Source organism: Mytilus trossulus, chromosome 6 (genome assembly GCF_036588685.1).
Source record: "Mytilus trossulus isolate FHL-02 chromosome 6, PNRI_Mtr1.1.1.hap1, whole genome shotgun sequence".
NCBI classification, from domain to species: domain Eukaryota; kingdom Metazoa; phylum Mollusca; class Bivalvia; order Mytilida; family Mytilidae; genus Mytilus; species Mytilus trossulus.
This window is the reverse complement of record NC_086378.1, coordinates 80888350-80960438: the sequence shown is the minus strand read 5'-3', so window position 1 is coordinate 80960438 and position 72089 is coordinate 80888350. Positions and strand designations below refer to the sequence as shown.

Below are 72089 nucleotides of genomic sequence, written 5' to 3'. Positions count from 1 at the left end.
AATCAAATAACAAAACGCATCAAAACCGAATGGACAAGAACTGTCATATTCCTGACTTGGTACAGGCATTTTCAAATTTAGAAAATGGTGGATTAAACCTGGTTTTATAGTGCTAGCCCTCTCACTTTAATGACAGTGTCATCAAATTCCGTTATATTTACATTAATGCGTTAAATAAACAGACACATACATAAAATAGTCAAAATATCAGTCATCATTGTATAACAATTTTAAAAGGTACGATTTAAAAGAACAAAAAAACATATACTATCTAGGAACTCATTATATCTTAAAATATAATTAAAAAATAACAATATGTATTGTCTGTCATTTTCCTGCATTGATTAAATGATGATTAAAGATTTGTATTCTAATTCCATGTAGCTACATAAAAAATGAAAATAACACCTTATAAATTGATGCGTCTAAAGCGCTTTTCTGTATTTTCTTTTATCAGGAACACTCAAAACCAATAATTTGAAAGCCAATGATGTATGTAAAAAAAGTAAAATCACAAAAATACTGAACTTAGAGGAAAATCAATTCGGAAAATCCATAATCACATGGCAAAATCAAATAAAATTCTTAATTAATCAATCCGCCTAAATATTTTAAGCACCTAACAAAATTTCTAAATCAGCGTCACGATATTTACTGCCTATATTAAGAACTTAAAATTGAGAATGGAAATGGGGAATGTGTCAAAGAAACAACAAACCGACCATCTCATTCCTCCCCCTATACCTCTAGGTAATATAGAAAAGTAAACGCATAACAATAGACACATTAAAATTAAGTTCAAGATAAGTCCGAGTCTGATGTCAGAAGATGTAACCAAAGAAAATAAACAAAATGACAATAACGACTACTAGCAGTTAACTGACTTGCCAGCTTCAGACTTCAATTAAACTGATTGAAAGATTATGTTATCATTATATGAATATCAGACACAATCCTTCTCGTTAGGGGTTTAGTAACATATCATCATAAACGAGGGACGAACGATACCAAAGGGACAGTCAAACTCATAAATCTAAAACCAACTGACAATGCCATGGCTTAAAATGAAAAAGACAAACAGAAAAACAATAGTACACATGACACAACATAGAAAACTAAAGAATAAACAACACGAACCCCACCAAAAACTAGGGGTGATCTCAGGTGCTCCGAAGGGTAAGCAGATCCTGCTCCACATGCGGCACTCGTCGTGTTGCTCATAACATATATGAGAATAACATAACCCGTGTCATGCCAACAACTGTTTTTTTTTTAAATGTTTTTAGTTCCGATTTCCGATGTAAAGATCATTTAATTGAATCAATGTTAACACCAACATATGCAATCTTGAATTACCTGACAACAGTATCGTAACTATATCCCTTCTTAATAATTATATTAAAAGGTTTTGTTAGCTTCTGAGGCGAATTCTGACATTTTTGTGTGCTTTTTAAAAAATATTTCCATAAAAAATTGGATATGAAATACCTGAACGTATAAGAAGTCTAGCTATATTTACGAATGATGTCCTTATACCGATGATAAAATTTAGTAAATGTTTTGACTAGTTTGTGATATCGAAAACCCTGGTGTTATAATTTTTCAGTAATACATAAATGTCTCTCGTCAAAATCTTATTCATTGTTTTACACGAGCGAATTATTTGTCATATGAAAAGGTGCAGGTTTCTGTTTACTTACTACCTTCGTTGTAGATGAACTATTTGTGTGTCTGGCCTTGATAATTTTGTATAATCGATTTGACCCTAAGAATCTTAATGATTTTTCAATTTATTAAAGGATCAGTAAAGAAAGGTATCTTTTACCAAAGCACTGTCCCCCGCCCACTGAACTGACATGCAATCCATACGTTTGATGGCTATATTGAACATCTATCATATCCAAACAAAAGTAAAGGTTAACGCATCTCTTATGAAATGTACATATTGTGCAGAAAGATTGGTGCAGTTTACGTTAACTTTGATCGGTAACTCTACTTGTGCACTCTTGGCCTCCGAGGGTATCACCAAACCAGTAGTAAGAATGTCGGTACTGGCATCAAAATACAGATATTATGTTTGTGTGATTCTGGTTTTGAAATCCATTTTACATTAAGGAATACAATTTCTTGGCCGCTTTCGACAACACTGATATTCTTTATGGTTTATAATCTCCTCTATTTGTTATAAATTGTTTCCGTACTTCGAGCATCAATGGAGAGAAATTTATTGCTGAAATGCACATCCATCTCGTTCAAATATATTAGTTCCTGTTAATGTCGTTAATACAGGTATGTCTGTGTCATATCTTTATTTATAATACATCTTGAAACATACGCTTAGGGTCGGTTAACTTTACGACAAAAAAGGTGAGTATAGCTTTCTTATTGTGGAGTCATGATAAATTTGACCAGTGTGGGAAAGATGTGTCACATACCTCAAAATATATGTTAGAATTGTCTCAGATACAATCTTTGTCTCTATATCTCGATTGTTACATTACCAAATGAGATTTTTCACATAATTACAACATGTGATAAACCAAACAAAGGATACCACATGGAGAGCAGGTACTTCTCACTCTTCAAAGTTCCAGATAACCTCCGTGGTATTTGGTGGTGTTTGTGTTTGTTTCAAGAGAGGGACGAAAGATACCAAAGGAACAGTCAAACTCATAAATCTACAATAAACTGACAACGCCATGGCTAAAACTAAAAAAGACCAGACAAACAATAGTACACATGACACAACATAGCAAACTAAAGAATAAACAACACGAACCCCCACCAAAAACTAGTGGTGATCTCAGGTGCTTTTAAAATGTATCGTTTTGTAGACTGTTGTTTGTCTGTACATCGTTTTTACAGATTTGTCATGATATCGTTTTTTGTTTTTTGTATTTTTATTCTAGTGTCCGTTAAAGTCTTAACATATAATAGGTTAGTACTAAAGTACTGATAAACATAAGAAGTTATTTTAATCATGATAGTACCAAAAAGCTGACTATCAAAAAAAGAAGGACGTTCATAGTTAAATCCTAAGCTGATGATTTAAATCATGTCATATTTAAAAAGATATTTTTCCCACATTGCAGCTTTGCATCCTCCAAGAATAATCATGTAGCTTACTTTTTCTACGATTGACGTATGTGATAATTTTAACACTTAATAAAGCTAAATGGAAGGTTTTGTAATATATAAGCTATGATGCAAATATGTCTAAGAAAAATTAAAAGAAATATTTGACAAAAGCTATTTTATAGCTCTGATGCAAATATGTAAGACAAAAATTCAAACACATATTGTTTTATTTCTGACAAGACGTTTCTTTATTAGTTGATGATACTTTCAATATAGATAATTTCAATTTTAATGTGTCGAATATGTGGCTGAATGTTACATTTTTCTTTTCATTACAATCTTAATAAGCGAATACATATATATTTATGTGAAAGTATTTCAAAAAACTAGACAATATAAACGTAAACCCCAAAAATACTGCAAGGATATCAAGATTTAAGGCACAACAGGGAAATTACGATAACTTTTATTCAATATTCAACAGCATTTCAAATAAAAACATGCAATATATACATTATTGATGCATATGATAATTGTATATACATGTAACTATAAACAACACTAGTAATTAACCTTGTCAGACGTAGTTGTTTTAAACTGAATGTCGGTTAAATAAATATTGAGTCAATTTCCATGTGACCTCAACGTATACTGAAACACTCAACGTTGAAGTATACAATTTTCATCATAGATTTATCTTTAACAAAAAATTAGGGACTATTGACAAACATTCCCATAGTTTAAATGACAAACATTCCCATAGTTTTATTGTCAGAATTATCAGAACAAACGACATTGACATAATATTTGAAAATGAATTTTACATTTTGAATTAATATGGGATTTCCATATATGGTTTAGCCTCGAAAATAACTGATGTGAAATCAGCTGACATTGTCTGATGCACTAAAATTGATACCATAAACATGACTATTTTCATGGCACATTATTTCAATCATTAAGGTACAAACCAGCTAAAACTGTCGCTATATTTAAAAAATTTCATGACACAGCTGTTTTATTCTCTTTCCTATCAATGCAAATGTTTTAAACAATGATATAAACGGAAAAAAATTATACAAAATAATAAAAAATTGCACATGTCATTTTAACACAAATTCCCTGATTAAATATTATATGTTAAAATTTTAATAAAACTGGACCAAAGAACCAATGATGCCTTAGTTGTCATGATTTTTCTGGAATAAGCATTAAATATTGAAATTTGCGTTTCTTCTATTAGTGTATATTTTTATTTAAATGCGTTTAACTAAAATAAAGTACGTACTACATCTTTTACTGCGCTGTAATCAATCGTTTGTTACAACTTCAAAGATAATGTTTTGAAACATCTATTCTTATATGACGTCAACTAGAAACTATCATATTTGTTTTACAATATTTCAATTTTAAGTGTAAAATGTTTCTTCAAAATTCAATTATAAGGAATGACTGTAATATGTTTTTCTGTCTATTCCCAGGGTAATTCAGTTTGCAACACATGTTTTACGTAATTTTTTCATAGATATAAAAAGATTTACCATCATTTCTTAATTTGAAATTATCTGTTCTTATTTCACTGTTAAAATCATAGTATTCATTACAACCAATTTTGTATCTTTCTAATTTTATCATTCGAGAAAAAACACAACCGTCACCAAGTTTCTTTTAAATAGGTCATATTCTGTACCACCAATGAGTCTATACATCATCACAATTCATAAACTGCAACTTGTACCAAAATTAATTCTTTTTATTAAACAAATAACCGAGGAAATCTTTTCTTAGAGACTTACAATTTGTATTTTTTTATGAACGTCTTTTAGCATAGCTTAATATATCTATATTAACACAAAATTTTCAGATACAGTTAAGTCGACCTCATATCTTGATTTACATCTAGAAATTGACAATGAAGGTCGGTTGAAAACAAAACTTTACGACAAAAGAGATGATTTCAGCTTTCCAATTGTAAAATTTCCTTTTCTAAGTAGCAACATTCCAGCAGCACCTGCATACGGGGTATATTTCTCCCAATTGATACGATATTCCCGTGCTTGCATTTCCTATCATGATTTTCTTGATAGAGGGTTCACAAGGAAGCTATTAAACCAAGAGTTCCAAATGGTGAAGTTGAAATCATCCCTTCGTAAATTTTACGGACGCCATCACGAGTTGGTTGACCGTTATGGAATAGCCGTTTCACAAATGATATCGGATATGTTCCTTACGTCGTAACTACAATCCCCTTCCCTGTCATGAATGTGACCTACCAAATTATACTATTTACCGGATTTGTTATCACACAAGCAACACGACGGGTGCCACATGAGGAGCAGGATCTGCTTATCCTTTTTGAGCACCTGAGATCACCCCTAGTTTTTGGTGGGGTTCGTGTTGTTTATTCTATAGTTTTCTATGTTGTGTCATGTGTACTATTGTTTGTCTGTTTGTCTGTTTGTCTTTTTCATTTTTAGCCATGGCGTTGTCAGTATATTTTAGATTTATGAGTTTGACTGTCCCATTGGTATCTTTCGTCCCTCTTTCACAGTATTTATCAAACAATGAAAAACTCACTGGAAACAGTATAATCTGTAGAACCCTCGCCATGCGACGTCCACCATTTTGTTTTTAAATGAGCAATCATAAATGTTATTGACATTTATTTCTTAAAAACGAAGAGTATATCCTTTATAGTTGGAATTCATAATCTCCTGTAACAACGACATACTGTTTGTTTTAAAAGTAAATCATCGGAGTGCAGTAACTCTGTGGTTTTACTTTTAACCTGGAAATTCACTCAAATGTATAAATCTTAAAGAAGAAACATGTTTCTCGTAGTACTTAAGCAGCAATGTGTAGCTAAATGTATGTTTAACGTAATTGCTATTGACATCTAGCTGAATGGTAATTGATGTAACAACCCTCTCATTAGAAAATATCGATTAAAAATAATTTCAAGACTGAATTCTGCTCCATAAACATTTAAGCTTGAGTAAGTTAAACAGGAAAAAATATTAAATTTAAATTAGGAAAACCTTATTTAACATTAAGTGTTGAGGCTGTTATAAAATTTCTTGCTCAGATTATGTTAACATTGAGTTTGATTTGATTTTTGGCAACATTTCAAATTATGCAATCGTAATTTCAAATCTATCAAAAAAACAGGAAGATCTAAAATCATAAGTCCACCAAATACAATGACCAATAGTATCACTCCTATATATCCTATACTAGCTGAAGATGGTCTGTCGTCTTTAGCTGATGTCTTTGATCGAATAGTTGACGACAAAGTATCTACATTTACAGAAAGTTCCTTTGAAATGTTCGCTGCTATTTCAGCCTTTAGTTCGACACTTATAGTATAGTTAACTTTCAAATTTACTGTTTTACAGTTACACCGGCACGATCGATCCGTTGTTCTCTCGAAGTTATGTGCTGTTGTTACAGGCATGGTGTTTTCTGTTGTTTCTTCAAGTGTGGAAGTTTCTATTGTCGCAGTTGTAGAATATTTTTCTGTTGTTGCTTCATTAGTTGTTGTTGGGTTCCAAAATTTCGCTGTTAATAAAAAATTATAATAAAGCTGAGTTGTATTAATATGTAAATATTTTATTTTCTTGTAAAAGCAAACAACTATCATAGCACCATCTATTCCTTTACGATTTTTTTTATCTTTGTTTGTCTTCCCACTGTAATAAACGTACCGCTGTTGGACTGTGTTCCCCAAGACTACCATTCACCAGCACAGTTTTGAAAGAACTATACTTGTAATTTAAATCATATGTTTAACTTGTAAATAATCGTTATCAAATTTGATAGATTACGTATGCATCTTAAAAAAAGGTTACATGTCCCTCAAACAGTATTGACTTTAAAAAAAAAGGCCGTCGACTCTGTTCTGCACTTTGCCGAATTTTCATTTTACTGAAATAATCTGATCTGCGAATACAAATATTTAATTAAAATTAATAGCGGTCTATACATATATCATAGAGACAACACCCCTACCAAAGAGCAGGCCATTAATGGGTCTTCAACGCAGCGGGAAGTGGTCATACGCCGTCCCCTTAATAAAATTGTGTGCTTGTTCAGTGATGTGTTTCCCTCACCTTTTAGTTTGTTACCCGGATTTTTTTCTTTTAAATCGATTTATGAACTTTGAACAGCGGTATACTACTGTTGCCTTTATTTGGATAAAACAGTAGTTCCCACAGAAGTGCTATTTACAATACTTACGTCACCAGTAAAAATGAGGATAGCCGGAATATATGGAAATTTTTTTAAATCGAATTCCTTCTACTGTACGTTTATACGATTTTGTATTAATTGTCATTTCCTTTAAAAACAACCAACTTGAGTGTACAAATCAAATTGAATTGTAGTTAATTATCTCGATATTTAAGCTTATAAATACTAGGTTTTTGTGGGCAATAGTATAAGTATGATACAAAATGAATAAAGTTAAATGCATTTTGAAGATTTCCTTCACCCTCCATCCTTCTGTATCTTTTTAATCAACAACTGCTTTTCTGTTTTATCTTCAACATTTCTTTCTCGTGAATGGGTGATATTGGTATCAAGTTTTTGGGTATGAATGAACTGTTTATTTCGTACTGATGTGTATTGTTACATGTATACTTTTTTCATTGTCAATGTTGATTTTTTCTACGAATATACTCAGATGTGGAACGATTTTAAGCTAGACAAATGGAATGGTACATCATTGCCGATCGTATGATTTGATTTGTCTGATTATTTATGCTGATCGATTGATGTTTTCCCAAATCTCCTTAAATTGTTTTGATTCGAACAGAAACGACTGTTTTGTTGATTTTTTTAATTTCATTGCTTTGTCCAATTAATCGATGCTTTTCCAATCTCAACTTGTTTATTCTGTTTTTATTTTTCAAACTTCTGTTTCGTCAACAAATTTGAACAGTTTAAACAAACAAATATAAATACATGTACATTCGATATCAATCAATTTGCATGTAGTATTTGCTCGATATTTATGATCCCGGCTCCCTTAATTTTAAATGTAATTCTTGAAAATTCAGGAAAAATAGATACATTACATGGACATAATGGATATTCACCTTACCAAAATATGCTGGCCATTGACATATAGCATAGTATGTATCAGTACAAAATTCTTCCCAGAAAGTACCATCCAGATTAAACGAAGTTACACAGGAAGCACCTGTCGCACCACTTGGTTGCCCACTCTTCCAGGGTGCCCAGTTTTGCTGTCGGCCATCTAAAGTCACAAGACCGTTCGAAGCGTCTTTTATATAACCGACGTAAAACTCGTTCAGTTGTTTCCTGCACATAGAAAACTTTTAAATAGCATTATCCTTAAAACAATTTAAATTGTGTTAACGGTAAACGTCATAGGTGTACACATTAAAGGGTTCAAAATTACACAGGTATGGCTTGTTGTTTATTTATATAACACTAACTTCTGTAGTTTCATATATTTTCGTGGGTACCTATTTTCGCGGATTGAAGAAATAAATTTCATCTTCGTAGATATTTGATATCGTGGTTTTGCCAAAGTCTGCATACATGCCTATACAGGTGTAATTCGTTTGATATTGGAATTTGTGGTTCCGAGATAACCACGAAATCCATGAAAATTGGTTTTCAACAAATGAATCCACAGTATCATAAATACTAGTAAATTATGCTACACATTAAGTTATCAATCGATATCTCATTGAAAGTTATTTGAAAGATCAATACAACAAATAGATAAATCATGAACGGTGTATTTGGGATTTGCTATATACACGGGTCATATTTACAGGGTTGACACTACTTAATTCATCATTGTCCCATTGTTTCTTACTGTAGTATTTCAATCAGCATGACTTTATAAAATGACAATATGGATACTAAAAATATAGACTTAAAATAAGGTACAGTTTCCAATTTATTAGCCGACATGACGTAAAAACGGTGAATCAAAGAATTCAACTTTTTATAACTAATATAGGACAATGTTGTTGATTAAAATTATCTTCATTTACGCCATACATGAGGAATATAGTGTAAAAAGTAAAATCACAAAAACACTGAAATCCGAGGAAAATTCAAAACAGAAAGTCCTTAATCAAATGGAAAAATAAAAAAGCTAAAACATACCAAACGAATGGATAGCAACTGTCATTTTCCGACTTGGTACAGACATTTTCTTATGCAGAAAATAATTGTAAGGGGCAGATGAATAAAAATATTGCAAAACCCTAAAGAACGTTTAACGTGAAAATCTTTGAAAAGTCAAAAATATTAAATTACATGGAGCTTGAAAAATTCAAAAGATCATAAAAATAACAGACTGGTTAAAACAGCGATTTTTAACTTTCGGCGAGTTTCACCTGATAATAATGAACATAAAAATCATGGTCAATGCTAAAACATTAGTATTGACTACTGTGGAGATGGAATCCCCGTAGACTATTAGAATATTGGTGGCAGAACGTAACAAGTGGTAGTCTATTAAAAGCAACCATACCATTTTTATTTTGTTGTAGGTACAATGGTCTTTCTGGATCTACCATTAAAAATTATGTTCTATGTTCTAAAAAGATTGTGTAAGGGTCCATATATGGTTGCAAAATACATCGACATTCCATGCATGTCTGTTATAAGTAGTTTTGCATTCAAATTTACCCTTCTGAAGCACTTTATATCATCCACAGTTTTAAGTTGGGTTCGTGTTGCATATTCTTTAGTTTCCTATGTTGTGTCTTGTTTAATAGTGTTTGTCTGTGAGTCTTTTTCTTGTTTGAGCCATGGAGTTGTCAGTTTATTTTTTATTGATGTATTTGAATGATCCTCTGGTATATTACGCCCCTCTTATATATATATACAACTCAATACTTGTTTGGCTTTTTAACTATTTTGATCTGAACAGCACTGATGAGTATTATGTAGACGAATCGCGCATCTAGCGTATCAAGTCATAAGCCTGGTAACTTTGATAACTATTTACATAATGTCAAATAGGGTTTTTCAATATATAGACACAGCAATAATTAAACAAATGTTTGTATGCATTTAATTAAGACTCAAGCGTTAAATTTAACTTATTTTTCTTCTGTTGTGCGTCTTTTTTTATATGAACAAGACAAACAACATGATATGCAGTAATTGCCATATTCAGAGGTTCAGCATGTTAATTGAAATATCAAAAATGCCGAGTATACTTTTAATCGCAAATGTACATACCCAGCATCCGTCCTGTAGACATTTAGCCAATTCAGAGTATTCTGATCTGGAATAATTCCTAAGCTTCCGTGATCACGCTGACAAAGTTGCAAACTGGTGCTGAAGTTATTAAGTGTTTCGATTAACCAGAAACACACGTACTGTGTGTTGTCAATATACGGTGAACCTTTGATGCAAGTCGGTGTTCCGTCGCCTTAAATAAACAAGATTTTTATGTATTTGCAATTATGGCATCGTACGTTTTATTTAATTTTTTTTAAGTTAAAGAGATTTCAAGTTGTAAAAAGCAGCAAAAAAACATAACAAACAAAAAAAGAAATTAAAAACAAATGTAAGAAGCAGTTGTATTGTTTTGAAAGATGTCATAGTTGTCAATACGACGATCGTTACCCGTTCATATAAAAGTATAAACATTTTGGTATGATAGCCAATGAGACAAATACCTAACACCGTACTACAGTTTTCCATATTTCTAAAAAGGCAATCAGCCCCCCCAAAAAATAAAATACCTACGCAACAATAAACTTTACATGCCATACAACCTGAATCATTTCTGTGACTTCAAAATCATTCTTGTTTTATAATTTTATCTAGCAAACCAAATTTCGGTTACTGCCTATGATGCATTTATCTTTAGCAAAATAAGGATATATTTTTACAGCACTTTTCCAATACCTCTGCTGGTAAACAATCAGACCCCGAGGGATTCATCAGCGTAAGAGTCAATACTGTGATACTCAACCTTTCTAAAATTGTCTGTTTATAAACTTATTAGGAAATTAAGGTTCCAACTCACTCAGACAAAATTGACCTTAGATTGATATGGCTATTTTTTTTAGGTCCTTCTCATTGTTTTACGAACTACACATTTGAAGAATATGTGAACACTCATGGACCATAAATACGGAAAGATCAAAATTACTTGAAATGATAGAAATTATGTATTGAATATTAATCTTGGAAAATCAACATTTAATTAAACATAAACCTAAGATACTCACTTCCTTCTTCTGTGAACACTTCCGAAGATACTAACTTTGAAAAAAGTCATCTGTTTATCTCATGTAAAACATTTAAATTAACGTAACGAGCTGACCATCCTACATACCATTGAATATAACTAATTATACTGACGTTAGAGTATACCTTAACTTTCATAAGTCTGTTAATTATTTTTTCAATATTTAAAACAAAGCAAACAGGGTACTTTCCTTGATATAATTCACGCCAAATTTACAGCGGCGGCATTCAAAACAAAGAAGATATCGGTTGCGTCTTTCAAATCTTACTCCTCATTCAATAAATTTTAAAAAGTATACATCCCCTCCATATGTAAACAAGCCTTTTTAATTTAAACTTATAGATGTAAAGCAATTTTAAGTTGTATTCGCGTTGGTTTGCTTCGTTTCAGTTGCGTTGGTTTGTTCGAGTGTTCGACTGTTCGTCATTTTTTATTTGTGCCCCTTTGAAAAATAAAATTATTGATGCTCGAAAGTTTCCTTCTAATAATTCTTTATATATAATTAAAATTATAAAAAGCTATAATAAAACTAAAACAACAAATAAACACATTATGCTACTTACATTTTTCAAAGTTCATATCAGTCCATATAATAGCATAAACTGTCATGGATTGAAACCAAGTACGCCATGAGATATCCATGAGAAAATAAACCGTTGGAATGGTGAAAGAAAACAAATAGTCTCATAACTGTTCTTGCATCTTTAGTAAAAACACTTATCCGACCATACCGTATCCTCCTATTGTATAAATGTATGTCAGACGAGAACCTACTCTGTTTAAAAGTTCTTGAAAAATCGATTAGATTTCTTAATGCCGGAAATTTGTCATTATAGGTCAAAAAGAACTAATGGACAATCAGGAATTATATCTTTTTTCTCTCTTTTATTATCTAATTGTCATTCTCCCTTCAGCAAATATCATAGAATCTGTTAATCCCAAATCCATTAACATTTATGTCATTTGTTCAAGTATTTAAAGTTTTATTTCTGTATTGAAAATTGTCAATAGAATGAACGGATTTTTTATTGTTGTAGTCATTGATATTTGTATATTGTAAAATATACACACAAAAAAGTCCTGAAAATTTAGGTCTGATGTAGCTTTTCAAAATTGACAATGACATGATTGGATTACCTTTTATGCTTTTTGCTATAGTCACTGATATCTTTTAATTGCAAAATATACATTTAAAAAAAAGGTTTGAAAAACAAAGTTTGATGTAACTTTTAAAAATTGACAATGCCATGATGAGATTACCTTTTATGATTCTTGGTATAGTAATTGATATCTTTATATTGTAAAATATACATGTGAAGAAAAAAAAGTTTGAAAAACAATGTTCAATGTGGCTTTTAAAAATTAACAATGAAATGAATAGAATACCTTTTAGTTTGATTGTTATAGTCATTGATATTTTTCAATTTTAAAATTTATGAAAAAAACAAAATTCCTGAAAAATAATGCTATATTTTATGTTCGAGTTTACACTCTACATTTACCCTGGTGTTTAATGAAATGTTGCCTTCAAGTTTTATTACAAATGTACTTATTTGATCATCAAATTCATTTTAGCAGGTCAAAAACTAGACGGTATACTAACTTTAATGAATCTTTTTTTCAACAAAATAAAAAGTAAGTGGTATTCAGTAATATATAATTTCTTATTATAAAAATTCGTTATTATAATAAGATTTATTGCGAATACCATTTCTTTTGCACCATTCCTCATTTATTTTGGTTTTGTTCATGGAAGGTTTATTACAAATAACAAATAATGAAGTAAAACTGGTTGTCTTGGAAAACTTATTTATTACTTCATTTCCAGTGGCAATCATTTTATAAATGGTTTTTTGAAGCGAACAAATTAACAGACAGTTAATTTATAAATGCAATGGACAGGTTCCACAAAGAGTGTGGCCAGAAACTATATATAAATAAAATGTTTATAAATACAACCAATAGAACGAATTCAAAACAACTACTAATATAATATACCCGGTAAATAAGTGTTTCCAATTTGCTCCATTGGTTGTATTTCGTCGAGCGTCTGATTTTTTCATTATCTGAATTTATCTTGGAGTTTGGTATGTTTTCTCATACTTATATGACGATTTTTTATATGGTTTAGCTTTAGGTGTTGTGGTTTGGATTTTTACTGTAATACAATCCGTTGAAAAAAACGTCAAATTCTGAATTATCAACACATTTGGATATGAATACATCCGATAATTTTATTTTATTTTTTTAATGAAATAATTCTTAAGGGTATTACCATTTCTTCATTTATAGCAGTGTTTAAATATTTAATTTTTTAAAACCCTTTAAGGAGAAAATATTGATAAAAATAACAACTGAGCTGAATTTTGTTCGGTTTAAAACATCATTCGAAATAATATTGACATTCAAGTCTAATTATTTAATTGATATTATAGATATGAAAACCCTGATGTACATAAAGACTGCATGAGACAGTTACTTGAATTTATTACGATTTGAATATTTGGCAACACCTTTTCAAATCATAAAATCGTAATTTTACAATTGTCACGAAACCAGGAATATCTAAAATAATAAGTCCACCAAAGACAGTGACTAATAGTATCACTCCTATATATCCTATACTGGCAGAAGATGGTCTGTCGTCTTTAGCTGATGTTTTTGATCGAATAGTTGACGACAAAGTCTCTTTATTTACAGAAAGTTCCTTTGAAATGTTTGCTGCTATTTCAGCTTTTTCTTCTACACTTATAGTAGTGTTGACGTTCTCTGATTTGCAAATACACCGACAAGATTGATCTGTTGTGACCTCCATATTATGTGCTGTTGTTACAGGTCTAATATTTTCTGTTGTGACGTCACTGGTGGTAGTTTCAATTTTGTTTTTATTTGATAATGCTTCTGTTGTGGCAGTTGTAGTCTCGTTTTCGGTTGCTGCTACATTCGTTGTTGTTGCATCCCAAAATTTGGCTGTTAACAAAACAAATGTAACGATTATATTAAAAATGGCTTATGTTGTATTAATATTATGATGAATTGAACCCTTTCTTTATTTTTTCTTTCAGATAAAATAGTAAATGTAATTCTTGTTAAACAAAGCACATCAATATTACACCCTCAGATTTATTTTGTAAGATCCCTGGACTTTTTTTTCTACATCGATTTATACTGGTGCTTACATCTACCCATATGAAAGTTTCGCTGAAGTTTTATTGTTAGTCCTTAAGACTACTATCCTCCCAGCAACCTATTACTCAGGTTTTCAGAATGTATAAGTTACTCAGCCAACATCTTACCTTTTCATCAGAGAAAACTGACTTCAAAGGATTCGACACTCTTGTTCAGTTTTGTAAATTCACACCAGTCCTCAAGTAAGTTAATATTATTTATGGCTAAAAGATAACTTGTTGGAAAAATAACGACGTTTTTTTATGACTTACTTGGGTCGTAGAACGTAAATTTGCAGTCCATATGGAAAACATGAACCTGCAAATTAAGACTCTCAGGTGTTTCGTAATGGATTCATTTTCGATTATTTATTCGCTTCACTTTAATGGGATACGAAAACAGATCACGTGCCAACACCATGTATTACAAACGAAAGCTTTCATCCACCAACCTACCTTTGATAATAATGTGCTAATACGTAATTTTTTCACAGTATTTGTAATCTTTGGAGCTAATGTATGCATATCGGTTGACATGACGGGACGAAAGATACCAGAGGGACAGTCAAACTCATAAGTCGAAAATAAACTGAAAACACTACGGCTAAAAATCTTAAACATGATCGTTAGACGTCAAGGAAATTAATCTACAAGCAGATAATCCTTTTTCAAAGTATACTGTGAAATAGTTGCGTTAAAAAGTAGTCCAATAAATGAAGTGGGATATCAGAATCACATGACTTATACAGTAATAATAATTGATAACAATAGATTGTCCCAAATGGGTTTTCTCCGAGTTGTTGTAATGATAATCATTGACATTTACCTCCAAATCTCTTGTATTTCATATTCATTTGACCAGTTACCTTATATTGGCTGTTTCATGATGTTAGTTTGGCCAATTAAGCAATGTTATGCAATTATCAAGTTGTTCATTTTATAGATTAAAGTTTTTAAAATTCCTGTTCGTAAACAAATTTGTACAGGTTGAACAAATATTTATAAATACATTAGATATCAAGAAACTATTTGCTTGGTCCGTATATTCTTGGCTTATTATTCTGAAATATAGTTCTAAATACCCAGACAGCAGTTATACCTATAGATATATAATATGCATATATTAATATAATGAATATTTACCCTACCAAGAAATTTTGGCCACTGACATATAGCATGGTATGTGTAAGTACAATCTTCATCCCAGAAAGTACCATCTCTGTTAAACGACGAAACGCAGGTATCCTGCGGACCTCCACTAGGTTCATCACCTTCCCACGGAGCCCAGTTCTGCAGACGACCATCCAATGTCACAAGGTTATTCAAAATGTCCCTTTTATAACCTATGTAGAACTCCTTATATTCCTTCCTGTACAAAGTAATCTTTATGATTAATAGTATTATCGTTGTAAATATTATTATATTTCTATATATTATAATATTTAGCTGAATAACTTGTAAATGTTTACTATAATTTAACTTGATAAAGATAAGAAAAGAAAAACAATTCACCGCATCCGTCAAACAAAATGACCAATTTGCAAACCGAAATGCAAGTTTCGTCTACACTGAACACATCAATGGCGTTGGATCAAAGCAACTTGTTTGGAAGGCCAAATCGATAACGAGTTGAGGATTATTTCAAAGTTAAAATTCAAAAGTCTTAGGCCCGGAATTGAAATTTTTGGCAATTCGAATAGTGACATAAAGGTATAGTCTGTACGTATAATCATACACTTAAAGCTATACCACTTTTCCGGAGTAACCCTTATCATGATATCTCTAACAGTAAATGTGAGAGCCAAGAAAGTATAGAATCAAAACATTTGAAGCTATATGACCAAAAAAAAGGCATAAAATGATAGTTAAATTCATCTGAGAGATCTGAAACTATAGAGCTGTTGTAATTTTAAAACTTATTATTAATCAATTAAAAAATGCAATCGGATCAGTATCAAAGTACTGATAACATAGCTCATCAGCAAAGGTATCGACCCAGTACTGAAAACATTTTAAATTGTATACGTCCGACGCGCTTTATCATCGTAGCATATTAATCTATTGCAATAAAAATTCATAATTTCAAATAAAATTTGTAGATTTAGCTAACTAAGTCCTTATATTTGTATAAAATAACATTCGTTTATAGTGGAACATTGTTTTAACAGTGAATTAGCTGCAATCAAAATTTGCTTGCTAGTCCCTCTCTGTTATCACAAATAGATAACTCTGGCTCATTTCCCAATCAATTTATCATGAAGGGAAGTAATTTCATGCAATTTTTAATTATAGTCTATTTCAAAAATGATTTAAAGTTCTTTATATTGGTATGTAAAAATTTTAAACGTTTCAAATTTATGAAATTATATTCGTACATCAATTGTTTTGATACATCAATAACAAAAACTGAAATATATTGCATTGATTCATTATGTAATTATTCAAAATTATATCAGAAACCTAAACATAATTATAAAAAAATGAACCTGTTAAGGGGAGACAATTCTCGTATAACTTTTTCGATTTGGCACATAATACCACGGAATGTCACTCATCATACAAATGGCACATCCATATAATTAATTAACTGCGCAATCGCGCTCCACCTTCAATGATGATTCTGAATTATAAATATAACCAAAAGTTGTTAATCTATCGATAGTGAAGACTAATGAAAGCTAACCCAATGTAAAAAAAAAATTTGCACTTTTTTAAAACTTCCTCAGGAAAATTCTCTAGCCACTTGACTTTCATAGCTCAAAATTAACGTTTTTACAGAATATTTGAATAAAGTAGTTACAGATTATTCGCTTCTCAAAGTGTAAGACGCAATAAAAATAGCATGCTTGCACAATCTTACCGTAAATACGGATTTAATTAAGTCCTAAACATTTTGACATTTCTTCGTATATTTTTATCGAAAACCGGTTTAAACAAATCACACGTACGTGTTAAGATCCGACTATATACCTGTTTCCCGATATGGTCAGGTAAAATTGCTACAGTTTATGTGATATATCGTCATAAAAAAATTATTTGAAAGCCAACAATGTACACGTGTACGACCCAAAACAGTTTACGATATAATTGACTAAAATGATATAAAACAATAAGACGATCTAAATTAATTTTTGCATGATGAATCTGAATCCTCAGATCCTAAATGATTTATTATAAAAGAACAATTTAAGAACATATTTTTACGTTGAGCAGCCATCATCATCAAACGCTGAAATTTACCATTGTTTCGTATTTTTACAGCGGCCTTGCAGTTCAGTTTACAAAATTATTATGTTTAAATACCTTTTTTAATGGCAGTGTCTCTATAATAATAGCCGTGTGTGCTCAATTAAAATCGTATGTTTATGCAACTAGCCTCTCTTTTGGAAGGATTTTTCTTATGTAGCAAGGCCATTATATTCAAATGGAAAAAAGTTATCGAATAAATAGTTAAAGTTGGTTATTTCTTATTGATAATTAATCCTAGATGACAGAATTGCTCTTTTTGATACCTTAAATTCAAATGTACGTACCCGATTTCCCCTTTGTAAACATTCAACCAATCCAGCGTGTTCTGATTTGGAATAATTCCTAAGCTTCCATTGTCATTCTGGCAGAGGTTTAAACTAGTGTCGAAGTCATTAAATGTTTCAATCAACCAGAAACATACGTAATGTGAGTTATCAATGTATGGTCTACCTTTGGAACAGTTAGGTGTCCCCTCGCCTAAAATAAACAACCTCTATGTTACATTTTATATCGTTTTAAGATAATTGAAAAACATTTTTGAGCAAAAACAAACCACAAAATAAACCTAAAAACCAATGTTGAAAGTTGAAAGAGCATGTCCTAGGTCAGCAATACGAGTGTCGTCTCCCATCTTTATAATCATAAAATATGTGGTATGATTCTTCCAGAGACAACTATCTATCATAGCCAATTGACGATGAAATAAACAATCTTTCTTGATTAAAGTGGTACCTAACACTACAGGGAGTCAAACTGCTATATAACCAGTGTAATTTTTCTGATAAAACGGTTGGTTCAAATGTTTTGATTTTTTTATATTTTTGTCAAAGAGTCAAAGTAAGTATTTTGTAAAAAAAAATTGAAAATTAAACGAGCCAAAAAAAATTTAGTCTAGGTGTTGGGTACCACCTTAAATACTTTAATTAAGCACACATCAGATTTTGTATGTTATTGACATTTTTATCTATTATCATAGAGGAGAAGATGTTGTATGAGTTCCAATCAGACCATTCTCCATCCAATTGACAACGTATAAAAAGTTTACAATTATAGAGCAAAGTATGGCCTTCAAATCGGATACTGGGCTAACACCGAACAGCAAGCTTGAAATGGCCCAAAAATAATTTGTGAAAAAAAACAATTCAAACCGGGAAACTAAGGGTCAAACTTTTATTTAAAAACCACGAGAAATATCTGTGTTTTATGTCTGTTTCTTCTGTTCACACATTATTATCATTATATTGCTATTTTATGCTGATGCAACTTTTATACAAGTGAGAGGTTTAACTAGCTATAAAACCATGTTTAATCCACACTTCTCTACACAAGAAAACACCTGTTCCAAGTCAAAAATATGACAGTTGTTTTCTATTCGCATTAAGTGTTTTGGCCTAATTTGCCATTTAATAAGAAACTTTCCGTTTGAAATTTACGTAGAGTTTTTTTTAAAACTTTTTTCTACTTATATTTTAACCAGAAAGTTGTTTAGGATATGCATATATATATATTTCAAAGTCAAAGAGATTAAAGAAGATATAAAACAAATCCCAATTTCATGATAAAGTTTTAGACAGATCGCCTTCTCGCTACATTTGTCCATGTGCTTCTTTTTTGGTGGAAGTGTTCGACTGTTCGTCTTTTTGTTGTCCCTCTTCGAAAATATACGTTTTAATAGTCTCACGTTTTCTTCTTGTGATCATTCATATCTAATATAGTTGTAATGTGATGCATTGTAAATATAAGATTCTGAAATAAAATTGAGAATCGAAATGGGAAATGTATAAAAGATACAACAACCCGACCATAGAAAAACAACAGCAGAAGGTCACCAACAGGTCTTCAATGTAACGAAAAATTCCCGCACCCGGAGGTGTCCTTCAACTGGCCCCTTAACAAATATATACTAGTTCAGTATTAAATGAACGCCATTCTAATTTCCAAATTGTACACAAGAAACTAAAATTAAAATAATACAAGACTAACAAAGACCAGAGGCTCCTGACTTGGGACAGGCGCAAAAAAATGATAAAAAAAAAAGATTCTAAAAGTCTATATAAGCTGGCGGTTTGTTTAAATTGAATTATGAAATCTATAATACTAAAATTACGAGGTCCAATTTGTCAGCCGTCATCACGTAAAAACGACGAATCACAGAATTCAACTTTATATACAACTAATATAGTATAAAGGTGTAGATTAAAAATTACACCACTCCAGACCCTTTTTTTTCCACGTAATTAATATTGCCAATAATTAAGAAGTTCCGGGTCCAGTCCGATACCGATACCAATTATATTCACCTGTTACCTATTACCTTATCTATACGTTCCGCATCTGACAGGCACACCACCAAACGGTGTATTCAGGATTAATATACTATATACACGGGTCATGATCACAGGGTTGACACTACTAAAGTGTCAAGTTGTTACCTATTGTAGTATTTTAATCAGTAAGACTTTCTAAGATAACAATACGAATACTAAAAATATGGACTAAAAATAAGGCGTATAGGTACAGTTTTCAATTTGTTAGTGGGCATGACGTAAAAACATCGAATCAAAGAATTCAACTTTATATTTTTATCTATATAGAATAGGACAATGCTGTTGATTAAAAAATACTCCATTCCAGGACCTTTTGTTTTCCAAATAATAAATATTACCAATAATTGATAAGTTCGGGTTTAACAGAAAAATTTGAAAGCAGAGAAAAACTGTGTATCTTATAATCGGCATGACTTTATCAGATGAAAATACTAAAGTAATACTAAAATAAGGCTTGCGCATAGTTATATATTTTAATTTAGTGACTGACCCGTGATATCACGGGTGTGTTCTAGTTAAGTAAATGTATATTTACTGGTAAACTCAAAATGACACTTATATTATGTAAATTTAATATCTTCTCATTGTATTTTTAGTACCGATTTGAGAGGTTCAGCTAGCTATAAAACCCCAGGTTTAATCCACCATTGCTACGTAAGAAAATGCCTGCACCAAGTCCTGAATATGACAGTTGTTATTCATTCGTTTGGTGTATGTTAGCTCTTGGTGTTGCTTTTTGATTAAGAAATTTCCTTTTTGAATTTTCCTCGGAGATCGGTGTTTTTGTTGTTTCAATTTTTTACTGCCTTAACGTTAAGTTCTCAATTAATCTCTGAATATATTTAAAATTGAATAAGACGAAGATGTTGAATAAAGTAGTTACCTGCTCTGGCTTCATACTATTATCCTTCATATTTTTATATAACGTTTGCCGTAAGCCAAAAAAAAAGAATAAAAATATCATTTTCTTCCAGACTTTTTTTTTCATAATAATTTATTACAAATAGATTTTTTGTATTATTATCGTCGTTTTGAAATTAAACGGAATAACAGACATTAACAAGTACCTGTACAGACCTTCCAAGCAAAACAAATGTGTAGAAAAACTTAATAATATGCAGCATACTATAAGATTGCCGATTTGTTTTTACTAGAAATATCCGCCATTTGTATCTATTATATAAGATAAGTAGATTAAAAACATATACAACGCACACAATATGTTACATACCCTTTCCAAACCTCATATTCATCCAGATAACATAATAAAATATCAGTGCATGAAACAAAGTACTCCATGATAAATCCATTAGACAAAAATGAGTGCTGGAATGTCGACAACAATCAAATATTTTCCTACCAATTCTAGCATATTTATATTGAAATCACAAATACCAACTCCCCTTTTCTTTCTAGTACAGAAATGTCTTTGAGATAAGAACAAACTGTTTTAATTTTCCATTATTTTTTTTCAATGTCGGAAGTTACTCATTATATGGTTAAAAGATTTAATTGATACTCAGGAATTGAGGCTATTATTTTTTCTTTAAATATTCATTTGCTATTGTCCAATCATCCAATCAGTAAACATAATAGGCATCTGTAAATTCAAAATCCATTAACGCCCAAACCATATTTTTTTTATTAATTCAAAAGTTCTTTTTAATGTATTGGAAAATTGACAATTGAATGAATGAATTGTTCTATGCTTTTATATTTTTTCGACATTGAAATCTTTTCACAGGAAAAACAATAAAAGGGGACCTCCATTATGTTGGAAAATAATGATTATTAAAACATGTCATTAAACAAAACGTTTATGTGGACATGGTTTAAAGTCATGGGACTAAAATGTAGGATGCTAAGTTCGAGTTGTAATATTTTCTATGCTCTATATAACATTTCAGAATATATATAAAAAAAAAGAAAGTATTTCAATTTCAAATAAATATTTTTTTCATTAAAAGTTAAGTAATAAGTTCGTTATAATTCTATGTCATTTATGGAAATTCAATAATGGCGATTTGCAATTTTGATAAATTTGTAATTATCTTCTTTCAATTTGAGATTTTGTATGTTAAGTTTAATATTATATTAATGTTGTTAATGTACAATTTGTTAGCGTTACACATTTTCATTTTATAGTTCTTGTCCTTAAAAAATCTGAAACAATACTGTCCATCGTATTTGACATATGGTTTTATTTATGTTATTGGTATGGATCCTCGTCCTGATAAAAGGACGACAAGTTCAACTTGGAAAATGAGGATATGTTAAACGAGTAGCACAATTTACCTTGCAACAGGCCATCCACTGACATTTCTAAAAACCAAGTTAGAAACCAAGGTTTTTTCAAACAAAAATTTAATGCCTGAATCAAGTCTGGATTATGACAGTTGTTTCCCGTACGTTAGATGTGTTGGCGCTTTTAATTTTGTCATTTGACAAGTGAATGCCCGTTTTTCGTTTTTCTCGGAGTTCGGTATTTTAGTAATTTTTCTTTTTTATAACTATTTAAATGATATAGATTGTTTTACTGCGAAACCTCTCACTAGTATAACAGTCGCATACAATTCAATTATATTGAGAATATGAATGTGTGAACAAACAAACAGAAATAAAAGGTAAAAAGGTAAAAAAAAAATAAGCGTACCGCAGTCAATATTGTCTTATAATCATCATAAAAAAGAATATGTCAACAAAGAAAAACAAAAAGGCGTATAGACAAAACAAATAATCGAAATCGAAAGACAAGAATACAAAATTACCATACTATTACAATAGCACATTGATAATTACCGAACCAAGTCAAATGGATATTACCAAAACAAAATTACTAAACAGTAAAAGTAATTAGATTGTAATTAAAGATCTTTGGAATATTAAGTATCTACATATGATTCACGCCACCTCTAGAATATGCAAATCACTGAACTATTATATATGTTTTTAGGGGCCAGCTGAAGGACGCCTCCGTGTCGGGAATAACTCGCTGTATTGAAGACCTATTGGTGACCTTCTGCTGTTGTCTGTTCTGTGGTCGGGTTGCTATCTCTTTGACACATTCCCAATTTCCATTCTCAATTTTAGTTTCACAATTACTTTGAACCACTGCTTTGATTGCTGATGAAATTGATGTTAATGATTAAGAAGGAGCCTTTGTGGAGCACTTGGAAGACCCAGCAATATATCGATAACGTTGTTTTGTGGGACTCTTATGTAGTTAAGGGCATACGATACAGTTACAGGGAAGTTCGTGACGTTGCTAACGTAATTTGTTATTTTCGCGACGTCAAACTGTGACATATCGGGAAAAGATGCATTTTTCGACTGATTTTTATCATTCAAACTGATTTAATTTGAAAACGAGTTCATGGATCCCTATTTTTCAAAACGGCATTTTGTTTCATTTTGCAGGGAGATCATGTGACCCAAATTTTATAAAACTGTAAATAGAGGATTTTTTTTAATTTTAATAAACATGCATTAAAAAATGACGTTTTCCCCCAATTCATGAACATTTGATAAATTTGAGTTATTTCTGAATAAAAAATTGCCTTATTTTTTTAGGATATTTATAAAATACAGAAATTACCGATTATTTAACAAACTCAATTTGTGTTTATCTATTATAACAAAAAAGTTGTGTCTTTCTTTCGAAAAAGAAATTACGGCCACAAATCTGAATTTTGAGCAAATATACAAAATTTCAACCTCATTTTACTCAAAAAGTAGCACATGAAGGTATATTTTTTATTACATATTTGATTTAATCAGGTAAAAAATAGCCTATATGCAAATTTTCATGAACTTGTAAATACACGTTCAAAACTGTATCGTATGCCCTTAACCCTCTTAATGCCAAAGCGACACATATGTCGTTCTAGTGTTGATGCCAAAGCGACATAAACGTCGTTTGTGGGTTTGATGCCAAGGCGACATATATGTCGTTTCAACAATAGTATATACTATAAATCAAAATTTTGCAATCTTCACTTCAGTAAATAATTAAACCTTTATAACATTGTTGACCATCGGTCATCTAAGTGTATTTTGAAGCAATGACGTAATATCCATGACGTCATTATGACGTTATAATTATGGCAAAAGTAAATTGAATTTTCTTTCTCAGAAAAAAAACCACGTTAACCAGCGGCAAACGGCAACGTTGGTTTTTATATTTGCAGATCTTTGCAAGCACATGAAACTGGTAGTGAAATTTAGTGATTGACATAAGAGCTGGAAACACTAGATAATTGATTAAAACCGGGTCACCCTTTTTTTTTGCATCGTTACTTATTAGACTTACATAATTAAAAACACTTTATTGACGCATTTCCGACATATTCGATAAACTGTGTGTTGAAAAATGACTTATAAAGTTTCGCACATTACGTATGTTCGAATATAAATGTCTATGTGTTTATCCTCTAAGACAGACCGAAACAGGAAATCGGCCCGTCCGCTCATGACAGAATAATGGCACAAGAAAACTCGATTATTACACTGAAAAGAATGTTAAGATTTGGAGTTATGAAAATTTACAAAAACACTAATTTTCAGCATGAAACTAAACAAAATTCACCTTAAATGATCGATAAAACACACACTGTCAATGTTTACATTTTCCTACCTAAATTGAGTTCCTTTTCATCCAAATGGTGTTTGATTGATAAGCGACAAATACTTGCAAGTTGACTTTAATTTGATAATTTCATATTTATTAGTTTTCGCACATTGGAATTACTCCTTTTGATGTTTAAAGTGTTCTTTATTATTGCTAGCTTAGCTCCTGCTATGAAGGTGGAAAGGGTTTATTCAATTTTTTACAAACATACGTTTCGTAAACTTAAGACTTTTATTTGTCTGAATCCCGTAGGAGAAATATTTTATAAACGTTTATTCTAGGACTGGAATCGTGTCACTTTTAAACATTATATATATATATGGTGCATTATTGACGGACACTTTCAGTGGGCTTCACATAATTGATAGACGAAATATTTAATTTTAAATTTTAACTAAAGCTATTTTAAAACTGAATTTACGATTAATTAACTGCGTGTCATTTAGTTCAGCGACAAATATTTCATACTTATAATTATAATATAAAAATAAGGGGATTTGGTTTAACTGCAAATGAGCATGATGAGACAACAATCAAACAACGTTGAAATGAAGTGGATGTTTGCAATTTTGCAGGCAACCGTACGGCCTTCGACAATGAGAAAAAACAGTACAACTAATCGCCTACAGAAGGCCCTGAAATGTAAAATGGGAAACAATTTAATCGAGAAAATGAATGGCCTTATTCATAATACTATATTTGGCTTATTCATACTCGTGTATAACAAATAAGTATTAATCATTTAATTGAGAGGGAAAAAATGAAAATTAACGAATTTTAACCTTTAAATATTTGTAACGGGTTCTGTATTTCTATTTCCAATATGATTTCTAGGAGATTGTATTGCTCAGGGACTATTCATCTACATTAGCATCAGCTTAATTGAATTCCATACAGACCCTTTACAGATCCTTATTTAAACATACAGGTTCATGACATTATTTTGGTATTTTTTAGCCATGCATGCATGCATGCACCATCTGTATCTAGCTTGAAATTTTAAAGGCGCCAGTCTTTTTTATTTGAAGTCGGACTTTTCCGGATTTAATAGAAGCTAGGGATTTGAATTTCACTAAACGGGAAACCAAAAACCTGGTCATGAAATATTCATAACCAAATTATAGAGAATAAACTGATGGAACAACATGTTCTCCGAGTGTTTGGCATTCATTTTTGTAATTTAATTTAAAAGGATCTTGTCGATAAAAAAATTGTCTATTTATCTGTGCGATAATTCACATTAAAAAATCCAAAATGAACACCCATTTTTTTGGCATTTGTTAGAAGACTTAGAAGAGAACACGAAAAGATATATAAGAGGAGAGACCCTATAATGGCACAATTTTGTTACACAAAACCTTTAGCGGTTATAAGAACTTTAAAATCTGGATCTATTTTTATCTTTTGAGTCGGATAATGATGTAACATATACAATTAAGAAATAATATAAGTTGTTTTGCACGTGAAGAGTACAAGTCTATGAATACTAAAATTATTTTAGATACATGTAATAGTTACGGGCAATACTTCCTTTAATACTGTTTTGTATTTGCTAGGTTTTTGAAATGGATGTGGTTCTTCCGAAATTTACACAAAAGAAATTTCGTGACCTTCATGTTATTTTTTTTTATATAGGCCAACATCAAAAGACACAATAAATTAAAACAAACATTCAATACGTAATCACATCTACAAAATGTATAATACTTCATAAAGTAAATAGTCCCGTGTCGAGACGGGGATAAATTCAAGCCAGTCTTCTGAATTTATCCCTACACATTATATGCAAGAAAAAAAATGTGAGGTATTAAAAAAAAAAGGCTTCTGCTTGCATGGTTCATGTATTCAGACAGCACAGGACAATGACATGAGGCTAAAATATCCCGACATTACTCGCCTCCTTTTGTATCGGTAATTGTTACATCAAAATGTTACTTATAGAAAAATAAAAGTTCTTGAACATGGATAAAAAAAAAAAAACGATTATAACTGACGCTTCATTACCCTTTTAGAAGAAATAATGTACGAACCCCTTTCATACAGTGGCGAGAAGAATATTTTCACGAACAACTTTGGGCTATATATTGCATTTTTTTAATAAATTTTATAAAGTTATTTCTTATGGGATGTCAATCAACCAATAGATTGTTTTGTTATCTATTTGTTTATCAGGTTATATTTATCATTGAACAACTATCTTTTACTGGAGATATAAACACTAATTTTTTATCCTGAAATTTGCCATATATTTTTACCAAAATTGGTTTGAAAAATATTATTATAGATGTCCGCATCAGTAGAAAATAAAAACAATCAAAGATAAAATTATGACCATATAAACAAATGTATTTACGGCAATTCCGTGTCTTTCAACATAAGGTTTGGTAAAAATCCGCCCATAAATACCTTAAAATATCTTTTTAAAAACTGTTATGATATGAAAATATGTAGCAAAAAATTGTAGGCGTCGCATAATACTTTAAAAAATTCTCTCTCAATTAAAAAAGATCTTTTATAATTGCACGAATTCAACAGCATTTTGAAAAAAAATATCAGTTTACTTTACATTTGTGAATCTCCTTGGTCCATCAAGATGCAAATTTGTATAGAAAGATTTTAATCAGTCAATATAGAATTATCAAAATGTTCTCCTGGTCACCCCCATTGTAAATGCCGTTCGTGTAGAAAAAACTACTTTATAAATCAATACGAAAAAAATAACGCCAAAAAGACGACGTCAAAAGAATTCGGCACTGGCGACGTCAAATTGTTATTGCCTATTGACAACGTCGAAACGTTGATTTTTTTAAATCTGGCATCAAGAGGGTTAAGGTATCCAAAAATAGTGATGGAAGATCCAGTTCTTCATTTTTGGTTGAAATTCAAAAGGAACGTGAAACAGACCTACGACTTTCCTGGATTTCCTCTTTAGTAAGTGTCGTGGGGTATATATTGTGTTTCAAAGTGAATTACCAAAACATAAGCCAGTTGTCAAGCAGTTTATGTAATGTAATTTAAACACACAAACACTATGGGGGCTATCCATTTTCATTTAGCAACATTCCAGCAGCACCTGCATACGGAGTATAAATCTCCATATTGATACAATATTCCCGGGATTGTACTTCCATTCATTATTTCCTTGGTAGAGTGTTGCAGCTCACAGAGAAGCTATTACACCAAGAGCTCAAAATGGTGAAGTTGAAATCATCCCATCGTAAAATTTACGGACGCCATCACGATTTGGTTGATCGTTATGGAATAATCGCTCCTCAGAGATTATAGGATATCTTCCTTATGTCGTAACTACAATCCCAATACATTTTCACGAATGTGACCTACCGAAATAAACTTATGACTAGTGTTGTCCTGGTATGATTAAAACGACGGGTGCAACATGTGATGCAGGATCTGATTATCCTTCAGGATATCAGAGATCAGAGATCACCTTCACATTTTGGTGGGTCGTGTTACTCGTTTTTTTCTTTCTTTGTTGTGTTTTGTGTTTTGTGTGATGTTATTTGTCTGTTTGTCTTTGTCTTTTTCAGCCATGGGATTGTCAGGATTTTTCAATTAATGAGTTTCAATCTCTTTTGGTCAACTGTTATCAAGCCATAATAGCATTTGGACTGCCACTTGAAAGGTATGTGTAGAACATTTAAAAATTCTACATTTATCTTAAAGTTCGTGGTTTGACAACCCGATACTATTGTGCAAGGATCTAGGATATCATATGCTTACATTTATTTATTTACAGTTTTTGCAATATTTATATTTTGTGTCTATGTTTCTATCATGTCAGTTAACTGCTAGTAGTCTGTTGTTATTTATGTATTATTGTCATTTTGTTTATTTTCTTTGGTTACATCTTCTGACATCAGACTCGGACTTCTCTTGAACTGAATTTTAATGTGCGTATTGTTATGCTTTTACTTTTCTACACTGGTTAGAGGTATAGGGGGAGGGTTGAGATCTCACAAACATGTTTAACCCCGCCGCATTTTTGCGCCTGTCCCAAGTCAGGAGCCTCAGGCCTTTGTTAGTCTTGTATTATTTAAATTTTAGTTTCTTGTGTACAATTTGGAAATTAGTATGGCGTTCATTATCACTGAACTAGTATATATTTGTTTAGGGGCCAGCTGAAGGACGCCTCCGGGTGCGGGAATTTCTCGCTACATTGAAGACCTGTTGGTGACCTTCTGCTGTTGTGTTTTTTTATTTTGGTCGGGTTGTTGTCTCTTTGACACATTCCCCATTTCCATTCTCAATTTTATTACATATACATAGCCAAAAAATGACAATACCTCAGCATGGGTCTTATCGTCAGTCGGAATATCTAGATGATCAAATTTTTACAATCTATATCTAATGCTAACTCTTATGGTACTTGATATTTAAGTATCATTGATTGTATCACGGTAATTGCTCTTGTACTTGCTACTTCTGTCGTGTTCACCTTTGATTTTAATTTTTTAAATACAATGTCAATGGATTTTTAGAAACGTGGATTTAATATGTAAATAGTTACGGAATATATTTCAAATATGTAATATTTAATTTCAATATTATATATGTAACAACTGCGTAATTTCCCCTCGTTAAAAATCAAACTGTTTGTTTACTTGGTACCAGTTCAGATTAATGATCTTAAAATCATTAGAGCAAACATGGGTGCAGTGACATACTAGTTTTGTTGCGTTGTTTGTCTGAATGCATCTGAATTGCTAATGAGTCTTGGTGATCATTTGAACTTTGGTGGATAGTTGTCTCATTGGCAGTTATACCACACCATGCTTTATTTTATAGTACGTCTATGTCCTTGTTGCATCGGGGTTTTTCAAACAGACACTGAATCAAGAAAAAGTCCAAGTCAATTTAACAAATTAAATATAGACATGTACACATACTTATTAAATGCCAAAACAAAAGACATTGTAAAAGGAACAAAAACTGATCTGATGAAGAATTTTGTGACATCGAATTTTCTATTTGAGTACCACCCTGGTCGAACTTTGTGAAACACTCAACTTTTTCTCTGATAGTCAGTAGTCCTCAACTCCCACAACTCAGACAATAAAGTACAATACTCTATAATATACCAGTAAACCGGCTTAATAGTATCCTAAAACTATGACAATGTCATTTTATAGGTAGGGAAAATGAATTATGTGCTATGTACAATATAAAAAAAGTTGAAGATGCATACCATTTTATTTTAGAATGTAATAGGTATAGTGATGTGATACGACAATTATATATCAAGAACTAGTATTGGCAAAAATCATCAGTTTTTCAACTTAAGAGTTTTGTAAGCAGTTCAAATTTGTGAAAGAACTTAATAACTTAGGTTTTATATTGAAAAAATAATGCAGCTGTATTCCTTATTCATTATGTAAACTTTTTAGCATTCTCCGCCATATGTGCATATTATATATATTTCTTCATTGACAACATATTTTTTACGTTCGGAGGACGTGTTTTCCAACAGACTGTCGGCATTCCAATGGGAACAAACTGTGCCCCTCTACTTGCCGACTTGTTTTTTTTATTATTATGATGCTGACTTCATGCAGGAACTTCTTATGAAGAAAGATAAGAAGTTAGCAATATCCTTTAACTCTTCTTTCCGCTATATAGATGATGTTCTTTCACTAAACAATTCAAAATTTGGTGACTATGTGGAACGCAGCTATCCCATCGAACTAGAGATAAAGGATACTACAGATACAGTTAAGTCGGCTTCATATCTTGACTTACATCCAGAAATTGACAATGAGGGTAGGTTGAAAACAAAACTTTACGACAAAAGAGATGATTTCAGCTTTCCAAGTGTGAACTTTCCATTTCCAAGTAGCAACATTCCAGCAGCACCTGCATACGGGGTACATATCTCCCAATTGATACGATATTTCCGTGTTTGCATTTCCTATCATGATTTTATTTTCTTGATAGAGGTTTGCTGCTCACAAGGAGGCTATTAAACCAAGAGTTCCAAATGGTGAAGTTGAAATCATCCCTTCGTAAATTTTACGGACGCCATCACAAGTTGGTTGACCGTTATGGAATAACCGTTTCACAAATGATATCGGATATGTTCCTTATGTCGTAACTACAATCCCCTTCCCTTTCATGAATGTGACCTACCGAATTAAGACTATTTACTTGATTTGTAATCACATAAGCAACACGACGAGTGCCACATGTGGAGCAGGATCTGCTTACCCTTCCGCAGCACCTGAGATCACCCCTAGTTTTTGGTGGGGTTCGTGTTGTTTATTCTTTAGTTTTCTATGTTGTGTCATGTGTTCTGTTGTTTTTCTGTTTGACTTTTCCATTTTTAGCCATGGCGTTGTCAGTTTGTTTTATATTTATGAGTTTGACTGTCCCTTTGGTATCTTTCGTCCCTCTTTTATGTAATCGCTGTTATTATCATAACACTGATGCATTTAAAAATTAATGTAAATTTGTATAATTTATAAGATGTGAAAGACGGATGAATTGTCAGGCATCGAAAAGCGGAAGTATATTAACCGTGACCGATTAGGTGACGTTACATTTTACAAAGTCTTTCCGAATTATTATCGGTATTTGAAGGTTAAAAAATGATAGAAATAATTATGTAGACTCCACTTGTATTTTTGTCCGTTTGGCGGGTTAAGCCTTTTTCAACTGATTTTTATAGTTCTTTCTTATGTTGAACCGTTATATACCACTGTCTAATGTTAGGGGAGGGTTGGAATCCCGCTAACATGTTTTACCCCGCTAACATGTTTTAACACGCCACATTGTGGATGACGGATCACATGTCCCAAGTTAGGAGCCTGTAATTCAGTGGTTGTCGTTTGTTTATGTGTTAAATATTTGTTTTTCGTTCATTTTTGTACATAAATAAGGCCGTTAGTTTTTTCGTTTGCGGTATGGGCTCATTGTTGAATGCCGTGCGTTGACCTATAGTTGTTGATTTCTGTGCGATTTTGGTGTCTTGTGGAGAGTTGTCTCATTGGCAATCATGCCACATCTTCCTTTTTTATTCTTAAATATATGAGATATACATAGATCTATAAACAAATTAATATTTAAGAGAGGACTGTTTTACTTGTGACAGCTGTTTAATTGAAAAGTTAATTCTTCTCAATAGTTTGTTTAATTACTTATAAAATCTTCCCAAATACTGACTTTCTCTATCAATCAATCTATCGTTCTATAAATATTTTTCACTTTTGAAGAAAAAATGAATTTCAATGAACTTTTAAAAATCTAAAAATCGTTAAAATGAGAAACGTTTTTGTTATCAATTGTCTTACTTCAATAACTTCAGTTTAATTTTTCACTTATATTTATTTCAAGATTTTTAAATCAAATGGTCAAATAATTGTTCCATTAGATTATTTAATCTTATACGTGTCTGAGGGATTAAAGATTGGATTAAGATTATGTGTGACGAATACAAACAATAAACAATTACTGGACAGAAGGAAAGGTCAGTGATTTAACTATAAACTAATTCATATATATTTACTGAATTTGTTCATTCGAAGATATTTGGAATTATTTCTTTCAGTTTGTGGTAAGACAATTTCAATATGTCTCTCTATTAACTTCCTTAGTGTAGCGCATCATCTTTTTCAGCTGTGATGAACATCTTTAAGGATCTGCTTTTGTTTTGTTTTTCTAAGTGTCGTCCAATTTTTGTTTTGTTGAATAATTCCTGTTTATAACCATACGTGTATAGTCCGTGTACACACATATTCGTGTCCATTGGCTTTTCATTTTGGAAACAAGTGGAAACTAATATATAAAAAAATACTAAAGTATATTTAAATATATATAAATTTTTATTCATAAAGTTAAAATTTGGTGTTAATCTCTTCACATGATTCCTATTGGAACAATTTGGGGAATGAATATCATATTTCGTGCTTGTTTTACAAGTACTTTTCAATTAAAAGGCAATGAAGGGTTCGACCTAGTCAAAAATACAAATTCCCTAAGTATAAACCCCTTCTTATATTGTTCATAATCGATTATTTTTTATTTTTTTCCCACCTTCATTTCAATGATATGTCATATACTTAATAACTCATAATAAAAAAATCTCGTCATTAAGTTTTTGCGGTACATCTTAAAAGTTATGTCTGTCATTTATGTGTGACCAAATATGAAAAAAAAATGGCGACAAGAAAACCAGACACCAAAGATTACAATTTGAAACAAACGCACAATCATATGATTTTTTAAATTCTTTTAAAATACGATATCCAGAAATCCTATGATATAGAAAAAGACATAAGCAACTTGAAAGCCGAAGTCTGCAAAACGGTCTTTCTGTTATGTTCGTATATTGACTATTTTTTTGTTATTGTTTTTAATATTTTGGCAAGGTTCCAATCTCAACAATACTGGAATTATTTATCATATACATTTGACCCATATATTTAGTTTAAATGACGATTCACTAATGCAAAATCAAACAAAAGCAACGATCCCTAATATAAACATTGTAAAATATTAACAAGCCATTACATAGTTAGACCATTATAAAGTTGCTGACTTGAAAATCAATGATCGCATATATTCTCAGAGAAAAAAAAGAGAAAAGCAATTAAATAATAAAACATAAACCTAATTTGTATAACCGTATATCAATAAGATAAAAATATTGAAATTAAAAAATAAAATGTATTTTTCTCCTTTGTCGTGTTTAATTGATATATTGAACCTTTTTGTCTTATCACAACGAGTTTTAATTTCATAAATATTTTTCCTTTCGAAAATACATTAATGATACAAGTTGCTTTCAATACCATTTGTCGAAGATTTCTCTCCTCAGGTAAATTTGGTAAATGAATGAATTCAACGATGAGTACCATACTTTTATTTTCAAAAATGTTATAAAGCAGATAATTTGATAAAGAACAAAAGATATATCATTGATGTCTCCAAATAGCTAGGTAGGCGCAAAGATATTCACTGTCAAATTATGACTAACATGAAACGCAAGCTTAGATGATGTTAGAAAATTTAAGGAATTATATTAAACAAGATACGAACATTATTTCAAAACATAACAAAATATCTACCAAAAGTTTTTCGATGGATCATCTTTAAATAACAGATGAACTCGGGTAGGTTCTGTTTGTTCTTCAGTTTAAATCTAAATTCATCTTTTTCTTTAGCCACTTTCGTTTCTGCAGAAAAAATCATCATGTGTTGGAGTGAAAAAGTGAGCAAGATTCTATTGATTGTGCTGAACATCCTGTTTATGGTAAGCTCTGTGATGATTATTTATACCAGTAAATTCGTTCATTGTAACAAGTTACCTAATAAAATTTACACACAAAAAAGTCTACAATTTTATCTGGTAAAAGGAAGGTAACTCACTTTTACCAAATATTAGTTTAATACGTAATCAATCATGATAGGAGACACGGACGAAGGGATTGCTGTTACAAAGTCCAGTGGCATTTAAATGATTTTTCAGGCAATATGTAATATGAGTTTGACCTTACTATGATAATGTACTAAACGAACACGTTGATCGGAATTTATACGTGCTAGTTCACAAGTTAACTCACCATTCCGAGAGAAGACATTTCACCTTAACACCTCTTTTTAGTCTCTTATGTAGTGACATTTTAAAACCAGAATCAAAAATACACGTCAAAATTATGTACAAAATAACGGAAAATAAAAAAAAATCATATAAGTTGGAGAAAACAGATTTCTTTATGATCAGAAGAAACAACGAGTAAAGACATTTAATTTCTATACATTCTATAGAGGCACTATAGATTGAGCAACAAATAATCAAAGGTTGAATAAAGGTCCTCCGGATAAACCCTTATTTTTCAAAAGTAAACATCGATCGTGTATAAATCCAACGATAATTCATTACACATCAATCGAATTGGGTTAACTTTGAGTCCTACCCAAATGCATAAACAGTCGGTTAATAAATACATATATATCTATTCAGCATACAACGTAGTGTAAAAACCGTTCGGGGATGAGAAATAAAACCTCAGTCTGATTAAAGGGAATACAATATATGATTATAGACTTGCAACAACAACTGCCGAACTGGACTATGTATCTGGCTACGGACAAACGCATATACATGAGAAATGGTTATAAATGTGTATGATAGCTTTTTCTTCATCCCGACCAGCCTTGAACAATGGTGGTACAGTACAATTTAGAAAAAAATGTCAAAAGAAAAAGTTAAAACTATAAACTGTTTCAAATCATAATTAGATATTTCATTTACTTGTAGCTTCTTGGCTTGGGAATTTTGATCCCTGGCTTACTGATGATATTAAATGTTGACATCATCAACGACAAAATCTTACCATTGATGCAACAGGTATCCATTGGTACATCTAACCTTGGTGACCTAGCTCAAGGTCTTTCGATAACCTTGATCGTGCTTGGAGGATTTGTTCTGATCGTAGCAACGTTTGGAGCTTGTGGAGCGTGCTGTCAGAATAAAGTCTGTCTGATTGTAGTAAGTATGAAAAAAAATAATGAAAGGAGAATGAAGACAGACAAGAAGAATTAAAGTTGATCATTATGCAACTGTTTATTATAGTTTTGGTGAAAAATCGATTTCCACGTACTTTGCCATTGAATTTTGAAAAAAAGCTTTAAGTATATCTTCAGACCGGTTGGTTGTTATGATTATAGTGTCAGAGAAGTAAGAGTTCAAAAAGGGAATACGATACAAAATGTTGAATTTTTCCTATCATTCCTTATTTTTAACTGATTTTTCATTTGCTGATTCCTATAAAATCATTGTCATGTGTATAGAATTCTCTGTAAAGAAAAATACGTGTTGCATTTTCGCATTCAATAAGAATTTTGGCATTTTCTTCAATTCTTCCTTGTCGACTTTTTACTATTGCAAACCGCTGCTTTTAGCATTTCTATTTCGTGTTATCTTCTAAAAATGTTTCAAAACGATCTGTATGTGTTTTTTATTTATTTTTAAACTTTTTGCCATACCTGAATCTGATTTTACAGAAATACTGATGTTGGCATCGAATTGTGTATTGTTTATGATATTCATTCATATTTTAGATATCAATAATTTAAATTAAAATATAAACAGAATCAACAGATGTTTTCATGTTGTGTTAATATGATAAAGGTATATTATGTTAGTTATGATATATGAAAATATTTTTTCTCTGTATTTTAGTACGCTATTGCAGTGGGGATTTTGTTTGTTGGTAAACTTGTCATTGTCATTCTGTGGTTTGTTATGAATGACACGGTAAGTTGACTAAATATGTGATGTTGTAAAACACGAAATCGTATTTTTTCCCATTCATAGGATTAAATTCAAATTCAAGTTTGTAATAATTATGCTTAGTTTTTGTTTCCAGCAATATCAATAAAATATGATCGCTGTTTAATTCATGTATACCCCCTGTCACCTTATATTCGGATTTGCATAATGAAATTGCAAAATAAAATTGAGGAAAACTTTAACAAAGTCTTATTATTTCTGAATATTAATAAAAATCATAAAATAGTATAGCAATACGTTATCAAAAATAACTCTTTGAATCAGAAACTGTATAATGATAACTTAAAACTGATGAAAAAATGAAAAACCACGATGTTTAAAGTTGTCTTCACCTCAACAATATTTGATTTGTACAGAACAAAGCAAGGTTGAAAAATAGAAATAAGGATATTTAATGTTCGGTACATCATTTAAATACTTTGTTTCCTCTTTGTTTTAAGCTGTTGGTTAACTTTCTCCAATCTCCATGTTGCCTGTTCTTCGTATGCTTCTTCTTCACTTAATGAGGAGCGCCTCAAATATATAGATGGCGATTCCCTTAACTTTTAAATTAAAAAGGATAAAACAAAATAGTTTTTTTTCCCAAAATATGTACAGCACATATAAATAAACAATAAAAGTGACATGCATGACATATTTACATGAACTGTTTTATTACAACTCAATCTACCATCTATGCATACAACAATGACACACAAAAAAAACAGATTCACAAAATTATAAGTGAAAGTTATTAATCGTAATTGGCTGAAGGGCGGCAACACTGAACGCAGTTTAATATTGATACGAACCATGTTATTTCCCTTTACTCATTCATTGTCCTTTGTACTCGTGAATTATTGTATTTTTGATTGAATCCTTAAATCATAACTCCGCAGCTTCATAAATTCATATTAATTTGTGTAGTATTCTTAGCGTTTAAATGGGCTTGACTAATTAGATCGATTAAAGAAAAACAAGACTGAAATGCAACACCAAAGTCAGAAAACACCAACCTGAGAGTACTCGCAGTTACGGAAATTTAGTTCCAATACAAGCTGATAACAACTAAAACAAAAATATCATGAAACTGTCCAAAGCAAGCATTGGAAAATATTTCAAGATATTTTAAACACTTTCGAATAATGGTAGTTGAATTCAATCGAGTGTGTCAACTTTCCTAAAACGACTGTAATCGAGGCAAATGTCTGTCAATGTCGTTTAAATCTTCTTTTCATGATGCACCTATTTTTCACTTAATCTTGAAAAATGCTTACCAAAAATTATAAACAATATCTGTCCATATCTAATTGATAGATAAAGACGTCAACAGGAAAGGATGTTAGGAAATGGAATGTGATGTAGATTTACACTTAAAACACCAACAGTACCTTTTTAATTCATTTTCATGTAACACATCCTGTTTTCATATCAAAACAGTTTCTTTTAAGATCAACAAAAAAAAAACCAATATTTGAAATCATATAAATTGTGTTGATAGCAACCCAATGGAAACAACTGCTACATACATTTTGCTTTTTTATTTACAGATTGTGAATTCACTAAAGTCTGAGTTAAAGTCAGCACTCCTGAACAAGTATAGTCATGACGATCTTACCTCCAGTGAAGTATCTACTTCTTGGAACTACCTCTTCATTAAGGTATTAAATATTCTAACATTTATTTAAAATTTAATGGGGTAAACTTTTGAAAGTCGTTTGACCAGTTTACAGAATTGTCGTAAAAATTTCATAATTCAAATAACATTCATAACAAAATGTTATGCTGCTATATCCTTTTGGTCGCCGGGACACACACACAAATGTACGAATTCTAAATAAAGAAGGAGATAGGTATATGATGGCAAATAAATCAAGTCAAATTTCTCAGAAGCTTCTAGTTTATACTCATAATACTCGTTCTAAAAATCTGCCTTCAATTTATACTTTATGCAAACACCACAAACACTCGTCAGATTCTATTACTGCGCACGCATTTGCTTAGGATTTTGTGTCCGTGCAATTCAAACATTGTAGATTAGAGAATGCAAATATGCATACTTCGATACATCCGCACCGTAATGTTTTTAACACTTGTAATAATATTTTGTTGCTAGTAAGGAGTTTATTTGTATACAAATCTGCCTGTATGTTTGCGGGACGAATAGAATATTCAAACAATAGTTGGGAAATCTTCTTTACATTTCCAGCTCGAATGCTGTGGAGTTGATGCCGTGACATCAGACACAAATGATTTTGACTCAACTTCCTGGCAAACCGGAAGTCCAAACACCGACATTCCATTGGGTTGTTGTCCTGGTGTTACCATAGAGTCCTATCTGTCGGCGTCTGCGACCAATGCTGGGTGTCCATCAAGTTCAGGGTCAGCTCCTGTTGGTCAGTACTCTAAGGTAATGCAATTTAAAGCATGCAAAGATGCAGTAAACATTATAATCTATTCGGTATCCTGGAAGAACCAATATTAACAGCAGACGAAAAAACATCATATAAGAAGAGCATAACAAAAGCTAAGAACAAAGTCATATTTAAAAAAAATACAAACAGAAACAAAACTTTGAAATTGTGATAACTTAATACATTGAATGCAAAAATATTAACTATATGCGTCTGAAGCGCTTTTTTGTATTTATCTTCATCCGGAACGATCGAGGCGGAATTTTTGAAATCTAAACCTAAAATATAGCTAAAAATAGGCAATTCCATCTTTGTTTAAGTACTTGGTTTACTTTTGCAAATATAAACTTGGATGGAAAGTTTTCTCATTGGCGCTCATGCGACATCTTCTAATGTACATCGTCGATAGCAATAGATCTAGCTGATCTCATAAATTTTACTTGAATGTTGATTAATTACATCACTTTTATGGTTTACTACATAACCATGTCAAGTCGATTGATTTTAACATATGATAAATGTTTTCTTTGTTTATACTTTACCATGGTAACAAATGAATATATAGTTTTAGTATGCAATGAAGTCGGAATTTTTTTGCTATCCACACTTTAAATAGTATCGTACCTCTTATATCCTCACCTACAAATTAAACTTTGACTCGTGCGTTGTTACTTTTTTCAGGGTTGTTATGATGCTGTGTATGAATTGATCAGATCTTATACAATAGCTTTTATAGTGTTTTTGATTATTATCTTACTGGTAGAGGTAAGGCACATTTTTATCTGTCTGGGCCAATGTTTTACTCTCGGTTTTATTCAAATTCACAAGCAATTCCAGATCCGATCTGCAAAGTACCGGAACGAGATCGATTATTGTACGGAGATCGGACTTTGCTAGTATTTGAAAAAGTTAAAGGATATACATACACTAAGAGAATTAAACCATACGACATAAATAACCGGAAACTTCCAAAGATCATACAGTTCAATAAAAAAACTAATACGAGCATACTGGGCCAATGTTTTACTCTCGGTTTTATTCAAATTCACAAGCAATTCCAGAACCGATCTGCAAAGTACCGGAACGAGATCGATTATTGTACGGAGATCGGACTTTGCTAGTATTTGAAAAAGTTAAAGGATATACATACACTAAGAGAATTAAACCATACGACATAAATAACCGGAAACTTCCAAAGATCATACAGTTCAATAAAAAAAACTAATACGAGCATACAAACCAAAGGAATATTCAAACTCATTACATATAAAAAGAAAATCAAAGAAGATGACATTTAGTATAATTGTCTACAAGACAACTCTCCGCAAGAGACAAAAATGGCATAGAGCGTCTTTCAACAATGGATCAAAGCTGATATCGCATAGTCAGCTATAAAAGGTCCCGATATGACATACGTTAAGCATTTCAAACGAGAAAACAAAAGGATAATTTATACACAAAATAATGAACGAAAAACAAGTATGTTACACAACAACAAATGAAACCAATGAATAACAATCTCTTGACTTGGTACAGGCACATACAGAAAATTGTGAAGTTAAATTATTTTGCCCATCGAATTTAAATGGTCTTTCCTAAATCATCTTTTAGCAAAATGTGTGGTAGACGAGAAGATGAATGAACGGACATTAACATACCTATAAACAGTCGCATTTTTAGATCTGTAAATTAATATCAATGCAGTATAGGGCTATGTGTTTACTTGTTGTCAAATAGTTATGAGATTTTACCACGTGTTTACCTGCCAATTAATAGACAATTATTATCCTGTACTTAATTTGTTCTTACAACATATGTTCTATTTTCTTTATACAGATTACCACAATAGCTAGCGCCCTTATAATATGTAAACGGGCAAATAAAGATCAAATAGTGTGATACATGTAAGTCTATATTGTTTACTCTAACAGCGTCTTTGAGTTTGTCTTTAACATCACAAAGTTGCATTTGGAAAACACAAATTACACACTTATTAAATTTCAAAATATTTTACTTTTCCTTAATACATCCCATCCCATATCACAAAATGGATTAATTTATAAATTAAAGAACTTTACACATTTAGTTTCACTTATTGATTGTTCTTCGATATTCCGAATGATGATTTTTATATAAGTCTAGAAAATCAGTTTACTTATATATTTCAAGGTTAAAGTAAAACTATTCAAAGTAGAATTCACATCCTTAGTTAGAAATATTAGTGTTTGAAACTTGTCCCTTTGCTCAACTCAAATTCGCTAGAATTTAAAGCCCACATTTTAAGTTTATATATGATGTAATTACCTGAATGATTGATATGAATAATGTTTTTTTTACTCCAATACTGGACAAGAGAAAACCCTCTTGTTTATTTTGTACCCAGTCAGGAAAATGACAGTTGTTATCCATTCGTTTGATGTGTTTTAGCATTTTGATTTTGCCATTTGATTAGGGATTTACCTTTTTGAATTTTCCTCCGAGTTCAGTAATTTTGTGATTTTACTTTTTTAATGCTTAAAAATTTTTAATAGATTGTGATGTTTTTATTTTTATAATAATATATTTGCAGGTTCTTGGGATCACAGCCGCTATTTCATTATGTAAAAAGGCAGGTGGAAAGAGTGTATGAGGTGCTGCGAGAGCATGAACAAATGTCAAACATCCAGACATTCATGCGAAAGAAATACTCATGTTTTAGTTCTTGAATATAATATTTCCTAAACATAATACCACAATTGTAATTTATATTATTACATTGCCATCCATACTTGCATGCGATATAAGTACCCGTGTTTAATTCTTGAATAAATTATTTCCTCAAAGAAATCCAACCGTTGTAATTATATTTTAACATTGATAATCAAGACTTACCTGTTAAATAAATACTCAAGTTTAATTCCATAATATATTATTTCCTAAAGAAAATCCCACAATTGCAAATTTATTTGTTACCTTACATTGTCTTAAAATTGGCAAAGTACTTTTGCCTTTATTGTTACTGTTTCTATAATAAAAAGAATTATGTACCAGTATTTAGTAATCTTAAAGAAGAAGAAAAAAACAAAATAATTTGATGCTAAAACTACCATTAGGATCTAGAAACACTCCACAGAGAGCAAGAAAGTCAAACAAATATAAAGTTGAAGAGCATTGATGCCCAAAAATTCAAAAAAGAATTATGCCAAATGCGGCTAAGAAAATATATACCCGGGATAAGAAAATCCTTAGTATTTCGAATATTTATAATTTTGCAAACCGTATCTATAAAAATGGCCATATAATTGATTTTCATGTCAACACCGAAGAGCTAACTAATTGGCTGGTGATACCCTCGGGAACAAATCATCCACGAGCAGTGGCATCGACATAGTCACTGGTGTTAATAGTTAAGGTCAAAGGTACCAGATTTATAATTTGATTCGCCAGACATGCGCTTCGTCTACATAAGACTCACCAGTGACGCATTTTGTCTGATGTAAATAAACCGTGTTACTATATATGTTATAGGTTGCATTTCTGTAAATATTGACAATGCAATTTCCCATAGGAACTCTTTTTATTGCTCAAACTGTACCACTTTTACTATGAATTATACGCTTTTTCTACGTAAAAACAAAATTTGTTCTGACAAACGTTAATGTTTCAGTTCTCCTATTGTCTAATTGTAATTTCTCCGCACTAACTCATGGTACTGACTTTGCGTATCTAATCGTTACATCACGCGCATTCGTGTTCACATTCAAAGAATTCTGTTAGCAGGGTTATGTATGCTCATAACTCAAAAGCTACTCCAGCATAGTTATCAAATCGACACTTGAAAACTGTAATGTGTATATGTATGTAAATAAACTCATCATAGTTACCAGGACTAAATTTTGTATAAACGCCAGACGCGCGTTTCGTCAGTGACGGTCGAATAAAAAAAAGTCAAATAGGCCAAATAAAGTACGAAGTTGAAGAGCATTGAGAACCAAAATTCCTTAAAGTTTTGCCAGTTTTTACCATATGTTTATACTTATGTTGTAGCAACTGTACTGTTGAAATTAATCAATCAGGAAACAGTATTATCAGTATAAATTTATGAGTTTTTGATAGATATTTCAATCAGATAACATGTTCTTGTGGTCTAAACGAACAAATAAGATTAACAGTACAAGAAGGAAAAGTATCAGACAATTATTCAAATGAATAAATAAAACATTTTGACGTAGATTAATGGACGACTTGCTTTTGGGTGACATTACTGCAGAACAATATATCATGTGAACCGTATTAATGTATGACTTCATATTATTCCTCTTGAGATTTTCAGTGATTGACCGAATCATGACAATACGGACAGCAATTATGTAGATCGATTGAATGGCATAGTTAAGGCAGAACTACAGTACTATGGCCAGGAATTTAGAATGCAGATTCTTCTTCGTCATTACATGCATCAAATATTATATTTTTCCCTGGACGTTGAGCAAGCCGCAATCAAACAACCAACGTATTTAGGGGGTCGATTTGTCTGAAAGCATATATTCAAACCTTTGAATTTCAACAAACCCTTGATTTACAAATATTAGGGTTTGAGCTTCCTTGGTGGAGGTTAATCCAGAAACACGCATGATCGGACACAAACATAATATTACATGTTGCTTTTAATCAGTCTTTATAACTGTTTCCTTCCCTCTAGTTTATATGTTTCAGGTTGTTTTAAAAAAAAACCTGCTATAAAAAGTACCACAAGTTCAAATATCCATAACAAGTTCGATATTGACATGAATCTAAACAAGTTGAGGGTTAGTTCAATGGAATATCTGATATCAATATAAATTTGTAAAGGAATTTAAAAGATAAATCAGTGCTATATAAAACTTACACTATGTATGTATGTATTATTGTATCACGTAATGTTCTCAGTAGCTAAAAACAATCGTAAGATATTCTATATACTGCGTGCTATAGCAAGTCTTCTTTCCAACTTATAGGGACTAGGGAGCGTCTTAATGGATTAAGTTTGGCAATGCCTTGAATGGTAAATAAAAATACAGTGTTATTTAATGTTCATTCTAAATTTGCTTTCAAACAAATACAGAAAACAAGAATACATCAGAACCCTGTAAAGACATTTGTGTATCAATATCCATTATCTAACCGTATATTCTAACTTGTCATGAGGAACACGAAGAGTGCCACTATATGTGACCTTGAAATAGTATCATCCGTAAAAATAAAAATAGAAATTTAAATCAGATAACAATTCTTCGTAGGCTAAACGAACAAATAAGTTTTACTGTACAAAAAAAAAATGTATCAAACAATCATTTGAATGATTAGATAAAATATTGTGACGTAGATTGATCGACGAGGTGACATTACTGCAGAACTATTATTTAAACATAATTAATGTATGGCTCTATAGTATTCCTCTTGAGATTTTCAGTGATTGACAGAATCATGACAATACGGACAGCAATCATGTTAATCGATTGGAAGGTACAGTTTCATCTAAACTACAGTATTATGACCATGAAGCTATAATTCAGATTCTTCCTCGTCATTTAAGTGCATGAACAGATTTTAACTTGACGTTAAGCAAGCTGAAATCAATCAACTAAAGTATTAATAGGGATCGACTTGTCTGAAAGATAGGTGAAAATACCAGAGGGACAGTTCAAACTTGTAGATCGAAAATAAACTGACAACAACATGCCTAAAAATGAAAAAGACAAACAGACAAACAGTAGTACACAACATAGACAACTAAAGACTAAGCAACACGAACACCACTAAAACTGGTGTGGTCTCAGGTGCTCCGGAAGAGTAAACAAATCTTGAAGGCATATATATAAAACTTTGACTTCATTTTCTTAAGTTCTTATACACCTTTGCCTAACACATATTAGGCTTTAAATATTCTCGATGAAGGTTTATCCAGGAAAAAAAACGAATGATCGCACGCATACAATTTATTGCGTATTGCTTTTTGTCAGTCTAGTATCAATGTTTCCTTCTCTCCAATTTTATGTAAAGAAAATACTGCTATAAAAAGTACCACAAGTTCAAAGATTTATTGCAAGTTCGATATTGACATGAATCTTAACAAGTTGAGGGTTAGTTCAATGGAATGTCTTATATCGATATCAAGTTGTGAAGGAATGTTACAGCCGATTGCATTGAGTATGTAGGGGAAAGGTAGGATCCTTGGTTATATTGCTGGTTAGTTGGACCGTGTAATAGGTAAGGTATTCTACCCTCCTTTCGAAGTAGTCTAATCCTACAGACAGGTATATTGGTTATCTCTCGGACTAGTCTACTCTTAAAGGAGAGTAGTTTACCTAACCTAATAATGAGTTAACGGTTCAGCTAACAAGCAAGCTAACCAAGGATTCTACATTTCCACACTCAATGAAATTGGCTGTTAAGATAACCGTGCTTAAAAAAAACTATATAAAACAAACACTATGTTTATATTATTGTATCACAAAATGTTTGCAGAACTGCAAACAACCCTAACGAATTTTACCCGATGATAATTAAATCAAGTCTTCTTCATGCACCATTATACTTATAGTGGATAGGGGACTTTTTATAATTGGATTTAATTTACAGATGTCTTTTATGATAAACAAAAACACAGTCTAGTATAAATGTTTATTCTGAGTTTGCACTAAACAAAATGCGGAAAACAACAATATATCAGTATGTTGTAAAATAATTTGTATATCAATGTCCTTTATCTTACCTCCAATCCAACCTTTACATGAGCAACACGCACGACGAGTGCCACTATTGGAGCCGGAAATATTATCATAATAAGTACAAATTTATGGTCTTTTAATACATATTTCAATCAGATAGAGGGACGAAAGATACCAGAGGGACAGTCAAACTTATAGATTGAAAATAAATTGACAACGCCATGTCTAAAAAATACAAATACAAACAGACAAATAATAGCACAGAATACACAACATAGAAAACTAAAGACAGGGCAACACGAACCCCGCCAAAAGCTTGGGATGATCTCATGTGCTCCGGAAGATTCCTTTATGGTAAAAATTTAAATTTAAGATTTACAGTACAAGAAGGGAAAGTATCATACAATAATAAAAATTAATACGTAAAACATTATTACTTAGATTGATTGACGTCTTGCTTCTAGATAACATTACAGCAGAGTTGCTATGCAAACCCAATAAATGTATGACTTCATATCATTTCTCCTGAGATTTCAGTGATTGACCGAATCATGACAATACGGACAGCAATTTTTGCAGATCGATTGTAAGGCAAAGTTTCAGCAGAACTATACTATTATGACGAAGAAGCTAGTATTCAGCTTCTTCCAATTTATTACAATGCATGAACTATTGTGGATTCGATATTGACATGAATCTCAACAAGTTAAGGATTAGTTCAATGGAATATCTGATATCGATATCAAGTTGTAAATTTAAGGAATGTAAAAGATAAAATAGTGCTAAAAAACTATATAAAATTAACACTATGAATGTATTAACTATCGAATCACAAAATGTTTGCAGTAGCTGAAAACAATCATAATGTATTTGTCTTCTGATAATTAAATCAAGTATTCTTGCAAAAAAGGGACGAACGATACCAAAGGGACAGTCAAACTCATAAATCGAAAATAAACTGACAACACCATGGCTAAAAATGAAAAAGACAAACAGACAAACAATAGTACACATGACACAACAAAACTAAAGAATAAACAACACGAAATCCACCAAATAGCGGATTTCTTTAGAATTTAATTTACCAGCTGAAGGACACCTACGGGTGCGGGAATTTCTCGTTACATTGAAGACCCATTGGTGGCCTTCGGCTGCTGTCTGTTCTATGGCCGGGTTGTTGTCGCTTTGACACATTCCCCATTACCATCCTCAATTTTATAATTGTGAATTTGCCCTAAAACAAATGTCGAAAATAAAAGTATATAAGTATGCTGTAAAGTTATTATGTATCAATGTCTATATCTTACCCCAATTCAAAATTTAAAATTGTGGTTGTTACTTGATATATTATGATTTGATATGTCATTATTGTGTTGTGTTTCAATAATAGAATCGCACTCAAATAGTTCATTCAATATACATGTAAAACTATGTTATAAAATTAAGTAAAACTAATATCCTGATCCTTGATTTTATATTATTTACTACCCATAACACATAATAAACGAGCAAATTCAGAATTAGAAAATAAATACGAAAAGACTAAACGTAACGGAAAATCTCATATCAGTGTTGAGTTGCATAATAACAAAAAATATAACTCCTACTGAGGTTACTAATTCTTGATTTACATTTTTTGGTCTTCAGATAAACTTCATTTAAATATACAGAACTAGTTGTGGTTGAATAACACGAATGGTTGCACTAGTGGAGTGATGGAATTTCCCGCGATTTCGTTCAAAGCAAATACAAATTATATTCCTTTATTGTAAAACTAATGCCTTGAAAACGACATATTGCTTTTCCCAGTGTCCCTAGCCCGCTTTCATGGGGGTTTCTATCGTATTAAACGTCAACTCTGGTAAAAGACTAGCGACTATTCTTACAAAATCTGACGAGTAAATTTGAGTGTAAGTTAAACTGAAATGTGTATGACTTTCGAGTATTTTTACTCTTTCAATTTTTGTGTGAAAAGAGCCGCTGTATTTACAATATTCCAAATGCTTATTTGTGAAGTGTATTGTAAACTGTTTCCTCATTTTTCGTTTCTTGTTGTGATTTCTCGAGTTCTTTTCCACTTATTCTCTTTTTAGTATCTTCCGACTCTTATTCTAGGAAGGAAACGTATAGTAAAAACCTTCTACTTTTCGATTTTTGTTCCGGAAGTGGATGAATTGAGTTCAAATAAAATATACGATGATTCACTTTATTAAAAAAATCAAGATTTTACTTATTTTTATTACATCTACTTTAGTCATGCAGAAAAACAAAATAAATGACATACCTTAAGTAATATCTTCACATGTGACCTAGCAAGGCAGACATCGATTTATCTATCAAGATTCTTTCTATAGACGGGTGAAGTAAGAGTTTATCATTTTGATTAAAAACTGGATGAAGTGTACATTTTAAGGTAATTATTTTCTTCCTTGTTCTTATAAAATGTATGTTGTTTGTACATTGAGATAGGCTTAGGCTTTATCTTTCTGCACCAACGTGTTGATAAAATAAAATTCATAACATTACATCATGACAACATTGATGCTTTTAGATTAGCTTTCACTTCAAGATATTCCGAATCAAGGGTTATATAAGAACGAGCGTAAAATATGTTATATCAACGACAGCACAGTATACCTCGCCATCTAAAATACTGTCTTGAAGTTTGGTTACATGGCGTTTATTGATTCACAACTGAACAATATTACGTAAAAAATATAATTATGATATCAAAAGTGTCTTTAATGGCAACATGTTTTATTGAATAACATCTTTATCGATTTGATAACTATTTTGTGAGAACATTCGCATAAAGTCACTTCAAAGGTTATAAATCAAAAAAAAATTCTGATTAAACAAATGTAAACCAAAACCAGAGACCAAACAAATACTTCACTATACATCTTATGTACATCTATAAGTAAGCCCATAGTGCATTGGTCTATAAAAAAATCACAAGTTAGAAGCATTCTTCTGATTGGTGACGCTGGATATAGAATCTCGAATATCGAATCTCGATTCTCGAATTTCAGATATTGAATCTCGAATTTCGGATATCGTATCTTGCATGATCCTTCTGAGCTTTCGTAAATTTTTAGGATATATAGATGGAGAGTTGCCTCTTGACAGTCAAACAAAAAGATATTTGTCAAGAGACAGCAACCTCCCCAAAATATATGTAGGGGGTAAATATCTTTAACAACAGACTGGGTGTCTTTAGTATATAAAAATCTCAAACCATCTACTTTATAAATACACTGATTCTTGTTTTAGATTCACACTTTTTCAGCAGTAGACTCTTCTGATCATGTCGACGAAGTCGGTCTCGCTCCGTTTAGACCTCTGAAAGGAGGATTAAGAGTAGTGTGCATCATTTAAGCTCTTCTTGCATCTTACTGACAAGCTCTACCTCTTCTCATTGTCAAACTGAGATACGTGGAAAACGTAACAACTAACTATCTTATACACAAGACAAGCTTTCAATCATAGATTCATCGTATTATTATTCTTTATCGTTTATAATAAACATAAACCGATATATCTACATGTTTGTTTATTTTGTTATCCGGATCTTGGTTATTTAAGCAACAGGATCTGATGCAAAAATTAAGTCATTGAGATTTGACGATTTGTAATTGGTATATATTTATATATATAAAGTCGGATCACGTCAAACTAGCAGTTACTATACTTGACTGGATTTAACTTTTTAAAAGCTGCAGTAAGTTTCTTCCTTATTTTTATTATGACTTTTTGATTTACGAAAGATTAATTTATCAAATATAAATGTAGTTAATTGGACTCATCTAGCTTAGTTAAACATAATTTTAAAAAGCTGGTATCATTATCCCTGATATATATCAAAACCCATTTCAATCTATAATAAATTTTCGCAGCTAAATGTACTATGTACTTATATGATAAGGTTTATTTCTACCAAATAATCAAATCATTTTATAAACGACTGAAGATAGACAAAAAAAAAACACAATATTCATACATATGGACAATTTTTATCCCCAGAAATGTACAAAAAGTACATTCATTAACCTTAAGGAATATTCTAATGGACGTTAAATCGTATATGATGCCAAATTAAAGAATGAAACAAGTTTTATTTGTATCAAAATACATTCACCAGTAAAATGAAGCACTGAATAATACATTAAAATTATGGAAATATGTAAAATTGTTTAAAAAAAATTGTTTAGTTTATGAAATTTACTTTTAAATCTTTAAATTCAAATTTGTTTAGGTTTCGACGCTCTACATGAAATAACTACAGATATTGCAATTCTTTATATATTCGGTTGCAAAGGAAAACACCCAGTTTGTATTAAATATATATACTACAGTAAAAACAGTTTGTTGTTTTGTTCAGAAAATTTAATTTTAAACGTATTACAAAAAAGTTAGTATTCAATTTTACTCAATAAAATCTTGTAGTAGGAGGTTTACGTGTATCTCTTTGTAAATAGACTGTAAACCAATGTTAGAGGTTTCCGTGTATCTCTTTGTAAATAGACTCTAAACCAATGTTAGAGGTTTACGTGTATCTCTTTGTAAATAGACTGTAAACCAATGTTAGAGGTTTCCGTGTATCTCTTTGTAAATAGACTGTAAACCAATGTTAGAGGTTTCCGTGTATCTCTTTGTAAATAGACTGTAAACCAATGTTAGAGGTTTCCGTGTATCTCTTTGTAAATAGACTGTAAACCAATGTTAGAGGTTTCCGTGTATCTCTTTGTAAATAGACTGTAAACCAATGTTAGAGGTTTCCGTGTATCTCTTTGTAAATAGACTGTAAACCAATGTTAGAGGTTTCCGTGTATCTCTTTGTAAATAGACTCTAAACCAATGTTAGAGGTTTCCGTGTATCTCTTTGTAAATAGACTGTAAACCAATGTTAGAGGTTTACGTGTATCTCTTTGTAAATAGACTGTAAACCAATGTTAGAGGTTTACGTGTATCTCTTTGTAAATAGACTGTAAACCAATGTTAGAGGTTTACGTGTATCTCTTTGTAAATAGACTGTAAACCAATGTTAGAGGTTTCCGTGTATCTCTTTGTAAATAGACTCTAAACCAATGTTAGAGGTTTACGTGTATCTCTTTGTAAATAGACTGTAAACCAATGTTAGAGGTTTCCGTGTATCTCTTTGTAAATAGACTCTAAACCAATGTTAGAGGTTTACGTGTATCTCTTTGTAAATAGACTGTAAACCAATGTTAGAGGTTTCCGTGTATCTCTTTGTAAATAGACTGTAAACCAATGTTAGAGGTTTACGTGTATCTCTTTGTAAATAGACTGTAAACCAATGTTAGAGGTTTACGTGTATCTCTTTGTAAATAGACTGTAAACCAATGTTAGAGGTTTCCGTGTATCTCTTTGTAAATAGACTCTAAACCAATGTTAGAGGTTTACGTGTATCTCTTTGTAAATAGACTGTAAACCAATGTTAGAGGTTTACGTGTATCTCTTTGTAAATAGACTGTAAACCAATGTTAGAGGTTTCCGTGTATCTCTTTGTAAATAGACTCTAAACCAATGTTAGAGGTTTACGTGTATCTCTTTGTAAATAGACTGTAAACCAATGTTAGAGGTTTCCGTGTATCTCTTTGTAAATAGACTGTAAACCAATGTTAGAGGTTTACGTGTATCTCTTTGTAAATAGACTGTAAACCAATGTTAGAGGTTTACGTGTATCTCTTTGTAAATAGACTGTAAACCAATGTTAGAGGTTTACGTGTATCTCTTTGTAAATAGACTGTAAACCAATGTTAGAGGTTTACGTGTATCTCTTTGTAAATAGACTGTAAACCAATGTTAGAGGTTTCCGTGTATCTCTTTGTAAATAGACTCTAAACCAATGTTAGAGGTTTACGTGTATCTCTTTGTAAATAGACTGTAAACCAATGTTAGAGGTTTCCGTGTATCTCTTTGTAAATAGACTGTAAACCAATGTTAGAGGTTTCCGTGTATCTCTTTGTAAATAGACTGTAAACCAATGTTAGAGGTTTCCGTGTATCTCTTTGTAAATAGACTGTAAACCAATGTTAGAGGTTTCCGTGTATCTCTTTGTAAATAGACTGTAAACCAATGTTAGAGGTTTCCGTGTATCTCTTTGTAAATAGACTGTAAACCAATGTTAGAGGTTTCCGTGTATCTCTTTGTAAATAGACTCTAAACCAATGTTAGAGGTTTCCGTGTATCTCTTTGTAAATAGACTGTAAACCAATGTTAGAGGTTTCCGTGTATCTCTTTGTAAATAGACTGTAAACCAATGTTAGAGGTTTCCGTGTATCTCTTTGTAAATAGACTGTAAACCAATGTTAGAGGTTTCCGTGTATCTCTTTGTAAATAGACTGTAAACCAATGTTAGAGGTTTCCGTGTATCTCTTTGTAAATAGACTGTAAACCAATGTTAGAGGTTTCCGTGTATCTCTTTGTAAATAGACTGTAAACCAATGTTAGAGGTTTCCGTGTATCTCTTTGTAAATAGACTGTAAACCAATGTTAGAGGTTTCCGTGTATCTCTTTGTAAATAGACTCTAAACCAATGTTAGAGGTTTACGTGTATCTCTTTGTAAATAGACTGTAAACCAATGTTAGAGGTTTACGTGTATCTCTTTGTAAATAGACTGTAAACCAATGTTAGAGGTTTCCGTGTATCTCTTTGTAAATAGACTCTAAACCAATGTTAGAGGTTTACGTGTATCTCTTTGTAAATAGACTGTAAACCAATGTTAGAGGTTTCCGTGTATCTCTTTGTAAATAGACTGTAAACCAATGTTAGAGGTTTACGTGTATCTCTTTGTAAATAGACTGTAAACCAATGTTAGAGGTTTCCGTGTATCTCTTTGTAAATAGACTGTAAACCAATGTTAGAGGTTTCCGTGTATCTCTTTGTAAATAGACTGTAAACCAATGTTAGAGGTTTCCGTGTATCTCTTTGTAAATAGACTCTAAACCAATGTTAGAGGTTTACGTGTATCTCTTTGTAAATAGACTGTAAACCAATGTTAGAGGTTTCCGTGTATCTCTTTGTAAATAGACTGTAAACCAATGTTAGAGGTTTCCGTGTATCTCTTTGTAAATAGACTGTAAACCAATGTTAGAGGTTTACGTGTATCTCTTTGTAAATAGACTCTAAACCAATGTTAGAGGTTTACGTGTATCTCTTTGTAAATAGACTGTAAACCAATGTTAGAGGTTTACGTGTATCTCTTTGTAAATAGACTGTAAACCAATGTTAGAGGTTTACGTGTATCTCTTTGTAAATAGACTGTAAACCAATGTTAGAGGTTTACGTGTATCTCTTTGTAAATAGACTCTAAACCAATGTTAGAGGTTTCCGTGTATCTCTTTGTAAATAGACTGTAAACCAATGTTAGAGGTTTACGTGTATCTCTTTGTAAATAGACTGTAAACCAATGTTAGAGGTTTCCGTGTATCTCTTTGTAAATAGACTGTAAACCAATGTTAGAGGTTTACGTGTATCTCTTTGTAAATAGACTGTAAACCAATGTTAGAGGTTTACGTGTATCTCTTTGTAAATAGACTGTAAACCAATGTTAGAGGTTTACGTGTATCTCTTTGTAAATAGACTGTAAACCAATGTTAGAGGTTTCCGTGTATCTCTTCGTATAGACTCTAGTCCAGTGTTATGTTTCAATAACAAAAAATAGTTCAGAAGTGTTTATAGAAAAATATAGGTACATAAGATAACTAGGGATTGGTCTTTGATTTTTTTAGCCTTTTGTTGAATATATAAAACTACAGTTGCCCTGTTAAGAAGATAACTAAATGTTAGAGGTGATGCATTTGGTGTAATAAAAAAAAAAACTAAAGAAAAGTACTAGTATGTTTCTATGGTAATTTAAAACATTGATGTTTGTCTACATTAGCTACAAATATTTATTTGAATTTGTTTGGTTTTTTAGTTAGAAAAAGATTAATGTTGCATGTCTTAATTTACCAATGGCAATCAAAGCAAATCAGTTTAAAAGTAATTTACAAAACATCACGTCTCATATGATGCAATTTTTACATATATACATTTAAATGGTGCAGTTTAAATGATCCTTATAATGAAGATCTATATATAACAAAATCTAGAATTTTTTAATTTCAAACACTTTTTGATAAATTGTATATACATAAATTCTTTGTGGTAAAACTTATATCCAATTTAAACTCAAATCATGAAGCTTATTTAGCCTTTATGCACTTGCCTGCATAGTTTAACATAGAGCAAAGGGGTTGTATACAAAAGATATTAAAAAAAAAACCCATCAACTTAATTTAGAGAAAAATTGAATTAACTCACCACGATAACGTCATCAACAATCATAACACGTATAAATAAAAATAAAAAGAAGATGTGGTATAATTGCAAATGAGACAACTCTCCACAAGAGGCCAAATGACACCGAAATTAACAATCATACTGTATTTCTGTATTCAATTTGTACCGTACTATATTTGGAATATTGTTATTTATCTTAAGGACAGATGCATGGGCGAAGTTGAATGTCATTTTTTTTATCATTGGTACATTTTTAGTTTGTGGTGATTGCTTGGTCCTGTCTCCCAAGTTATGGTTAAATATACGTTTGAACTTTTCCTTAGCTAACATGTTAAAGTAATTCAATTTTAATTCAACATTTACTACAACCACTTTCCATAATATACAATCATATGTATCCCTTGTTATCGATGGCTAGTGGCTTAAAGTCGATTCAAACCATGTCGGAAAGGCTTAAAACATCGACAAAAATGTACCAGGAACTACTTGAGTAATTTGTGTCCACGATGACATCAAATTTGATATACTAAAAGTTTGCGAAGTTAATAGGGATGGACATAGATGAGTTTGGATTAAAATTGTAAATTTTTAAAAAATTCAATGAAAAATGGGAAAGTGTTATATTTATGTAATAAATGGGGTTACATTGTATATAAATTATAACACAACTCTATCACAAACACGATTGTACAAGGAAGCTGAAAAAAATTATTTCATCATAAAATCTACGAAAAAAGGAAACTGGTAAAATTTGTCAAATGTATAACTCTATTTTATAGATAACAAAGATAATCCCATACGGAAACTTACAAAATGTCAAGACCAGTAATTACTATTTTGAGGCAAAAACTAAGATTTTATCATGAAATTTCAGAAAACAGGAAACCGGATATTTGTCAAATGTTACGCAACTTCAGGCTTTTGTTAATAATAATGATAACTTGAAATATTTAAACTCTCTTTATCTATATATGATCTTATTCAAAAGATTTTTTTTAAATAAATCATTCAAAACTAATGATTCTTTTGAAACGTATGTTAAGACTTTTTAATGGTTTGGTTACCAAATTTCATATACCTATGTGCAAATTGTCGGAGAGCTTGGGAAAACACTTTGAAAATCTTATATGATGGGAGACAGTGCTTTGAAATTGTTGTGTTGTTAAAAACAATGTAAATCTATGGAAGATATTTACGGTTAGATTATAGTTCTATAATATACTTATATTGTGGTATTCCTTCCGTTCCTATTATAGATTTCAAATTACTGTTAATAACGCTGAATGATGTTGATGGGAGTTTTTAACGACGTTGACTGGTTTAACCGTTATACAGCCCTCGCACTGTCGGCTTGCTGAATAAAGCTACATAGCAAGAGCAATTTGTCCAATTGGCTTTATCAATCAACTTACAAGTGGTCCTACCCCTATTAAAATTCGTCGTCTACTAAAAGCTAGTATACCCTTCCTTATTTGAAAAGTTATTCTTTCATATATCCAGTGATACATCTCCATTAAAGACCAATGACACAGAAGTTATCAACTATACGGCGGTGTTGCAAAACTTTTAACTTGTCAATATTATAAAAAAAAAAATATAAATCCAAAAAAAATTCAAGAACGAAAAAAATACGCTTAAAATTTTAGAAAAAAGCTTGAAGCATATATACTAGTGAGAGAAAATAACAACACTAATCTTATTGACTTCTTACATTTCATTTTGCTACGAATTTTCCTTAAAAGGATTAGTAAAAGTTGCATCATGTCGCCCACAGTACAAAACATATAAAATAAGGTGCATTAAATCGCCCACAGCATCAAAGTAATAAAAATAGATACGATTAAAGCGATCCAATTGGGTAAAGGGAATGATTTGTGAAGCAACTATTTTAAAAAGAAATATTTTTTATCAATTTCTGTCAAAACTTGAAATGAATCACATCTGAACAATTCACATGTATTGATTATTTTATTTGTTGCTTATTGATCAAATGTGAATTTATATCTTTCAATATCAAGAATTTTCTCCTTAGAAGGACAGTGAACTATACGTATATGTTACAATCAGTTATAATTCGTTTTAGATTTTTAATTTATAGGAAGATTGCCTTTTACACAGTTTGTTAATAATTATGTTCAGGATGTCACTGATGAAATTCTCAACATAATACCTTTCATGAATCGAGTCTGTTAACAGTGATTATGTAATACATTCGATTCTGGGAAATTATTGATAGTTTATCAATTTTTAGAAATATTAATCTGGATTTGAAAAAAGGACATTTCTAGTCATTATTTAAATGCATAAGAGTAAATAAATATGAAAGTGTATGCAAAAATTAAAATATGTATCATAAATATGTCAACCGTGCGAGAGATCCTCAGTTGTAGAAAATGCCATTATATTACGTCAGAACACTTCCGGTATTAGATGAGATAGTACTGCGCAACTGCAATCTCAATGTGTTGCTAACTTTCCTATCGAGCGGACGTGGTTTGTCTCGATGCGCAACTATAACTAAGATCACTATAGTAAATATTTTACCTCATAATAGAAAATATAAGAAGATGGAGGTTTAAAGTTTAGTGGCAAAAAACGAATATCGGCAGAACCTATATATTATAATAAAACCTGTTTTATACTAGACTGACACTCTAAGCCGAATTCTGACCTGCGTGTATACCTAGACACATTTTTTCCGGCTCCGAGCAGACAAGTCTTTGCAGCTCATACCTATAAATGCCGCATACCTAACTGTATCATCTTTGTACAGCTTAATTTATTGACAAATCGAAAATGTATTTGGAACGAACCGGAAGTGATACCAGTATCTGCTTAAAGATTTAGCATATACTGATCTGATCATGAAAATTGACTATAAAGGGCAGTAGCTCCTTAAGGGGTCATTTGACCAATTTGGTCATCTTGACTTAATTTTAGACCTTACTTTGCTGTACATTATTGGTGTTTACAGTTTATCTCTACCTATAATAATATTCAAGATAATAACCAAAAGCTTAAAAAAATTCTTAAAATTACAAATTCAGGGGCAGCAACCCAACAACGGGGTGTCCGATTCATCTGAAAATTTCAGAAAATTGGGCAGATAGATCATGAACTGACTTACAATTTTTCTCACATGTCAGATATGCTCTAAATGCTTTGGTTTCATAGATATCAGTCAAAATCTACATTTTACCCCGTATGTTCTATTTTTATCCATGGCGGCCATCTTGGTTTTTTAAACTAGATACCCCAATGATGATTGAGGCCAATTTGTTATATTTGGCCCAGTAGTTTCAGAGGCGAACATTTTTGTAAAAGTTGACGACGACGGACGACAGACGCCAAGTGATGAGAAAAGCTCACTTGACACTTTGGGCCTGGTGAGCTTAAATGAGAAACATTTAGGAACCATATCAAACGACAAGTACTGAACATCAGAGTCTGTTTCGCTGATGATTTAGTAAAGAAAAGGAGGACACTTTATATTTATATGACTGTGTTTTCGGATTACTTCCGTCAATCATTTTTATTTGGAAATGCAAAATAAGTAAAAGTATTTCGAATGATTTAGACAACACGCGCTTAGAAAGAGTTAACAGGGAATATTCATTTTTGGCAAATACCTGATAAGTTAGACACCTTCCTAAGTGAAAGGTACAGAATGGATAATCAAACTCCTGCATAAGTCAAATGTCTGTCAAACAGTGAAAAACGTAGAAAACATGTCAAAATCAAATACCTTTTCGATCAGCATCAAGGTTTTTGCAATAAAAACGAGATCTACATGTCTGGCCCTTTTTTATACAGAGGACGCCTTTGACAAATTAATAAACGAAAAACAAGTATGAGTGACGGCAATCAACGACTAGTACCGAAATACTTCTTAAAAATTTTAGGAAAAATACTAAAAAAATTATTTAATAAAAAAAACCTATCAAATATCCAGTTTAAACCTTCGAGTATTAATCATTCGTTCATACGTTAGAAAAAGCCGTCTTATTGAACAAAAAAACCTTACACACACAATACGGCTTTACCGTAAAAAAATCTCTGGTATTGAATAAATTGAAGAGGAGTTGGCTTTTATACATCACACAATTTATTTTATCATCAATCTTATATTTCAGGTAACAAATATTAAAACAAGATGTGCAGTCCAAAGTGTGCATCTATACTTCTGGGTGTTATAAACGTTGTATTTTTCGTGAGTATATATATATTGACATTGACTACTAGTAAGACTTTAATGTAAAGTCATCTTATATTTTACAAAAAAAGAAGAAGTGGAATGGATGCGAGTTGTCTCATTGACACCCATACCACATCTTCCTATTTATATTCACTGATTAATCCTATAATCTTCTTTGATAAACTTGGGAAAAATACGTACTGTTATTCTGTACATAATAAATCACTTTATTTTTCTAGCAATTTTTAATCTATTATGTGAAAGGCTAAGAAGAATAAATGAAGTGCGTTTCCTAATGTCCAACTTTAATCCATTGTTTTTGTCAAGATGTTCGCCATTTTTCTCTCGATTGAATAGATACACTGTACTTGTCCAAATTCATGTTATAATTCTCAATTAATTTTCAGCTGCTTGGTATTGGAATCATCGTCCCTGGTGTATTACTTCTTGTTGACAATGATGCCATCAATGACAAGATTATTCCAATATTCAAAGAAGTAACTTTGGGATCCTCGAACTTCGGAGATCTGGCTAAAAATCTGCCTATAGCACTGATAGCTCTAGGATCCTTAGTGCTCGTTATTTCAGTAATTGGATTTTTTGGAGCATGTTGTTGTAAAATTAAATGCTTCCTTATGGTGGTAAGTTACTGCAGTAAAAAGTTATACTGTGAAAAGAAAACTGTAGAACCAGGAACAATGTAATAAATCAACGCCAAAATTACAGCGAATAAATGCAACCAAACGAATGACCAAACTCTGAAATGTCATAGAAGGAACTTCAGAAAAAAATTGATTTTATCTTAAAGATCTCCAATAGATCACTGGTACATATAGAATGAATATACAATCTTAACCCAATTTAATGACCGATTAAATATAAAAACGAATTGATGATTCAGTACAGTTTGAATAGTTTTATTTGTTTTAAAGTGGCAAAATAGATCAGAAATCGTTCTTCCCTCGAATACTTTCCTACTATGCTACCATAAACGAACAAGTTATATGCAATTCCCAATAATACTCTTTATTTTTTTTTTATTGCCAAACTTAACAATTTGAAATGGTTTTATTGTAATATCTTAATGATTTACAAATTATTTTGATTCCTCTTAAAGTCAGACTTCCGCATTGCCAAAAATCTGAAATTAGAGTTGTATAGAAACACGCCTTTGATCTCTTCAAAACACTATAAAAGAACCAAAAATGATAAATTAAAAATAGTTATACTCAATATTTCACTGCTGTTTATTATCATTTCGGGTTTTTTTTTAAGCACAACATCAAGATTTTTCTACAATATAAATACTAGTATGAAGAACAGCAACAACTATCTCGATAATTTTTTTATATATATATTTCCATATTTGATTTCCATATTTGATATATCAGTACAAGAAGTCTTGTGGTAAATTGATTATTATATTTTTTACTGTCTGATTTCAGTATGCCATAATCGTTATGATACTGTTGATTGGGAAGATAGTTGTTTTGGCACTGTGGTACTTCATGAATGGCCAGGTGATATATCATATCCTTTTATTATTCTTGCGCTGGAAAAAACGAGTTCTTCCATAACGTTTCTTAACCAGAAATCGGGACTCATCACTGAACCAAATTCTGCGCCAGTTGCGGAATGTATAGTCCCTCATCCGTAATTGAAATCCCTGGATGTAGCGATCCTGTTTAGAAGTCGTTTAATATACGAGGTCGTCCAATCCTCCAGCCGTCTTTATTACAACCAGTCTGCTTGCATCTAGGCCGCGAAATAGTGCTCTGGTAATAATTTTCAGTGCTTGCTACTTCACTAAGGAACACACTGGTCTGGAAACGGCTGATCAAGATATTTCAAATAGCAGGGCCCAACCTTAGCTTGTATGCTTAAAAGTGTAACAGTTGTGTTGACCACAAAATAATCAACAACGAAAAAACGTCAGCAAAATTTCACTGCGAAAAAGGTTATATCCACTTTAAGCGAGTCGCAAAAGTCGATTAGACAGAGACCCAATTAAAAGAATTGGCATTTAAAACATAAAACGTAACAGTAGAAAACCAAGAGTGAAGATGCTATTGACCGTTTCATTTTACCTTGAAAAATATAAATTTTGCATTATGAAAAATTCGTCCGACCTATTGCAGTTAATTTTTTAACAGTATATGTCAATACACACACAAAGAAAAATGTTCCATCCTCTAATTCTAAAAAATACCAGTTTTTTTTAATTATACATGGTTTTTGTTTTCAGTTCGAGACTACAATAAAGGGGGAAATGTTGAAGAACTTACAACGTGAATATAAAAATGATGTTTTAGATGCCAACGATCTATCTTCAGCCTGGAACCATTTACAGTTAGCTGTAGGTAGTAGTAGTATTGTTCAACAATTGTCATTTAGGGGATTAGTATAGCCGACTATACGGTTCGGGCTTTGCTCATTGTTGAAATCCGTTCGGTGACCTACAGTTGCTAACCTTCTATGTCATCCTGCAGGGGTTTGAGTCATCTTGAAAATTTGCTCAGTGCTAGGCACACAAAAATTATGCTCGAAACACGAAATCCAAAATTTTGATTGGTTGATTTTGGAGTATGAGTACAACAAACTGACTCGAATGTTTTATGACTTCAATGGTATCTATGATTAGTTTATTTGGTAGCTGGTGGAGAGTTGTCTCCTTGTACCAAATATGTCTTACTCTTATGTATACATAGCTTAACAGTTAAAACTTCAAAGTAATCAAACTGAGAACAATTTTTGAAAGCACATGTTTCAAAAATCACCGTTAACTTTCAACACCTGACTAGTTATAAAAAGAAGATGTTTTATGAATGCCAATGAGACAACTTTCCACAAGAGAGTAAATGCCACAGAAATTAACAACTATAGGTCACCGTACGGCCTTCAACAATGAGCAAAGCCGATACCACATAGTCAGCTATAAAAATCCCCGAAATGACAAACGTATTTTTAGCAATTCAAACGAGAAAACTAACGGCCAGATTTATGTTAAAAAAATCCTTTTATCTAGTACTTTTTAGGTGGAAACATTTATTCGCTTATAAACGCTATTACACTTCACATATTTTGATCTCTTTTTTTGTTAGTATAAATACGTTATACCAAAAACTCCCCGGGTAGTATTACATATTCTTTCGCATACTGTTCATTATGATTTCGTATGAAGAGTTTATGTTTATTTGTATGTAAACCTTATGGATTTAGGGATTTGCTAGAATGAAGTCAACCTTTAAATTGTATTCTTATTTCTTTTATTAATCAAGATTTCAGATATGAAATGTGTTCTTATTACTCATAAAGTTGATTTAGCGGACATTTAGACCGATTCTGGATTGCCATGATGATGTTGTAGCATTGAAGGTCTTAGCCCTGACCATACATCCGTAGTGGAAAGGGTTTCTGTCTTGCATACATTTCTGAGACAATTTTTTTTTCAATTCCATATCAATAATATGTTTACCTGGCAAAAGTAAACTGTATTAAATTCATAAAGATCAAATACCAATTTTCACACAGGTTAGTTTGTTTTGCTTATTTTTTAGTTTTCTATGTTGTCTCATGTGTACTATTGTTTGTGTTTGTCTTTTTCATATTTTAGCCATGGCGTTGTCAGTTTATTTTCGATTTATGCGTTTGACTGTCCCTCTGGTATCTTTTGTCCCCCTTTTAAATCACCCCTAGTTTTTGGTGTTGTTCGTGTTGTTTATTCTTTAGTTTTCTTTGTTGTGTCATGTGTACTATTGTTTGTCTGTTTGTCTTTTTCATTATAGCCATGGCGTTGTCAGTTTATTTTCAATTTATGCGTTTGACTGTCCCTCTGGTTTCTTTCGTCCCTCTTTTAATTAACCCCTAGTTTTTGGTGGTGTTCGTGTTGCTTATTCTTTTGTTTTCTTTGTTGTGTCATGTGTACTATGATTTGTCTGGTTGCCTTTTTCCTTTTTTAGCCATGGCGTTGTCAGGTTTTTTTTTCGATTTATGAGTTTGACTGTCCCTCTTTTAAATCACGCTTAGTTTTTAGTGGTGTTCGTGTTGCTTATTCTTTAGGTTTCTTTGTTTTGTTATGTGTACTATTATTGGTCACTTTGTCTTTTTTATTTTTTATCCATGGGGTCGTCAGGTTTTTTTCGATTTTGACTGTCCCTTTGGTCTCTTTTGTCCCTCTATTTATGAACATATGATGCTGTGGTAAATTAATTATATTTAAAAAAAATTGTATATTTTCAGTTCGAATGCTGTGCAATTAACTCAGTTATCAATGCCACCAATGATTATGACAGTACACCTTGGCAAAGCGGTTCTCCTAATACTGACATACCATTATCATGTTGTCCAGGTGTGACTTCATCAAACTACACTATCGGAACGGCAACAGATCCGTTATGTACATCGCTTAAAACCGTTGACCCAAAAGGGCAATACTCAAAGGTAATTTTGAAGGATTTTTTTCTTTTTAAAGTCAATGAAATGTATTGAAATTTATTAGAATAACTTTTATGGAATTAGTACTTAGAAGGATAGCCATAGAAACGAATAGTTTTTTTAAACTCTACCAATAACGTTTGTATAACGCATATCAAACACCAAAAAACAATGAGTACCACCACATGAAAAATACGGGGAAACACGAATATCAATATATTACCATGAGTTCATAAGATTCGCTTGTGGATATCATGAATTATTACTTAAACAGGACAATATCCAACAGACAACCCGAGGTTGTTCGCATTTGACCGAGTTCATTCACGATAACATCGACTATTCTAACCGGACTTTGGTTTGTCATTAATTAAAGGAAATCTATTAAGCATTTAGTACTGATCTATCAGCATTTAACCTCATATGAACCGTAATTAGTAGTATTTTTTTTACGGGGATAGACAGTGATGATAAAATGGATAACATCACGTAATTTTTAGTATTATTTTACGGGGATAGACAGTGATGATAAAATGGATAACATCACCAATGTGTTAGTGCTTTGATAAAATTCACAAATGTAATAAGTATTGCCACTTCGAAGACAAGATTGTACACAAACGCGTTCATTATAGTTCTATATCTGTAATCTGTTAAGTTAAGGGTACCGGGATATCCTACTTCGTATTTCAGATCCGTTGTTTTTAGGTTTCAAGAAACAGCTAAATACAGAACGCGTTTAATATGTGGGGAAATATGCTACAACTGCAAGTCATACACGTCACACATAAAAAAAAATCCAACTTAAAATTAAAACAAAATATCAAAAATCACCAAGACTGCATCTAACGTAAATATTTGTTGCTACATTTTTTTCTGATATGAAACTTTACATATAAACATATAGTTTCAAGTTAAATCCTATAATATTCTGTCCTATTTTATCATTGATATAATACTCTAATGATGTTTACCATCTATGTATGATGCTATTCTATTTGTTCTAGGGATGTTATGATGCTGTAAACGACTTTATAAAGGGATACTCGCTGTGGTTTTATATTGGAGGTCCTATTTTATTCTTAATCGAGGTAAGTATTAACATTGTCTGACAAAGAACATGGCTGTAATCAGATAAAGTACACTCAAATCTGCGTTAGCGACCACCTGTATTAGCAAAAACCGGTGTTTAAAGACCACCAACTTTAGATTCCTCTGTATAGTACATTTCATATAAATTGAACCTGTATTAAAAAACACCTGTCTTAAGAGACCACTTTTTTGCTCTCGCTTAATTGGTCTCTTAAAACACGGTTGTATGTATATAAATTAAGTGATGCCTATATTTAAACTATGAATGAATGAGCATTTATACTTTTCTTTGAATAAAAAAGGAAATAGAGGCATGTTTGCATGGACTAGTAAAAACTCGATATGCGTACAGCTTATAACATAATTATCCATTTATTATTACAATTCTGTACACGGTATAATATTGCTATCCCTCTTCCTTCGAAGATAGTTGACGTGTTTGTGTTCTGTTAAATTGTTCCTTTTAAAATTGTTATACGATGATGACTGATGTACCCGTATTTAGACTATTTTATTTATTGTGTCTGTTTAATTAACGCATCAATGTAAATATAACGGAATTTGATGAGACTGTCATTAAAGTGAGAGGGTTAGCGCTATAGAACTAGGTTTAATCCACTATTTTCTACATTTGAAAATGCCTGTACCAAGTCAGGAATATGACAGTTCTTGTCCATTCGTTTTTGATGCGTTTTGTTATGTGATTATGGACTTTCCGAATTGATTTTCCTCCAAGTTCAGTATTTTTATGATTTTACTTTTTTCTTCTTAAACGGAACCAATGATCAATTTCAAGACAAACTAAGCACTTTGTTCTGCCAGATTGTAGTGTTCTTTTATTTTACGCTTTATTCGTCACACATTTAGTTTTACCAAGGAAGAATTACTTTTCCTTTGTAAAAAATAATATATAATATAACACTAACTCGTGTTCACACAACGAGATCATGCTAGAGTCATGCCTAAATGTATAAATAGGCTTTAGGTGATTTTTAGTGTCTCAATTGTGGAAATTGGGACAAGAGTAATGATTTTTCATCATTTTACAACGCTGGTAAAATATCGTCTGTATATGCAATTTATATATAACAAAAAAGAAGCTTTAGATAACAGGCAATATTCAAAACTCACAAGTCGAAGAAAAACAGACATCATTATAAAAAAAACTGATGAGCGACAATAAAATGATTAAATCCAAAACACAACATAGAAAACATAGATTTAACAACATGGACCCAAAAATCTTTAACATGGATAACAAAAGACCGATTGCTTCCCTTTTGACATTGAAATCTTGTCTATATGTGGCTATTTGACTGGTTATCATCCTGAAAGACTCCATTCTTGCTAGTTGATGCAACCTGAATATATTTCTCGCGAATCAGCAGATATGAAATTTCTGCAAAAACAGAAGAAAAATATATAATCCACTGGTAGCATCAGACGGTAGTGAAATACCAAATAAAAGTGCGATGTCTAATCAGTGTTCATGTCCTTTCCATATTGCAAATTTCCATAGAACCAATGTTTTAGAATAAAAATATATAACGTCTCGTGATAATCAATGAATAAGTGATCACAACACTAACTTTTGAAGACTTTCTTAAGGTTCCTCTTGACAAAACAGGTAAACGCTTAAGGGCTTGGATTGTAAATTGGCATCCGTATATATATCACGCATTCTTTGGCTCTAAATCGGTATCCGTGTCAGTGCAGTAAATACGTTTCAAGACATTAGTCTCAATCATAACGAAAATGATGAAAGGGTCAATTATATAAAACTACGTCATATATATTGTACGATTTTTCATGTCCCACCTACAATAGTAGAAGGGCACTATGTTTTTTTCTGGTCTGTGCGTCCGTTCGTTCCTCTGTCCTGCTTCAGGTTAAAGTGTTTAGTTAATTTTTTTGGTCAAGGTAGTTTTGGATGAAGTTGAAGTGCAATCAACTTGAAATGTAGTACGTGTACATGTTCCCTATGGTATGATATTTCTAATTTAAAGCCAATTTCACGGTCCACTGAACATAAAAAATGATAGTGCCTGTGAGGCATCCGTGCACTGGGATACAATCTTGTTTTTTAATTATTTTTAACAGTTCCGATTTTCGTTTCAGATCATTGGAATTGTAAGTGCTTTTTACTTGTTTTGCAAAACCGACAAAGAAGATGATTAGGAGGCAACTGAATTGACTGGTTCCTAACAGGAATAGGTGTCTAATATGGAGTAGAGGACTACTTTACAATCATGCATGATATCAGTTATGACGCATTTTTTTATGATAAAAAAAAGTGCAGAACTACGATATTTGTTATCAGTATGTTTCCTTGAACAAACTGTAAATAGGTTTTTAGTCATAATCATTCATACATGCTTTTTCGAACAAAAAAGTCTCAATGGACTTTAAAACATTTTATTATAAACCCATTATTTTCTAATAAAATATTGTCATAAACCTATTTTAACATGATTTCATGCATTTTATCCGCGTTCTTGTTTTTTTCAAATTTATCCAGTGTACAGGGTTGATAATGCCATTTTTCAACGTCCCCAAAAAAGGTATCACGATGAAGGTAAATCCCAACTAGAGGCTCTTTGAGCCTGTGTCTCTCACCTTGGCCTATGTGCATATCAAACAAAGAACCGTGACAGATGGATTCATGACAAAATTGTGTTTTGGGGATGGTGATGTGTTTGTAGATCTTACTTTACTGAATATTCTTTTTTTTTTAACATCATTATATATTTATTCACCAAATATGCTTGTTATTTGTCTTTACGAAACCTCAGTTTGGTTTTGACAGAGACAAATGTAACAAGTACATGCAACACACGGACAACATTGACATCGATAATAAAATATGAGTTGACTTTTCATATTTATAACATTCTTGCTACTTACAATTATCTCTATCTATAAATAGTTTTAGAGAAAAATATTTTGTAAAAATTTATGAAAATTTACAAAATTTATGAAAATTGTTAAAAATTGAAAATAAAGGGCAATATAAACTCCTTATGGGGTCAATTGACCACTTTGGTCATGATGACTCATTAGTAGATCTGACTTTGCTGTATATTATTGATCTTTAAAGTTGATCTCTATCTATAATATTATTGAAGATAACCAAAAACGGCAAAATGTTCTTAAAATTACCAACTCAGGAGTAGCAACCCAACAACGGGATGCCGGATTGGTCTGAAATTTTAGGGCAGATATATCTTGACCTAATGAACAATTTTACCTTAGTCAGATTTGCTCTAAATGCTTTGGTTTCAAAGATATGAGCCACAATTGCCATGGCAGCCATTTTGGTTGGTTGGCCGGGCCATCGGACACATTTTTAAACAAGATACACCAATAATGATTGTGGTCAAGTTTGCTTAACTTTGGTCCAGTAGTTTTAGAGAAGATTTTTGTAAAAGTTAACGACGAAGGACGTACGACTATCGCCAAGTGAACGCACCAAAGATGTATACTTAGAATTTGTTTGAACAACCACTATGAAGGATGTGTCATATGTGTGCTATAGACGTAACCATTTCTTAAACGAGTTTTTTTTAAATATTAGTGTAATAATATACTAGTCGTGTATTTACTGCGCAGCTCGTCTGGCAAATAATTTATGTGAATGGTTTTGCATGTGAAGCAGAATATAATTATCATTTCGGACCATCTAATGGAACTCTCGGATTTTACGGGAGTTCGTTTTTCAAGAAGTTTCAGTTTTTATTGAGTTTGTAGTTTGTTCGTTCTGGTTTTTTTTATGCCCAACCTACAATAGTAGAGGGTCATAATGTTTTCTGATCTGTGCGTGTGTCCCTCCGTTCGTCCACATGTCCCGCTTCAGGTTAAAGTTTTTGGTCAAGATAGTTTTTGATGAAGTTCAAGCCCAATGAACTTGAAACTTAGTACACATGTTCCTCATGATAAGATCTGTCTAATTTGAATGCCAAATTAAAGTTTTGACACTAATTTCACGGTCCACTGGACATGGAAAATGATAGTGCGAGTGGGGAATCCGTGTACTATGGACACATTCTTGTTTATAATGTCTCGAGATATCAATTTTCCACATTAACATTAATGGTTTGGTGAAGTCTCTCTGTCATTTATTAACGCTTTGTAAAAATAACATGTGGTGTGATTGCCAATGATGAGACAACTCTTCACAAGAGACCTAATGACACAGATACAAACAACTATAGGTCACAGTATGGCTTTCAGCAATCAACTATAAAAGGTCCTGATATGACAAAGGCATATTTATGCACAAAAGAATTAACAAAAAGAAATATGTTATACAGTAACAAACGACAACCACTGAATAACAGGTTCCTGACTTGGGATAGACACATACATAATGAGGCGGGGTTATACTTGTGTGTAAGCGGCAACCCTCCCAAAGCCTCGGATAGTAGTCTAACCGTACAACCGTACAACATAAAAAAAAAAACTACAAAAAATAAGTTGAAACAGGCTTATCTCATCAAATAGATACACATCTAAAACAGAGTGGACGTGAACGGGTACTTATACATCCCACAACAAAATGACACAAAGTACGTATACAGCTCTGAAAGTACTCGCAGTTACTGACAGCTAGTTTTTAGTCAGTAACAACTAATACAAAACCATGCATCTTTAGACTAATATATAAATCAGTTCAAACATTGTATTAATGTAACAAATATACTTTTATGTATCTGCCATCAACGCAAGGTTCCCCCCACAAAAATCCAACTTTTTGATCCGACAGATGGCGATGGACGAGGTTCCTGACAATTACATGAATATGTTGCGGTGTAGAAACTTATAAGTTTTAGATTTCAACACTCCCAATATTAGTCTCGATCAGTGGATAATAAAAGACTATTTAAGATCCACGAAGCAAAAGTACATGAAATCACTATATGCCATACCAATATATTATGTTATATTAACTTTTATCAGTGAATCTAATTTAAACCAAGAAACTATGATTTGTGTGAAAGTTTTAATTCTAATAATGTAGGTAGATCTTTCATCATTTAGATCATATTTTGTTGGAAGCCAAGATAAATACATGATTTCTAATTACATTTATGACATCTTGGTTTTAAAACACTAATAGGACACTGGGAAATTAAAGTATGGTAACTTTTTTTTTCCAATCGGAAGTCATTTAACCCTTGCCAAAGTGAGGTTATAGTATTCATTTGGCTGTGTGGGATGTATAAATACACAACCACGTCAAATCAGAATGGAGGCGTTAAATCCGAAACCTCGTGTAGAGAAAAAAAATCCACGCTTGGCTGTGCTTGATGTATAAATACGCGGTCACATCCAGTCAGAATGCAGACGTAAAACCATAAAACTCCAATCGGCAATCTACGGGTGTACCCGCTACTCTCCTTCTGAAGGTACGGAATCGGCAGAGTTGTGACGAATGCCTAAGCCTCGTGTAGAAAAGAATGTCACGATTGGCTGTGCGGAATGCATAAGTACGCAGCCACGTCCGGTCAGAATTGTGACGTTAAATCCTAAGCTTTGTATAGAGAATGATGCCACAACTTTAGAGGATTTGTTTGTGGCATGTTGTAAGGCAAAATTTCTATCCCTACATGTATATCTTATATACCATATTTTTTCAGTGGCAGCCTAAATTTCTCGCTCTTCATCTTGGGTATCCCTATTACAGTACCAACCTGTTCTAATTTATGTTCACTTGTTCTCGTCCTAAATATGGATGTTATATTTGCTACTGGACTTTAACACAAAAAAAACAATCATCAACTTTTTTAAATAAAGATACGGAAGATACATAAAGTAGAGCTAAAACTCACACGTCGATAAGAGATATTCCTCCTTTAAAATCTTTATTAGTTGAATAACAATAACAAAAGGATCCTAAAGAATAATAAAGTAAACACTATATTTGAATTTTTTATGGTTAACAATAAAACTACAAGAGTTATTGTGTTAGTTTAAGAATATTGTTTTGAGATTTTCAGATAGGCTATTACCTCTTATGAAAGAGTAGGCCTACTCGCAGTTACTGACAATTATTTCAAAGCCAATAACAAATGATAAAAAAAATCATGCATCTACGACTTTATTATCAATCAGTGTACACATCCAACTAAGTTCATTTTTTTTATATTATAATGAGTAATATATAGTGATGTGCAAACAATTTACACCAATATATTATAATTTACAATTACTTTATTGAAATCTCAGTTTAAAAACACAAAATGGACACTGGGAAATAGAATGGCAACTGTGGTATTCTTCCACTCAGAAATAAGCCCTTGCCAAAGTGAGGTATTCATTTGGCTATGCGGGATGAATAAATACACAGCCGGGTCCGATCAGTATGGGATTTTAAATCCTAAGCTTCGTGAGGAGAAGATTATTAGGCTTTGACTGTTGTATGTATGAACACACACTGGGGGAAGTGACTATATGTATATATACGTATTTGGGGGGGGGGGGGAATGGCTATATAACACTGTCAAAATAGCAAATACTTTTTTCCGGTATCGACACAACACATGTAAACACTGCCTTTAATTAAATATGACTTAGGTCGCATAATCTTAAGCTTCTCTCGTGTCCCGTCAATCATCGTTCGTTCTTGAAACGGTCAATAAGCATGCCTCCACATCCACTATAGTAACGTCTCAATGCAGGTGACGTCAGCGTGCATTAATATTTCGGGATAATTATTTGCACATCACTATATATTTCTCATTATAATATGAAAAAAAAATATAGGTTGCTATTTTGACAGTGTTACATCATGTTCTCTCAAGCACCAGAGCTCTGGTGCTTGAGATTAACGACGTAATAACATTAAAGCATAACAAATGGGAGCTAACTGTGGAAAGAAATGTAATTCAGGCAGAACACAACAAAGATAAGAGATGTGCTGTATCAAGTGTTATGAATAACACGATAGTTACAACAAGAAATAATAAGAATAGGTGCAGACGTCTCTCCAAGGAAGAAAGAAAGTGTCAAACGGCATTGGACAGATCTATATCTAACACCGCTTCTTGATAATATTGAGTTCAACAACGATGACTAAATTACTTCCACCAGAGATAAACCGAATAGTTTTTACGACATTCGGGGAAAAGAAGGAGAAATAAAAGAGACCTACGAAAAGCAGTCAATCAGCGGTATAAAACATATTATGCAGAATTTGAAAAAGACGTTGATGAACTGTTGTCTGGTACAAATGAAACACCAAACAGAAAAAGGAGACCTAATGCAGCAAAGGGTGTGAGAACAAGTATGACTATAATGTTGACAGCTAACTCAAACATGGATGTTAGGTTACCGAGAGAAGTTATCCCATTCTCAAAAACATCAAATGTCTCAAGGCCACAGTTTGTAGCCCCTGATATACCTACTAAAGGAAAAGTTTATTTGAACATTTGGAAGGAACTTCAGATCAAGAAAGATAATTTGAAAAAATAAAATGTTATGCTTTAAATTATTTCCTTGTTTGTCTTAGGTTGTGTGCCTCATTTGTCAAATACCACATGGCAAGTTTTGCTTTTATAGCTATCTTGCATCTTCCAAAAAATGTGTAACCCCGCCACAGTGACATATGTCTGTCCGAAGTATGGAGTCTATATATAATTTAGTGGTTATCTTTTGTATGTCATATTTGTTTAATTGTTTTTGTGTATTGATTTGTACTAGGCCGCTTGTTTTTTTTAAACATCTTTTGTAGCTTGCTATGCTGTGTAAGTTCATACGGTTGATAACTTCTTTATAATTTGTTCCTTGGTGGCTATTTTTTACATTTGCAATCAAACCACTTTTTTCTTTTTTTATATACTATAACCGTGAACGAGACATCACCTTTAAAATGCTTAAGAAATACCACGCAATTCGAAGTAATGAGATTTATAGATGATGTCACTAAAAATATTGAAAACTCAAAACAAACAGATGTACTTTTAATGGACTTCTCTAAAACTTTTGATAAAATCAGCCATAACTTATTAACAAACAAATTAAATTACTATGGAATATAGGGGAAACAAATGCATGGAAACAGGGCTTTATTTCATGTCGTAACTAAGCAGTTATCCTAGAGGGTGAGACTTCAGGCTATGCCCCTGTAAAGACTGGAGTGCCTCAAGGCTCTGTTCTGGGTCCAAGTTTATTCTTATTTTACATTAACGACATACCAGTTGGGTTTAATTCCACCATACGCCTACTTGCAGGTGACACAAGAATGTCAGGCTTGGCTGTGTAGGGTGTATAAATACGCGGACATATGTGGTCAGAATTGGGACATTTAAATCGAAGACACATGTATGAGTGCCACGTTTGCAAATTGGCTGTGTGGGATGTATAAATACGCAGCCACGTCGGGTCACGATCTGATCACACTGGGGTTGCACCTTTGAAAAACAAATGGCAAACTAAGTAGACACTGAGGAAAAGCGAACATTTTAAATCAACAGTTCCAATCAGTATTCACAAATGAAACAGACATTCCAGACAAACTAAGGTAGAAGTCCCTACCCGAAAATGCCCAACATAACATCAATGAAGCAGGTATTACTGTCGAACCTTAATCCACATAAAGCTTACGGCCCTGTCAATATCAATGGAAGAGTCCGTAAAGAACTAAATGACCAAATCTCACCAATCCTTGCATTTATATTTAAAAAGTCGCTTGAAACTAGAGCAACACCTAAGGACTGGACATCTGCTAATGTAGCCCCAGCCTTCAAAAAAGGGTAAAAATACTGACACGTAAACTACAGGTCAATATCTTGCACATGTTGCAAGCTCATGGAGCATATCATTACAAGTAGTATCATGTCTCATCTTGAAAAACATCACATATTATACGATCTTCAGCATGGCTTCAGAAAATCAAGGTCGTATGAAACACAATTCAGAGATTTTATTCAAGAACTAGCACAATCAAATAATAGTATTACACCAATTGACTTGA

General features: G+C 31.9%; 4 protein-coding genes across 6 annotated transcripts; 2 read left to right on the top strand and 2 right to left on the bottom strand.

Annotated features, from left to right (window-relative positions):
- Nucleotides 1-5332: 5332 nt before the first annotated feature.
- On the bottom strand, nucleotides 5333-11938 carry LOC134723047 (uncharacterized). Its single transcript, XM_063586682.1, has 4 exons — nucleotides 11893-11938; nucleotides 10309-10501; nucleotides 8180-8400; nucleotides 5333-6636 (listed from the first exon to the last, which is right to left on the bottom strand). Exons 1-4 carry the CDS (start codon nucleotides 11936-11938, stop codon nucleotides 6170-6172), a joined length of 927 nt encoding a protein of 308 aa, XP_063442752.1. The 3' UTR covers nucleotides 5333-6169.
- Nucleotides 11939-13772: 1834 nt separating this feature from the next.
- Nucleotides 13773-16271, bottom strand: LOC134723046 (uncharacterized). The gene is made up of 3 exons (XM_063586680.1): nucleotides 16246-16271; nucleotides 15645-15865; nucleotides 13773-14299 (listed from the first exon to the last, which is right to left on the bottom strand). The coding sequence occupies exons 1-3, from the start codon at nucleotides 16269-16271 to the stop codon at nucleotides 13818-13820; spliced, it is 729 nt and encodes a 242-aa protein (XP_063442750.1). The 3' UTR covers nucleotides 13773-13817.
- Nucleotides 16272-32051: 15780 nt separating this feature from the next.
- Nucleotides 32052-41226, top strand: LOC134721987 (tetraspanin-18B-like). Of its 2 annotated transcripts, none has more exons than XM_063585379.1 (9): nucleotides 32052-32179; nucleotides 33894-33964; nucleotides 34973-35203; nucleotides 35897-35971; nucleotides 37537-37647; nucleotides 38196-38396; nucleotides 39082-39165; nucleotides 40237-40304; nucleotides 40970-41226. In XM_063585379.1, the coding sequence occupies exons 2-8, from the start codon at nucleotides 33905-33907 to the stop codon at nucleotides 40297-40299; spliced, it is 825 nt and encodes a 274-aa protein (XP_063441449.1). In that variant the 5' UTR covers nucleotides 32052-32179; nucleotides 33894-33904; the 3' UTR covers nucleotides 40300-40304; nucleotides 40970-41226. The 2 variants fall into 2 exon arrangements, with proteins under 2 accessions (XP_063441449.1, XP_063441448.1); XM_063585378.1 differs by having other exon boundaries at nucleotides 32071-32266.
- Nucleotides 41227-47326: 6100 nt separating this feature from the next.
- On the top strand, nucleotides 47327-65602 carry LOC134721988 (leukocyte surface antigen CD53-like). Of its 2 annotated transcripts, none has more exons than XM_063585382.1 (8): nucleotides 47327-47502; nucleotides 57531-57607; nucleotides 58000-58233; nucleotides 59038-59112; nucleotides 59838-59948; nucleotides 61832-62032; nucleotides 63034-63117; nucleotides 65237-65602. In XM_063585382.1, the coding sequence occupies exons 2-8, from the start codon at nucleotides 57551-57553 to the stop codon at nucleotides 65294-65296; spliced, it is 822 nt and encodes a 273-aa protein (XP_063441452.1). In that variant the 5' UTR covers nucleotides 47327-47502; nucleotides 57531-57550; the 3' UTR covers nucleotides 65297-65602. The 2 variants fall into 2 exon arrangements, with proteins under 2 accessions (XP_063441452.1, XP_063441450.1); XM_063585380.1 differs by lacking the exon at nucleotides 47327-47502 and adding an exon at nucleotides 48671-48810.
- The last annotated feature ends 6487 nt before the right edge of the window (nucleotides 65603-72089 follow it).

Coding starts and splice junctions, on each gene's coding strand:
- LOC134723047 (XM_063586682.1), bottom strand. CDS start 11,938: ATGACAGTTTATGCTATTATATGGACTGATATGAACTTTGAAAAAT. Junction 8,401..10,308: donor GTCTACAGGACGGATGCTGG/GTATGTACATTT, acceptor TTCTATGTGCAG/GAAACAACTGAACGAGTTTT. Junction 6,637..8,179: donor TCAATGGCCAGCATATTTTG/GTAAGGTGAATA, acceptor TTTTATTAACAG/CGAAATTTTGGAACCCAACA.
- LOC134723046 (XM_063586680.1), bottom strand. CDS start 16,271: ATGATAAGGGTTACTCCGGAAAAGTG. Junction 15,866..16,245: donor AGGGTTACTCCGGAAAAGTG/GTATAGCTTTAA, acceptor TACTTTGTACAG/GAAGGAATATAAGGAGTTCT. Junction 14,300..15,644: donor TCAGTGGCCAAAATTTCTTG/GTAGGGTAAATA, acceptor TTTTGTTAACAG/CCAAATTTTGGGATGCAACA.
- LOC134721987 (XM_063585379.1), top strand. CDS start 33,905: ATGTGTTGGAGTGAAAAAGTGAGCAAGATTCTATTGATTGTGCTGAAC. Junction 35,972..37,536: donor GGTTTGTTATGAATGACACG/GTAAGTTGACTA, acceptor TTTTATTTACAG/ATTGTGAATTCACTAAAGTC. Junction 38,397..39,081: donor CTGTTGGTCAGTACTCTAAG/GTAATGCAATTT, acceptor TACTTTTTTCAG/GGTTGTTATGATGCTGTGTA.
- LOC134721988 (XM_063585382.1), top strand. CDS start 57,551: ATGTGCAGTCCAAAGTGTGCATCTATACTTCTGGGTGTTATAAACGTT. Junction 59,113..59,837: donor GGTACTTCATGAATGGCCAG/GTGATATATCAT, acceptor TTTTGTTTTCAG/TTCGAGACTACAATAAAGGG. Junction 63,118..65,236: donor CTATTTTATTCTTAATCGAG/GTAAGTATTAAC, acceptor TTTTCGTTTCAG/ATCATTGGAATTGTAAGTGC.